Below are 60,948 nucleotides of genomic sequence, written 5' to 3'. Positions count from 1 at the left end.
CAGAAATATTTTTGAACATTCATTTTTTATTTTTTTACTTGCATGCTTATTTCCTTATAGGTATAATAATAATAATAATAATAATAATAATGTAATATAAACAATATAAATACCAATATAATAATACTAATAATGTAATAATGTAATATAAACAATATAAATAACAATATAAAAACAATAATGTCGTAATTAATGCTCTTAATGTAATATTATTATTAATAAATAGATTTATTTATTAGGGACTTTTACTGTGATCTGTTCCGCACGGGTCTGCGGTCTCACCAGGGAAAAAACTTTATTCCGTCTTAAAGCGGGGAACAACCCGTCGCTTCAAAACAACACAGTGGTCCCTGCTCGTTTGACGGGTAACCTCTCAGTATTATTGTATTATTTAATATCTCTTATTTAGACAGACCGTCTGTTTTGTAGGCATTAATAATTAGAGCATAAATAACTTAATAAAGTGTTGTTCTTGTCCGCGGGTGTGTGTGACAGGGTGATCCACCGCAGATAGCTATAGCTAGTTAGCTAGCTAATGCTACTGGTTAGCCAGCCGGGTAGCTTGTAGCTAGCTAAGTTAATCTTAACATTAACCTAAAAAAAAAAAACATTTAACACAACGTTACCTGACGTATTGTTAGAGTTAGCTAGTGGTTTGGGTGTAAACGAGAATTTATTTCAGAGACCGAGTTTATCTGACTGTAGTTTCTGCTGTGAGATAACGGTAGCAAGCAAGCTAGCCAGCTAACACCTACCCAGGCATCCACAGCTGTGCGAGGTGACGTTAGCTTCTGTGGACGAGTGATTTATTTGGGTTGAGTTTTATTTAGATTTTCTAAAACCCCAAACCCTCGTCAGTGTATAGCTACCAGCTTATCTTAGAAGTTAACTAGCTAGATCATATCAGGTTCGTTCCCATTTGGCAAAACACACAAACCCTGCTAATAGCCGCTTGTAAGCAGCATGACAGTGCCCCAGCCGTAAACAGACGACAGATGGTCTCACAAATTTCGACATGTAGCCCTTACTCGATGCAACCTTTGTAGGCACTGTCCTAGCTTTTTTTTTTTTTGCCTGAAGTGCCACCAGCGGTACAAACTGTACAAAGAAAGTTTTGTGTAACAGCAGACCCCAAATTACGTAAAGAAATCTCCAACAATCCTGAAATGTCCTCACAGGATCTGCAGGTAGCTCTTGCCACAGCTGAAGTCAACCTGCCTTCGATTTGTATGGGAGTTGTACAAGGAGGGCCCTCTTGCTTTAAAAAACACCAAAAAACATCAGAGCAAGACTAAAGTTTTCCAGAGAACATCTGGAACAACGTGATTTGGATAAATGAATCCAAAGCTGAATTATTTGGACACAGTAACAGAGGACATGTTTGGCGTGAAGCAGACACAGCATTGAGCACAAGCGCCCACATCAACTGTCAAGGTGGGAATGTCATACTTTGGGGCTGCTTTTCTGCAGTAGGGTCTGGAATAGGGTCTCTCAAGCATAGAATCCATGAGGAATTCTTTATTGTATCGGGGGTCTCTTGAGGAAGATGTGAAACCATCTGTCTAAAAACTAAAGCTGAACCATCACACAGCTGAAAGAATTCTGCATGGAGGAGTGGGAACAACTTTCTCTGGTAGACCATTGGTACACGACTATAGGTTAAACAGCTACTAGGGCATAGGGTGTTCTAACTTTTTTCCTGATAAGAAAATTGCATTTTGCAGTTTTGTTTGTTTACTAGTTAAACTTGAAATTCCAGATATCGATCGTTTAATTCTGACTAGTAATAAGTTTCTGTAAATTAATTCCAACTAGTGCAAAAGCTATTTCAAGATATCTCCGATTTAGTTAAAGCAGGATTATGTGAGTATTTCTTGCTCCTTAGTAATTCGCACTTTGAGCCACCTGTAAACGGGGGTGCATACATGCAAGCTGAGAGTTACAGAACCAGCACTGAGAGTAAAATAAGTATGTGGACAGTAATGGTAGAGTGATGATAAAGGCTTTTACACAAATAGTTTTACATAGAGCAGTTAGCCGCGTGCCGAGCCCAGAGAAGCAACAATGGAGACACTATTCACCCATTTCAAAGAAACGGACCAACAAAATCCTGAAGCTGTTTATTTTAAGATAAAAGTTATGTTTTAATATTAGGTTTTTTATTTTAAGATCAAGAAGAATGGTACATACTGGTGCTTTAACTAGTTGTTATATAAGTGCAGTTAGATATAGTTATATTAATTACATTAAGGATATGTCATCCATGCTGTATGACTAGACAGAATGTCTTTATATGTCTGTAGATCTGATATTAGAATATTTTACTAGTAAAAATCATTATGATTATAATTTCTTTAAAAATTGAGGGACTTGAATCACTGGCAGTTTAGGCTAAAACATCTTCCCAAACGAATCCTTTTTTTTGTAATGTATAAGACAATTTGCTTTCTGCTTATGCCAGTAGCACTGTCATGCTGCTCACCAGTGGCTATATTTGTTAATGATACAGAGCCACTGTAACACACCAGCTGTTACTGGTGCATTATTAGAAATACCTGCTTACATTTTACTTCACTCAGCCATCTAAGTCATTGTCTCTTTCTTTTTTTGTTTTTCAGGGAACAAATCTGTGTTATTCATGGGGAGCTAAACATTTATAAGTGCATTTGTACACTGAACTCAATGGCATCAGAAGAAATGGAAGGCATCTGTCCTCTGCCCGAGATCACCAACATCAAGGTGGAGCCTTCTGTGAGTATTGGCTCAGCGGAGGATGCCGGCTCGCAGAATGTGGCCATGGGCATTAAATTCATCCTGCCCAACCGCTTTGACATGAACGTGTGCTCACGTTTCGTGAAGTCACTGAATGAAGAAGACAGCAAGAACATCCAAGACCAAGTGAACTCTGACTTGGAGGTAGCCTCGGTTTTGTCTAAAGGTAATGTAATGGAAGTCGCTCATTGCTGGGGTTCGAGATATACTACTCACTTTGTTTCATGGACAGTTTGAATCTTTTTTTGTGTGCGTTTTGTTTTGGTCTTCAGCGGAATGCAATATCCAGACTTCCCCTTCCCCCGGAATCCAAGTCAGACACGTTTACACTCCGTCCACCACCAAGCACTTCTCTCCGATAAAACAGTCGACCACGCTTACCAATAAACACCGGGGCAATGAGGTCTCCTCAACTCCACTGCTTGTTCACTGTGAGCCATATTCCTTTCATTTTACCTCCTCTGTAACCAACCTGTACTACAGGTACTACAACTAGGGATGCACTGATAAAAGAATTGTGGGTCAATGCTGATAATCAATACTTATCACATACAGTACATATCTGTCCATGCTGATTCTGATGCTGATTTGTAAATGCTTTTAGAAAGAAGAAATTTGGGCTACATTAACCTGGATTAATGTTGAGTTTGTAGAAAGTTACAAATACAGTAAAATTAATAAAATGTGTATTAAAGCACAGTAGCTCAGTGTCAATATTCTGTTAAGTTGCTTTTCCGAAATTGAATAAGTATGTCCTTAGATATCAGAGAAATCAAAACATTTGTCCGACCCATACCAATATCATTGTGTATGCCTACAACTGTAATGGCCCAAACTGAGTCTAATTCAACACACAGACCACTGCTATGAAAAGCACAACAAACAGCTAGTGAAGTTAGTCATTTTATAAGATTATTTGCAGAGATAGTCCTTTCTGCATTTTATATATATATATATATATATACACAAATCTGTATCTTGAGTGCTAATGCTTTCTTTCTAGCTCTGTCAATTCATCAGCTCGCAGCACAAGGAGAAATGGTATTCCTAGCCAGTCGAATAGAGCAAGGTATGTTTTCTGTACAGATGTACACATAAACTGTTTTAAAATACATTGATAATCCTCTAATAACCGTCATTTGTTTATGTTTCCATCGATTAGAATCAGTAATAAACCTGCAGGACGAAGAGGGCTTCACTCCTCTCATGTGGGCTGCGGCTCACGGTCAGATTGCTGTGGTGGAGTTTCTGTTACAAACCGTGAGTAAAACACACATGATCTAATGATCTGATACAACTATAATCTAAGCATGAGGACTGTAGTGTAAGGACAATGGAGATTTCTTGGATTGCTACTTATTTAAACACTTAAAAATGAAGGTGATTCAAATGATTATTTGATGATGTAGAAAAAGCACGTTTAGTCCCATTAAGAGAGCTGTTTGTAATTGAGCACTTTAGACTTTTAAAAGGTTCTTCACACTCACACATCCCTATTACAAACATGCTTCTTTATGGACCCCTGATAACAGTCCGTGAAATACAAATCAGTACAATGACAACATCCAACATGTGCACACACTTAACACTTGCTCTTTGTAGGGTGCAGACCCACACATCTTGGCCAAGGGAAGAGAGAGTGCACTGTCATTGGCTTGCAGCAAAGGCTATACGGACATAGTCAGAATGCTCATTGATTGTGGCGTGGATGTCAACGAATATGACTGGGTAAGAAAACACCTCTTCAGCACTTACAACATATGACTGTTAAAAAGTAATCTTTACATAAAACCTGAGTCTGTCCTAAAGGTAGCTGGAGATACATGGATGTGATATTTATACTTTTACAGAATGGAGGAGCCCCTATACTTTATGCCGTTCATGGTAATCATGTCCGTTGTGTGGAAATCCTCTTGGGTAAGAGAGCTAAACTTGAAGTTGGACATTTTTGTAATATCCTAACTATGTAGTAAATAATAATGTCATTAATAACAGTAAACAATAACAATCTCTTTGAACAGATAGTGGAGCTGACCCAACCATGGAGTCTGACTCTGGCTTCAATGCTATGGACATGGCTGTTGCAATGGGCCATAGACACGGTAACTATATTTTACACTGGCCACATGTCAGTTTGTGATTGATATGGTGCTATACACTTTAAAAGGTGTATAGAAGGAATAATAACTTGGTTTAGGTATGTATTTGTAGAATGTGGACAGAATATTCGGACACCTACACATTAGCAGTAACTGCATACTTTTGTAAGTTGCTCTAGATAAGAGTGTCTGCTAAATACCTTAAATGTAAATGTACATTAGACCTACAGTAGCTTTTGACATCCTATTGTAAATCCATAGGCATTCATATGTAATTGCCTTCACATTACAGCTATAACAGACATTTTGGAGTATGTATGTGTGTTGGCCATTGATCCAGAAGAGTATTTGTGAAGTCAGACTTTAATTTTGGACGAGAGGGCCGGGCTCGCAATCCCTGTTCGAGTTCATTCCAAGAGTGTTTGATGGGGTTGAGGTCTGGGCTCTATGAAGGCCACTCAAGTTGTTTACCAAACTCACCCAACCAGGGACCTTGCCTTGTGTACTGGGCCACAACCATTCTGAAACAGAAAGGGGTTGCTTTCCCAAACTGTTTCCAGAGTTTGAAGCATACAATTGTCCAAAAATAATAAGCAGAAAAGTGTTATTGAAATGTGTTACCTTTCATAGATTGTGGTGTTCTCTTCCAGTTCAACAGGTCATGGAGGCACATCTACTGAAGCTGCTACAAGGAATCAAAGAGTAACTGTTACTATGGAGAGATAATGGAGAGAGCTAGACTGAATACCGTTAAGGAGATCTATTCGAGGAGACATACAAACTGGGCTGGTCATCATTTTGCATGTTTACATTACTCATATAGAAGCTACCTTGACCGTAGTTTCACCGTTTCACAATTTCACCGTTTTGTAATTTAATTTTAATGACTTTTTATCTGACTTTGCAACACAGAAAGCGAAATGCGTGGGCATCACTGAACTTCTATGTACTGTGGCTATTTATTTAGATGTATTGTGACTCATGTGAAGGTGTTGTGTGTGGACTTCATGTAGGTTTTTTAATTAAATAATTTAATATTTGCCGGCTATGAGAACCTTTTAACTTTAACAGTTTTACAATAAAGGGTGCTGGCCAAACAGCACTTGAGACTTTCTGATCTTCAGCAAAGGACTTCTTAAGTGCTAGAGTTTGATTATTTGCCAAATAAGTCTTTTTTCAAGAGGATTTTTAAGGGTTTCAAAGAAAGATGAAAGATCAGAATGAATTTCCTGACATTTCTAGTCACTTTAACAAGAGTTCCTCTGCTCTCTGAATTACCCAAAGAACACAAGAATAAATAAATACACATATTATGGCAAGACAATGATAAAAATTGATTGATTTGGAAGAGTGACTACTTAACAGGCAAATAAACTAGTAATAAAATGCTTACTTAGTCTCATCTTATTTTGATCACAGCAGGGTGTACTGACTCGGTGCTCATGTACATACCACGTTTTGTTACAAACCTAAACTAATCATTGATCATTAAATATTTCACATGTATAGAAATCAATGAGCCCCCATTTAACAGTTGTAGTGGATACAATAGGTAAGTCTTATGGTGGAGCTTCACTAAGGGGAGTCTAGTTCTAACACTTTGGTTAAACATTGGTGGAAAAAGTTCATTTTTTTGTTCAGAATTTAACTCTAAAACTGTCATGTTTTATATAATGATTACACAAAGTGTGAGGATCATGCCTTTTTGACTTTTGATCAGTACAGCTCATAGCTCATGAAAATCAGAAATCCAGTTTATAAATTTTAATACAATCTAACAGAAAATGTGGTTAGGGATCCTTCACCATGACTTCCTTCACCTGCATCAGGAGGGTAGGGTAAAGGCAACCAGTTTGTGCCACTGCTGAGATGTTACTTTTCCTCTTCTAAGCAACTATATATATTATATGATACAGCACTCTGCAAACAATCCACCCTTTTCAGCAATTAGGGTGGCCATGACAATCTTCAGGAGAACTGTCAAGTTAGCAGGCAGTAGTCTTCCATATGGTTGCATGATGCACTTAAAAAAAAAACTTTTTTGAATAATAATTTACTTACATTTATGATTAAATTCTAATAAAAGCTTAAAAGATCACTTTACATGTAATGAATATGGTGATATGTACAAGTTTTCCCACTTTGAACTCATTTTGAGATACACTAGTACTTGAAGGCAGGTTTCACAAACTTTGAATTTTTCCCAACTAAACATTGTCATCTACTGGAAACAATCACTAGTTTATTTTAACTTCAGAATGTAATTCACTCCCAAGTTAACAAAAAGGGCATAATGGTTTCAGCTGGGTTACGTAGATAGTTGAGAAACAAAATCTAAGTTCAATATATAATAAAACTAAGTAACTGATTAACTAAATTAGTAAGAGCACTGCAACGAGAACTTCAACTAGATAATGTTGAATGCAAACTAGACATGGTCTAGACATCAACTAAGACTAAGACTAAGACTATCAACTAAGTTTACCCTTACATCAGATCCCGTCGACCTGACTTTCACAGACTCTGCTGAACAAACTTCATTTCTCACCAGGATGAAGAGAGTCACTAAGAGACACTAAGAACCTTAAAGCTCAAAGCAATAATTCTACCTAGTTGTACACAAAAAAAGGTGAAGGCCAAGGTGTATTTAATAAGCATTTAATAGCAAATGTTTATTTCCAGATGTTGGGTTCAGCTAGGCCGCAAAAGGAGTGAGCCTCAGTAACAGGGAGATAGACGGGCAAGACGCCCCACGGACCGCACACACTCACACCACATCCATGTGAAGCTCTGCACGGTAAACACAATCTCGCACTCTCAGCTTGGACACAAGAGGGACACAGCAGTGCACAAGAGGACAAACGGGGGTTGAAATATTTATAAAAGAAAAAGGAAACAATTGCCCAAAAAGGGGTTTGGGGGAAAAGAGTCCCACGTGAGCCAGCTGAGACAGGAGATTCCAATCGTCTGTCCCTCCCTTCAAGTTAGTTAGCCTCATCCTTCGAAGCCTCGTCGAAGTTCTCCACAAGATCTGCATAAGAAAAGATCACAATTTACTGCTGGGCAAATACCAATTACAATCATAAATGATCTGTTGGATTCATGAGTGTGAGAAGCATAATGACAAAGTTAGAGAGAGGGAGACACTGAGAATGAGAGCAGATATTAAAAGAAAGACGGAGAAACAGATAGAGGGAGAAGGATGACAGAAAATGGAGAGAGACTTGAGGCCAGTATCCTACGTTTGAACATTACATGCTTATCCAATCAAGAGTGTCAGGGATTAAATCTAATCTTTGTTGGAACTGCTAGTGTTTATATGAAACATGACTCTGGTTATTTTGCTCAGTCTGTGAGAACTTCCAATTGTCTGGAGCTTGCACACAAGTGTTCCAAGGTGACCCAAAAAATAAAGAGCGCTGGGGGACTGAAAAGTCTGCAGCTGTAAAAATGGAAGCGCAGTGGATCAAAAGCAGGTTGCCTTTTATGAAATGAAATCTGATAAATGAGACTTCCACTGTTCTGCTCCAGGGTGTCAGACTCAAATCACTTACAGAAGGGGGCCCCTGATCTGATTGTTTTCATAAGGGACTGGGGGAAAAAAAGGGATGAAACGTTGTAACGGCGAGACAGGAAGGACCGTTAACCCCTTGTCATCATGTGTGGGGAGCTCATTTTGCAGGGAAGTATATGTAATCGTTTGTTACATTGACTGATACAGGTTGCTAGAAGTAGCTGGCTAGGTCAGAGCAAAAGGGTAATCGTAATGGCAACCTCCTGTATAGGACTCGCTCTCCTCAAAAAGAAAAAGCAAACCCTGCTTTCAGAACTCAAACACCACAATTTTAACCTTCACTCAAAGTATAGGACGAATCCCAAGCTCCATATGGCCTCCATGACCTGGTTGCCTACACTGTGGAACGCAAGCTGTGCGGTGCTTATTTTAGTGCATGAAAATCACACATGGCAATCATTCTGTAGCCATACAAACCTATGGGGAATGATACAAACTGTACACTGTGTACATTAAGCCTAGTGGGTGGACAGACTGGTGGAATGTTGGTGTGGTGGGGGCAATGTGAAGACTTCACTAACCTGGAACTTCATCATCATCGTCCTCTCCTCCTGCCACTGGTGCCTTTCCATCTCCTGCTGTAATAAAGGCCCGTACACAGTTAGCAGCAGTCACAACATTTGTCAGATCAAACAGGTAATAAAACAGTCCGTTTATGGCCTAAAACACCAGGTAGGATAAGCCAGTGAATCTGAAACCATTATAGCCAGAAACATTACACACTCACTGGGTGATGGGTTAGCTGTGTTGGCCTAATTAACAGCAGAAGTTGTGCACTCAAAGTGCATATAGTTAAAAAAAAACCCAAAGCAAACCATTGTATCTTTAGATGAACACCAAGACGTTACTTAAAATGCACGTCTTGACAAAACAAATACTCATTCTTAATCCATTATGAAGCTTTTGCTGCATAGACTTACTGCATTTTACAGCTCATCAGAAACACAGGACTTTAATTTGTACATTTCTGTTAATTATGTTCAAAATGGAAGAAAAAAAACAACAACTAAGCATTCTAATGTCAGTGAACAACTACAAGTAACCTGAAAACCAATTGTTCAGACATTTCTTAAGAAATAAGTAGGGCTGCTGCAATTTGTCCCGTAGTCCACGTTAACACTGAAAATGAGTCAATGACGATATTTTAACCATTTCATTTTTTTGCCATCCTTTTTTCATGACTTTAGAGCCCTATGAAACACTTCAGTTCAAATTAATATTTTCTCGTATCACCACTGTGTAACTGCTCCATAAGGTCAGTCGTTTAAAGCTACAGTTAACTTTTTTGGGCTGCAGAAGTCTAAGACTTAAGAAATTCTAAAGAACCAAGGCATCATAAGTATGAACTTGAAATTAGATAAGATAATCATTTATTATTCCCACAGTGGGGGAAAACCAAAAATAAATAATTTGTACACTAAGCACAGTCTTGAAGACATACCACAGCAGCACTCACGTGCACCTGAAAAGACTACACAGACGTCCCCACAGAGACTGACCACATTGTTTCAGTTTTTGCGGAGAACGCCCTTGCATAGGGTGGTTTCATCCTCGATTACATCACTTCAGCTTTGTGTCTGCAGTAGGCATGATCCAGACTTCATTAAACGCTGGTAGGGAATCTTTTTAAAGCTGTTGTTCTTGAGGCCAGTAAATGTTCGTTATTAAAGAGATTTGTCTGCTTGCTACCTTAATTTCCAGCGAATACACGGCTAGAATCTGGGCCTTTACACTTACTGTGTGCGTGCGCTGTGGGCTTGATATGCTGAATATGGTTTATATTCAATTACTCTATTCAATCTTTCTTTAAAGCACAAATACAGTAGATTACACTGAAAAGGTAATGGTGCACATATTTGCACGTAAATGTGTCCTCCGCATTTAACCCATCTGGTAGTGAACACACACACGTTAGGGGCAGTGAGTACACACACCCAGAGCGGTGGGCAGCCGATTCCAGCGCCCAGGGAGCAGAGAGGGTAAAGGGCCTTGCTCAAGGGCCCAACAGTGGCCCACAACCCTGTTATCGATATCCCGGCGCTCTAACCACTGAGCCACCACTGCCCCACTAAATACCTCACTGGATTGCTGATTTATGCTAAATATAGTTCTGCATTTTTTTATTTATTAATTTATATATATTAATTAATTTATATCAATATATATGACTACTTAAAGATTAATAGAACACTCAAATGACAAGGTCATTAAGGGGGTGGCTTGATTCCACCTGCAAGTTCAGTACCAGTCTATGCTCAAAAACGCAATAATGTAATAAAAAAAAATAAAAGGTTGTCTCGTCATCTTTTTGAAAAGGTATTTTATGCTGTATACACACAACCATTAAAAAAAAAAAAAAAAACAAACAAAAAAAAAACAACAGCTGACCATTCACTAACCAATGAATGCCTAAACGTGAGCATTTGAGTTTCACCAACTGCTTACCCAGCCCAACTGTCAAAACTACAGACAATACAATTCTACTTGACAAAAATGCAAAACTACTGCATAAATCATGACATGTTACAACCAATAGTTGACCCTAGTTATGAACTTAGATGCTCTTCTGCAATATAAATCATAGATACAGTTAATCCATGTTCAGTCTGCAGTCTTAAACATGAAGACAGTCTCACGAGTCAGCTGCACCCTGGCAAATTCCATACCCTACCCCCAGCCCTCCCACACCTGTTCACAGTCCCCTCTAAAGACAGCACTCTGTCACTGCATCTGACAAACCAGTAGGTTTAACAAGAGCATGTGGAAAGATTGCAGACTGCCAACTATGAAGGAGCACTAGTCAGATTAGTCAGAATGATTGCCTATAGGGATGAGTGACAATTCCCATTAGTGTTTTGAGTGTGATTAACCCCAAAACTAAACCATCTAATACCTTTCTACAGACGTGCACTATGTATATAGGCAGTATTTTGAGCTGTTGCTAGCCAAACATTATGCAATATTTGTTTCTTTAAAAACTTAAGAGCTACATTTAACTTGAGCACATAATTACAATAATCACTTAAGCTACATGCCCGAAGTACAGTTTTCTATGGGTCTCAAACTAACCATTTACAACTACTCAGCAGCTGGGTTTATTTGTTTTTACAGAGTATCCCTTGTTTCAATGTGCAACAATGCAAGAGAAAGGGGCGGGGGCACCAACACCTCACACATACCTTGTTTGGGCAGGGCCTCAGCGAGTTTTCTCAGACTGGTCAAGCTGTCAGCACCGAGCTGGTTGAGAATGGAGGGCAGCATCTCTGTGAGCTGCTTGGTCTCAGCGTGGCCTGTGATGGTAAAGGTGTTGGCTGCCAGTGAAGCCTGCACTTTGGGGTTGTTGAAGTGGATCACTGTTCCCTGGTTTGTGAACATGTTCACCTGGAAAACAACAGTGAAACAGAACAAGGTTACAACACAGCAGAGACGTTGCTCCTGGTTAACCTTGGCAGAAACCCTTCAAACCCTTTGGGAGAAGAAAGAAAAAAGAAGACACCTCACTCCCTTAATTAGGTTAAAGCTATTCAGGCTGTTGATTCCACACTTATCCTCAACTGGATAAGCCTAGACAGACTAGGATGAACTGCTAAGAACTGTCTACACAGACTGCTTCAAAATGAATACAACTTGTTTTTATCAAAGCAACATGAAGACAAGTGACATTACCTCCTCGATACCGGAGATGTTATTGACTCCTAATTTTTTCAGGGAGAACTGCAGTTTCTTGTCATCAGCGGTGGCAGTTCTGTGTACAACCTTCTTCTTTCTGCGTGCAGTACCCTGTCCACAAAAAAAAGCATTGTCAAGCTCTATATAAATGCCATGCATCATACATAACATTTAACAATTTGTCAATAATAACCCATCCTTGCAATACAGTCTCAACCCAACAATTGCATTATCCTACAGTAGGTGTTCAATTCTATAGCTGAAGTACTGTGTCCACACACACACACACTTGTGATTTCCCTGCTCCAACACACCTACAAACCTGGTGGTTAACCCTTTACTTTGATCGTATGCTCTCATAACAGTTCCACAGCGCTTAACCAAATAGAATAATTTAAACTCAAATAGATCAGAGTACAATGGTTTAAAAGAGACCTTGCCAATTCAAAAAATTCTATATCAATGTCATGCAAAAGCCTTAATGTCCACAACTTTATATTTTGCCATTATTCATTTTGATGTTTTTTTACTTCAGCAGTTCTTTACGTTGTCAATTTCAGGCCGAACTAACCAATAGAAATGCTACAAAATTACTTGTACAAAAATAAAAACTAAATTTAAATAAACAGATTGTACACAGACTCCCATATTCCCATTTCTTATTTTCTTCTTAATTTCTGTAAAGTTGCAATTTTCTGAGAGTTTGAGAGGTTTAGAATCTGAAGCTTCTATAAAATTAGCCCCACATGCTTCCTGTGAGTTTGGCCAATCATCCCTGTCTCAAACCTCACATCTCCACAAAGGCCACTTTAGAGGAGAAGGGAAAAACCTTAACTTTCAATGGGAGTCATTGTAAAGTTCTTATTCCAAGTAATTTTTAAGCATTTCCATTGGTTCACTCAGCAGGAACTCCAAGATTCACATTGTCAAAGCAAAAGAAACCCAGCATAAATTAAGATACAGGCTTTTTTTGCATGACAAAGCCCTGTTGGACTTCCTTCAGATCACAGATCTTTATCTTTAGGAGAAACATTTATCTAAGTCTTTATAAGTGTGGTCTGAAAACGGGAGAAACACACAGGGGAGGTGCTGCTCTGGTTCTTACCTTTCCACCGATGCGGACCTGCGCCTGCAGCTTGGCTAATTTCTCCTGGTTCATTATTGTTTCTTTCATCTGTAAGAGACAGCACATGTGGGAGTTAGTCAGCAGAGCGGCGACACGGCTAACTCTTAGCTTCAGGTGTGAAAGCCGAGGGTGCGGTCCGACTTCGCCAATCACACGCAGATAAACTTAAGATTTAAATGCAGATCAACCTCGGCATCAAATCATAGGTAGTTTTCAGTGCTTACAAAAAGGTCTCAGTCGAGGTTCAGGGGAAATGTGGGCGCGGACACTAACGTTACAGGCCGAGGCGCCGGCTAACTCGCCAGCTTGTCGAGGCTAACTCGCATGGCAGCAACGACGAATAACAAGAAAACGAAGCGCTGTAAAAACGATGTGTTTAGCTGTTCAGTTAGGAAAGCATTTACCCAGTTAACTTTAACGAGACTCGTTCACAACAACACAATCAGTCTGAACTTGGCAGTCGAGGCGCTGCTATGCTAGCTAATGCTATCGTCCCTCACAGCACACCAAGTCCCTCCTTTAAAAGAAAGGAAACACTACAGCTGGACACATTATTAGCTAATATCACCCGCACATTATTAGTATTGGCACAGTTTAATGCCAGCGACGCTACTCGGTCATTAAAGAGCTAAATTAACGCAAGCTGCCCGGCTAACGGTTAGCTCGCTCCGCTATCAGCTCCAGGCCCGCCGTTCCGCCAGGCCAAGCTCGGGACTTCTCACACACTCAGCAGCATCTCCGCGAAGAATCCTTAAGAAATAAGCACCGGTCCGACACAGCGGGCACTTAATTTACCTTCAGCCCCGTAGCTGGCAGTGTCTGTGCAGGAAAGAGTGTATTTTAGAGGTTCCTCACTGACCTGCACGCTAGCAGCGAACACACGCGGAGAGCAAGATGGACGCGAGAGAGGGGGACGGAAGTGACGCACGGGTTGAAATGCGACCCAGCGGGTCAGGAAAAAAAAATCTAAATGTGTAAATTTATATATTTAAAAAAAAAAAAAAAGAAAAAAATGACAACAGACCGAATGGCTTCACAAAAAGGAAAACATGATACAACAGTCACAAACTGTACAGCAATAATTTATTATCACTAATAATCTCTCTCTCTCTCTCTCTCTCTCTCTCTCTCTCTCGCTCTCTATATGTGTCTCGCTCACTCGCTCTCTCTCTATCTCTCTTGCCCTCTCTCTGCTGCTGCTGGGAGCAATCTTATTACCTTATCTTATTCCATAGTCTTCCTAAATGATTTTTCTCCCCTCTGAAATGTCTTTTCTTTTCAAATGTCTTTTTTTTTTTTTTGATTGGGTGGGAATACATAATACAAACCAATAACCAATGTCCAAACCAAGATCTGGTTTCCCAGTTTCCAAACCAATTTCCCCTCCATTCACACCTGTGATTGAGGGAACACACTAAGCTATCTTCAAGGCCCTCTATACCATTTGCAAATGTCACGCCCCAGTGGGCCCTCATGCACATATTATTTACATGAAGCATGCCACACTTCAGGCAGGTGTTTCAAGAGTGAGTCAATGAAAAGAAGAGGTTCAGGAGCCAAAGACTGTCCTCATAGGTGCTGCCAGAGCGGCTGGACAGTAACTTGCTGGCCAGAACAAACATCTTTTAGAGGGTTAAAATTATGACTAAGAATAATAATAAAAATATGAATACAATATATTTTTATCTAAGAGATAATGTGAATGTGTATGCCTTGATTATGTTCCTAAAACACTGGCTGCGTGAGTTATGTATGTATTATTATCAAGCCGATTTTAAATGCACAGAGGCTTTTATTTTAGAAAAAAATAAATAAAAGAATAATACATAAAAGACAAAATATTACAAACAACTATGGAAAAAGCCTGAAATTTAGCCTGTTATTTGCCATATCAGCAGTAAAGAGCAAAAACATACTACAATAGGTCTTTAAATGGAGCCTGAACTGTTGTTTATATTAGTGTGCATTGAATATAAAAAATAAGCAAATGTAGATAATTTTGGTTATCTGCAAATCAAGCCATTTCAGGCTGTTAAACTGATAGAAGGCCTAGAGAATCAGCAAACATATGAGTACAGATCCATGAGCAAGAAAAAAGAAGATAACAATAATAATAATAATAAAGTGTGAGATGATGTGATCAGAGAGGCAGGGTACTAAGCCAAGCATACAACATCACATAACAGCATGTCAGTAATGCTGTAGAGGCAGCACACTTGCCTCACTTGTGAATGCCCTTCAGGTCTCTGGTAGACATTTCTGGATTGAATTCTCTGCTGGTTGTCATGGTAGCACTTAGCTAAAGCACTGTAGGGCAACTACAACTAGCAACTACAACCTGCAACTAGCTAGCTAGCAACCAGTTACTGCTAATGAAACATTTTAAGTGATTAACCCTGGACAATCATGTGTTGTATTATAAGTGTGTGTTTGACCATTTGTGCGTTTGTCTGTCGACTTTATGTTCTTTCTGTCACGCTTTTGTCCTGTTTGTGCCCCTCTGCTCTGTTTTCTCTTGTTTTTCCTTGTCCTGTTTTGGCTTTGTTTTATCTGTGATCTTGTCTCCTCCCATGTCTCCGCCCTAGCCACGCCTTGTCATTAGTGTTCCCACCTGTGCCTCCTTTGTAGCCTTGCTCTTTCTTTATCTTCCTCTCTTCTTGTCAGTGTCTGTGTTTATGTAGACTCCTGGTCTGGTCTTGGGCATGTATGTGTGTTTTGTGGCAGGTCACTGATGTTAGCTTGGTTTGTGTTATCAGCTCTGTTTGTTTTGACTTATTTTGGCTCTCTGGTTATGTTTGTTGTTGTATTTTGTTTTGCTCTTACTTGTGTTTGCCTTCCTCTGCCTCCAAGCTCACAACCATTACACATTCCACTATGTGGGCGTGAACCATTTCTTGTATTGACAACCTCATGATTAAAATACTCATAAATATTCATGATTGGGCCTGAAAACAACACGTATACAGAAGAGGAACATGGGATGGGCTTGGTTATCCGGATATACAGAGATTTGAACTCAGAAGAGTATCTCAGAAGAGAAAGACTTGAAACCTACCATATAGGCTCTACATACAAAAATGATGGTATTTACAAACCTGCTTGGAAGTTCACAGAAAACTACAAAATACAATGTTTATGTATGGTATATGCATTTCTTACAAGCTACAAATGTTAGTCTATAGCTGCCATTAGACGTATTCAGCTGGGTTGGCCAACACTGGTCAACTTTGCTAAAGCTTCAAGGCTGTATAAAGAAATATCACAGCCAGCACACTTATAACAAAATCGCAGGTGGCTATTTTTGTGCTTAAGTAGGCAATGGACACCTACAAAAGTGTATTTAGTGTAAAAGTGTATTCGTTTTAATAACAAACTGTTTTGAGGGTCAAGCCTGAGATTTTGGAAGAAAACTTTTCAGGGAAATTAAGATTTTAATGGAACATGTTTGCATGTACATTTCTCCAGCACTTCAGAAAACAGTACTTTACAAACGTTTAGTTTTTTGCCAAGTTAATGTAAGGCTAATGTAATGTTTCTGTACTGTTGTTTATCATCTTAAGTTTCAATCTATTTTAAAATGTGTGCTTTCTGATTTCTGTACCATTGACTAAACTAAACTTAGAGGTGTCTTTGAATTTTAGCCTATTCAGACTAGCTGAGGTTATTCTTAAGTAAATAGCAAAGCACTTTTATAAGTCACTCTGGATAAGAGCGTCTGCTAAATGCCTTAAATGTAAATGTAAACATGAAAACATGACATAGATCTGTTGCCTTACAGTGATGATCTGTAAGTATAAGTACTTCTACATTGATTCTAATGTCCTGTAATCATCAATCATTTGACATTTTTCATTAAACACATTTTCTAAATTGTGTTTAAAAAGTAAATATGCATATTCCAAAACTCTGTAACAAGTTAAGATTTTTGAGTGGGAAAGAAAAAATACAGTAATAGTCGAGTAATAATATTATCGAATCATGATCAATTTTATCATCATAACAGACTATATGCTTTTCTAAGCATTGCGAGGATATTGTTAGTGCTTAGTAAACACTGATCAGCAGCATGTTTTATTACGAATAGTGTAATTAGACTGATTAATTAGATGAAGTGCTGCAGATGTTGAAGAAAAATCACTGTATTCAGTCTGGGAGAGTCTCTGAATAATAGTTTCTAAGAATTTGTTGCTGCTGATGTATGTAGTCTGTGATGACATGTATTATCATAAATATTGTGTATCGTGAAAAAAAAACACCATATCCCAGCCCTGTGTACTAGACTTTTAACCTAACTAGCAAGTTTATAAAGTGTTAACCCTGAAACATATCCAGCGCAAGTACACAACATACACAAAAGTCCAGCCAGCAGCAAACATATGGAGCTGCTGCACATCTGTGAACTCAAGGGGGCAACAGAGTACATTTGAGTATCTGGAACTTTGTGCTGTTGACTCTATGGTGCGCTATTTTGGGAATTTGCTGTACTGCAGTCTGAAAACATTTTTACTGTAGTGTCATGTTTCTAATAAAGAATATTTCCACTTTAAATCCACTGTAAAGTAAACAGAACTCCAAATCACTGAGGCAATCAGTTTATAGTAACACAGAAATCAAGTGTTAGTAGAACTTGCAGGTTTATGGGTAGACACTATTTTTTAATTTTTTAATTGCACAATGTACTGACATGATTATGAAAGAAGACAAATATTTTCACTTGATGGAACACACAAGGTTTATTTTCATCAATGTAATTACAACCAGAATTGCAATAAAAAATTACCTGGACAACTACTTAACAATTTTGAGGCATGTGATTACAATAAATTAACCACAAACCCAAAAATACACACCATAAACAGACATAACGTTGCTCAATCTAAACATTTGACACTAATTAATGGACAAGTCCATACACAAACACAAACTCTTTAACTTTGTCAGTGATAAAAGCCAGCCTAGTAAACAAACATAAAATTACATCACTGTTCTTATCCATTCATTCATCTTCATATTCCCTTATTCCTGGTCAGGGTTTTGGCCTTTAGAATAAAGACGTATCGCAACCCAAAATTACATTTATTTGAAGACAGCCGAGAAAAAATGTGAGCTAATTAACAAAACCCACATGTCTCACAGCTGTCCCTTATGACTGCCGCCATAGTAACTCATAAAACAATAACAATAACCAAATGTAATTGATGATGTGGCTAAAAATTCAGTCAACTCTGAACTCATACTGAAGTTTACCCTCAGAGTGATGCATGTAAGTTTTTAACATACACTAGACCATGATAAACAAACACCTCAGAAGAGCTAAAGCACTTGGAAAGCTTACAGAACCCTTTCTAAGGGCTGCTGTTGCTAAATTGTCCAGTATTTATCATTCCATATTTTTGTTCATCATTGTTCTCTCACTAAAATGCCCAGCTTTCCTTAAACACTGTAGGAGAGGACAAACTAAAATGTTAGAAAACGTTAGATTAGCTTAACCTTTCAGTTAAAGTTAAAGCACACAGATGTGTTATACACCATGACTTGCTAGCCTAGCCACTGATTGAGAGGCTAATACACACAAGCTAATATTAGCATTTCAAATGCCCCAAAAATTCATCCAAGAAAAGCTGTGGTTTTTAAAGTGTTCCTGCCACTTCAGGAAGAGTTATCAGAAAGCGATGGTTGCCTTATTCCTTTCCCTTTAAACGGCTCCAACGTTCTCAGATCATAGCCCCTCTTATAACGCACCGTTAGCCCCGCCCACATCAAATATCTAACGCCCCGCCCTCAACCGAGTCCCCGACTTCTGGCCACTTTCTGGCGTCGCCGCTTGGTCTGTTCACTGGTTCAAAGAGTTTCTCAGGACCAGGTGTCACAGAAAGCTTCAGCTCACCTTAAAAAAAAAACCTCTCTAGATGAGTTTTCACCACACACCCACAGCTAACACATACAGGGTTAACACAGGCAACCTACATCCTACATGTACTAAGTAGGTTTTCATACAGCCACTGTTACACGCTGTGATAGGTCTGCCTGCACACGTGCTGTGGCCTGTATCACAAACGATGAACAACAGTCAACCGGACAATCATCTTCAAAGGAAACGCGCTCACATCTCACCTGTGATGTTTTAGACACATGTAAAGGTTAACGGGCTGCGTGACATGTGCTTAACACGTGGCACTGGGTGTGTTTTATGAGATCACAAGTGATAACCTGATAACTTCACAAAACACAAACACAAATAATCCTTCACAGGAGAAATGTATATTATTTATTTTTATGTAAGGGCAATTATTATGTAACTCATTATATAACTAACAGTGGCGTTATAAACCTCATTACAACACAACGAGTCTAAATAAAATGAACTAGACAGCTGTCTAATGTACTTAAAAGGCCTGTTTCTGTTCTGCCATAAAAGTTGAACTATTGGAGTTCCTCGTTGTCCTAGTTTTCGTTATTAATAGATTACTATATCACTAGATTATTCAATATCTCCAATTTGCTTAAACTAATGTCTAATGCATGTGTAGACACATTTTCACGATTTCATTTGTTACCAGTGTAAACCACATTTTGCCACACTTGTACTTTAAGTCGCACAGCAGCTTCAGTTAAATGCGTTTTTCATTCACATGATTCTTATGTGCGAAGCGACTGTAAATTAATAACATATGTCGCATTGTTTTCCTTCATTTCAATTGTTTAGGCAAAAACTGCATATTATTCATATTTTATCTACACTAACATTTTTAAACCTGAGCACTTTTTATAGGCTATTTAAATCACTTTTCATTGAACACGTGTGTGCGTGTGAGGGGCAGAGAAGACCAGACAAACAGTCGTTAATAATCAGGTGTTTTTACACGCAGTTCGGAGTAACAGTGGGGCAGCACAGCTGGTGGAAATAACAGATGCAGGAGAGCTCTGGAGATTTAGAACTACTGTGTTGAAACTACCTGTTGTTTTAAAGTAAGAAAGAAGCAGGCTAACTCAATTGGGTTCAAATGTAGAGTTGGTTGAAACTTAATTTTCACAATGTGAACCTAATGACAGTGTTCAGCACCAGTAAATCTGTTCAAAAGCGCGCGCGCTAAGAGACGGATATTAAAAGCAGTAAAGAAAGGATTCTTTAAAAACAAACAATAAAATAAACAGTAAATACAATACAATAATACAATACATACAATAAATAAATAAAAGTTAACAAATAGTATGCATTCTAGCTAAATGTAAAAAATAACAAGCAAATTAAATAATACCTAAATCAATGAAATATGATCAATATAATGTATAAACCATTTAAACAAAAAGTAAATAAGTACAACACTAAGGATAAAAAAGCAAAAAAATAATAATAAGCAAAAATATAAATAAATGCATAAACAACATGCATAAATAAATACAAGGATATAGAAAGAAGCCACTGAAGAAATACCAAAAACTAAAAACCAAGAGGCAAATGGATAGCAAGTAGCAAATAATAAATAAGACATTTAAATTCGTGAGCAACAAACAAACAAGCCAATTAATAAATTAATATATCAATAAGTCACTAGAATGAAAAAAAGAATAAGCTAACTAAGTTAGCAACAAACGAAATAAGTACATAAAAACAGACAGAACAACAAACAAATACATAAATGATTTCCTAAATAATACAAGTCATATATTAAATAACTAAAAACATTCATTAAATAAATATTTTGCTCACTTATGCAGTGTTTATGTTAATTGGGACAGGTGAGTGTAGGGTGCGCTGTGTTTGGCTATGCTTGGATACCGAAGGTGCTGAGGGTGAGACGCTAGATGGCACTATCTCCCTTAGAGACACCGCTGAGAAAAGGAATGGAGCCCAAACACACCAGCTCTGACCACACGAGAGGCCATAAAACTCTCCAGATGTGTTTTCCATCCTGCAGAAATGCCCTCTCCTCCTCTACAGCCTAGTCCAGAACTAACACTGCTGCAGTAAAAGATCAGATTATAATCATCTCTGAGAAGAACCGACTCACTCAGGGGGGGTTTATAGACCTGCTCTGTGAGTCTTTCAGATAAATGACTTCTCATCACTTCTGCCACAAACTGTCTTTAACAACCTGCTGCAAACGACTATTTGTTCATCTCGGTTCTTTAAGGGATGGAAAAGTGCGCGTGTGTGTACGCGTGCGCATGTGTGTGTTAAACCAGAGCATAGTAGCAACCAGAACACACTGTTTACACAAGGATGTGATAAGTACAGTACTGTAATCACATATGTAGTATAGAAGTACATGCACAACCATATACACATACCCCTCAACAAACCGTTACAGGACGAAAAGGTCTACAGCATAATGACTGTTTATTTCATGAATTAAACATTTTTCAAAAAGAAATATAATAATAATAATAATAATAATAATTATTATTATTGTTATTATTATTATTATTATTATTATTATTATTGTTATTATTATTATTATTATATATATATATATATATAGAAAATAAATACAAAAAATAAATAAATGATATTTGTTCATGTTTAAGTGTGTCGTTGTCACGCAATATTCTCGTAAACTTTCAATGGAAGTCAATGTAAAAAGATTTTATTGCAAGACATTTTGGAGATTTTTTATTGGTCCATTCACTATTAAATGAAATTAAATGAAATTTTACATAAGAGCGATAGGTGAAGATGAAAGTAAATAAAGTGAAGATTAAGGAAATGTTTAATAATAATAACCACTAAGTATAATGTAGGGAGAAAGTAAAGAATGCGGGTTTGCGCCACACTTTGCAATCTAGTGAAAACACACTGCTGGTCTAAGATGTCGGTGTCCAGATGTTCTAATAGGTAAACATGACGTGATCTAAATTCGGCCTATACACGCAACTTCCACCTAGATCATCTTTACCATCTTACCACTCTCTCTCTCTCTCTCTCTCTCTCTCTCTCTCTCTCTCTCTCTCTCTCTCTCTCTCTCACACACACACACAGTTAGTTTATACTTACACATTTCGGTAACTTTACTGTTTCCAAAAGACAGAGAGATGTAGTTAATTTTTTGATAATAATAATAATAATAATAATAATAATGATGATGATGATAATAATAATAAAAACAATAATAATAATAGGTAACACATATAATTTGGACCTTTTAAGAAAACTCCTTTCGTATATCGCTGTAACACACAAATCTCGTACCTACATTATTTTCGTTTTTGACAAAAAAGAAAAATATTATATATATATATATATATATATATATATATATATATATATATATATATATATATATATATATACACACACACACACACACACACAATGTGGAGAATGACCTAATTACAGTAATGTAATATATATGTAATAAATGTATAATACACACTAGTCACATCACAAATTATTGCTCTAATTACAAGGTGACGTATGTTTAAAGACGACATATTATATATATATATACATTTATAGTGGTTCTTTTGCAGAAATAAAAATGATCCATGATCAAATGCAATTTTTGTGACTTTAAACAAAGGCCTACTTTTAGAATTAGAACCATAATTAATGAATGCGTATAAAACATGTATTACATTTATACACTGAACTGTAATTAGGAAATGCCTTTATAAAATCTAATCTATAAATAGTTATAAATGATCTATAATGCTAATCTTCTGTCTTGCTCCTCCGCGCTCTGCGTGACTGATGCCACAGAACCCCTAAACAGTTTCCAGCCCGCGTGGCTGGCGGAGCAGGTCATTCTCGGCCATGTAGAGGCTCGAGCTCTTCAGAGAGGCGCTCAGGTGCAGGGTGAGACCACTGCAGCCCCCTGCGTCCAACTCTAACGCGAACGAACGCCCTAAACACGCGCCCTGAGCGCCACAGGCTGTGCAGTAGTGGGAAAAGAGGGCAATAGAGCAGCAGTATAGGGGAGGGTCCTACCGGTCACCATGTGCTCGGGCTTCCTTACTCTTCACTCGGGAGGGTTCAGCAGAGAGCGGCGCTCTAATGAACCGAGCTGGAAGTTGAGCGTTTTCCGCGACCGTTTGAAAGACCACCATATGGAGGGAGTCACTTCAGTCAATCTGCGATTCATATTTTTTTTTCTCCTCACAGACCACCTTTTTTTTCCCGTGTTGTTTTTCTCCCCCTCTTCAGTGCGATGGTGACGCTGGGTCATCACGTGACCAGCGGGCTCGTATAAAGCCCCCGGTGAGGTCCGCCCTCTTTGGACTCCCGCTCGGGCCTGTCGGAGGCTCTCTGTGCTCGGAGATCGGCGCGTGGACGAAGCGCCGTCCGTTATCCGCTTGGCGCTCCGTTTGAAGTCTATGGCTGCGGTGACCCCTGGGAGCGCCCCGTCGCCTCTTCCTCCTCTTCCTCCTCCTTCTCCTCCTCCACCTCCTCTTCTTCATCATCCTACTCCTCGTCGTATGAGCGCTCCTGCTGCTCCTCCTCCTCCTCCTCTTCCTCCTCCTCCTCCTCCTCCTCACCCCCGCCGCAGGTGAGACCTGATCTTCGCGGGCCGGGAGCGCGCGCCCGCAGCCCCGGGGCCATGACTCTGAGCTCCGGCATGTCGGAGGCGTCCGCGCTCTCGGAGGACACGGACATCGACGTGGTGGGCGAGGGCGACGACGGTGAGGGGCGCGCGCGCGCCTACGCCGGCGAGGTGGCACGCATGCGCGTCAACGGCGCGGATGACGACGACGAGCACGCTCTGCTGGCCGGTTCGCCGCCGTGCGCGGACCTCTCAGCGGCCTCGGCCTCCTCCGCGTGCCGGCCGACGGGCAAGAGCGCGCTCGTGAAGCCGCCCTACTCGTACATCGCGCTCATCACCATGGCCATCCTGCAGAGCCCGAAGAAGCGGCTGACGCTCAGTGAGATCTGCGACTTCATCAGCGGCCGCTTTCCATACTACCGCGAAAAGTTCCCCGCGTGGCAGAACTCCATCCGCCACAACCTGTCGCTCAACGACTGTTTCGTGAAAATCCCGCGCGAGCCGGGCAACCCAGGCAAGGGCAACTACTGGACGTTGGACCCGGAGTCGGCTGACATGTTCGACAACGGCAGCTTCCTGCGGCGGCGCAAACGCTTCAAGCGGCAGCACGCGCCCGAGTTGCTGCGCGAGCACGCCGCTGCCGCCGCAGCCGCCGCCGCAGCCGCTGCTGCCTTCCTGCCCGGGCACGCGCACGGGCCTTACGCCTACGGACCTTATGGCACTTGCGGGGGCTACGGTCTCGCGCTGCCGCCCTACCACGCGCACTCTGCGCTCTTCGCCTTTCAGCAACAGCAGCAGCAACAACAACAGCAGCCTCCACCTCCACCTCCTCCACATTCACATCCTACGCCCACCCGCCACGGAGGCACCCTCATCCCTGCGCCTTCCCTCATGCCCGCCACTGCAGAGCTTGCGCGCTCACGCTTCTACCCACCTTTGAGCCCCGGGATTTCGTCGCCCCCACCTCCACACGTGCACACTGCCCCCAAATCCTCTCCGTTCTCCATCGAGAGCCTGATAGGGAGCAGCGTGCAGCAGCAGCAGCAGCAACAACAACATCCACAAAGGACTTCCCCCGGGGTCCCAGGACCACCGCTCATTCCCCAGCATTCCCCGGGAGGCGCGAGCCGTGCTGCGGCAGTGCTGGACGCCTTCGCAAGCCGGATGGTCAGCGGCACGAGCGGCTGTTAAAAATCTGACCTAAAAACGCTTTTTTAAAAAAAGATAAAAACAAAACAGAGACACACAAACGCGCCCTGTGTTTAAGGTAGGATTATTTTTGTATCGTTTTTGTTTGTTTATTTTGCTTTTATTTTTCTTTCGTTTTTAAAACGCAGCTGAATGGTGGACATTAACTCTTTTCGTGCCTATATTCAAGCTGTGAAAAAATAAGATATATATTTATGTTAAACATTTTTAGTTCGAGCTACGTTTCCCTCCCAGTCTGACTCTAATAACGCGCAGGGCATCTCAGGATCACGGCGAGGATTTATGCTGTTTTCTCCCAACAAAAAAGATTAAATTGTCCAAAACTCTTAAGCGGTGTGTGTGTGCGTGTGTGTGTGTGTGTGTGAGAGAGAGTGTGTGTGTGTGCGCGCACTAGTTTGGCAAATCAAAACCCCCTTCTCCTGTTTTAAACTGTGCTTTGTAATGACAATTAATGAGTAACATTGATCGAGAGTTTTGATGCAATGTGTGCTTATATCAGTAATAAAATGTACCTTATTTGGTAAGTTGTATACTCGGAGTGTGCTATTTTTACAGTTTGTTTACAATAAGAATAAATATTGTTTAACAAAAAAAGTGGCGTGGAAATGAACTTATTAGTGACTTTTATATTAAACAAAACGTCGTAACTCGCGGTGTTACTAACACACTTCTCTGTTAGTTAGCTAAAAAAAAAAATATATATATATAGTATATATGCTGTCACTCAAAACATCCGAACTTTTAATCGAAGTCAGTGTAAAAAGATCTAAGTCATTTTATAGCATTTCTATTGGTCCATTCATCATGAAATTGTACAGAAAAACTACCAGATTCAAATTATGTCTAAACGTGAAAAACAGCAAACATTGAGCTACACGGTTTTTGCATGACAGCAAAGATGTATCTTTTTTAAACAGTCTATGGCATAAGTAGCCCCCCTTTAGAGCCATAACCTACTGGGGATTCCACATATCATTTATCTTCATGTTGAAGTGATTGAGATGAAAGTAACGATATTTAGAGTAAAGAATATGTTTAGACACGAAATGATATATTGTAAAACAAGCTTTTCTTTACTGTTGTGTTAAACTGAACCATCTGGATGTGTACAATACTTTATCCTACTACCAAAACGAGCAGTGAACTTAAACGTGTGTGTTTATATTGAATTTTGATGATGGTGAAATTGTGTTAAATCTATTAAAAAAAAATAGAAAAAAAGTTCTTGGGGACTATTTAACATCACAACGCTCTGCATGTATCTCTAAATTACGTTTTAGGCCAAAGCCTTCTCTCCAAACTGTCCTAACACCATGTCTTAGGCGTATTCATGAGCTAGTTCGTGTAATAACTTTCTATGAAGTATCTTTTAGAGGCATTGAGCTCTTTCAACGTCTGGTTCCATTCGCCACCAGCTGTATTTAAACCCTAAATTCAAAGGTGAACCACTTTAAATAATGTTTATATGTTTTAAGATTGAAAAAAAAAATCAATTTAACAACAACAACTGTCAACCTTGTCCGCATGATCGGTTTATATGCTCATTTAATACGTACACAAGACATGGCCCGTGTCTGTTAATGTAATAATAATAATAATAATAATAATAATAATGTTCGCAATGCACGCAAACAATAAATAGGTCTGGGCGCTGCTCTACTGTAAGTGCTTGTGGATGTTTGCACTTTTTACTTCAGTAGCATTTGTTAAGGGCAAATAGCATCACGCATCGCTTGAGGCAAGACTGTGTGTGTGTGTGTGTGTGTGTGTGACAGAAAGAGAGAAGAGAGAGAGCTTCTGCTGGACCCTCAGTTGAACTCTAATGCTGTGTGAGATAATGGTCTATGATGTAGGCCTACTTTGCCGTGGCAGCATTAGTTTTTTTCTGACCTAAGCAGGTCAAGTAGTATTTCACGACATCTGGCTTGTTTTTCCAGGAATATATTATGCGACCCAGAGGGTGTGTTTTGGTGCTTTTTAGGGCGCCGAGGTCTTTTACTAGCATTATGCTCGCCCAGGGCACTGTGCACTCGAGTAAAACGTTCTGGACGGTGGGTAGGCTGTTGAAGACACTGACTGCACAAATATTGCGCTAAAGCCTACACAATCTCTTACATCATTTGAGACTTAATTAGTAAGACAAACTGTTCAACAGAATAAACAGGCCACATATAGCCGGCGTTTAGCCGTCAAAGTCATTACACAGATACAAAATAGATTCAGATCAAATAATTTAAATAAATAGATGGTCAAATAATTAACCGGTGTACTGGTGGTCAAATAATTAACCGGTGGTCCAAAATAAAACACAACAAATTCGGTAAATTACAAATGATAACTTTTCTACAAGCCGGTAGCTAGTGCTAGCTGACATATCTAAAACTTCAATGAAGTTTTAATTAAGTTCAATTCGCAATGAATTCGGATATCCCCATGTGTATCTTTGCCCAACCATTTTTTAAAGTTTTTGCTGGCTTTTGGAAAACGTACTGATGTCTGAAAAATCCAGCAGAAAAATGCAATGCATTTCTAAACGTGCACGGTAAGACCACCAGTGTTAAACTGTAAAGTTCAAAGTAAAAAAAAAAAGTGTTGCATTTGTCTTATAATGTGTGAGCATATTTATCTATAATATATATTAATCACATTAACACTGTTATTCCGAAACCGTAAATAAAGGGAAATACTAGGTTGTATTTATATCTAGCAAATTAAATTCATCAATTTCAGCCCCACGTTTAGAATAAATGGATCTTCGTAATGCTTGTATGTGACTGGAAAGCACCTTCACTTTTCAAAAGAGATGTACTGACCCTACAGTCCATCAGATAAGCAGAACAGTGCGGTCACCATCTCGCCGTGTCCTACACACCGCCCTGGCCTTTCCCACATCCATCCTGGACAGGATGAGAGACCCCCTCTTCCACCTCCCCTCCAAACTGCTGATAGGGATCCACAAATTCAGCTCCCTCAAGGTCTCCTCTGGTCTCCCGTATATTTAACAGCAATGTATTCAATGCTTCAAAATAAGAGTTTCTTAAAAGCTACTCGAAACACATGTTTAATTGGTCTTACTGTTTAATGTTTAATGGTTAATTAGCCTACACCTAGGTTGCTCAAATGTACTGCTCGTGTATCTGCTCTATATTTGAATCTATATTTATTTCTTGAGAGTGTACATGGGGAAAGTGGCAATTGGTGCTGAAGATGGTGTCGCTGGGCAGCTGCTCTGTTGTTTAGAAGGTTGGCCGACATGTCCAGCAGATGTGGGTTTAAGAAAGCTGAAGCAAATCAAGACGATTCCTTAGATCTTATATTTGGGACCAAATGTTGGAATTGCAGATACCACAGACTCCTTCTTCTAAATGCCGTGATAGAAAGCGTTCATACAAAATGGATGTGTTGAAACATGGAAACGTAAGATGCCATGAAATATCCACTTTTAGTTCCGTGGATAACCTTTCCCTGAGTGGTATAAGGCATGGCATAATGTAAAGGTTCAAACGAATATTTTCCCCTCGCTGAACCTGTACGTTCTAGCCAGGAACTAATTAGGAACCCGTATGTTGAATTATTACTTTTGTTTATTTACTCTATTTGCGGTAAAAAAAAAAAAAAAAAAAAGTTGCTTATTTTATTTTTATTTTTTAATTAAGTTCTAATTACACAGTGAGATACAGGTAAAAGTGACAGGCACTGTACTGTAACTGTATTTTTAAACGCACATATACAAAACAAACAACATGCAATATGAATCATTGCGAATCATTTTCTGTGGGTCTCTCTCTCTCTCTCTCTCTCTCTCTCTCACACACACACACACAGAGAGAGAGAGACAGCGAGAGAGAAAGAGTCCACGCAGGCGCAGTGATGCGCACCTCGCGTGCCTCTCTGGATGCGGAGACAGTTCAGTAGGCCAGTGCGCACACACGCACGCACGCACACACGCACGCATACACAGAGGCTGTAATAGTGATGATGTAACCGTGCTGTTGCTATAGAGGGGACGAGAATAGGGTCATGCCGTAGTCACCCAGAAACAATCCCCCACAATCCCTCATTAATTTAACATAACTCTCCATTTTGACCCTTCCTCTCTTCCTCCAGTCCTCCACCCAGTCACATCCTACGTGGCGTAAATATGGACGCTATAAGCTGCTCATAACCTAAGGAGCAGTTATTAAATAGTACGATGATTTACACTACGCTAACCTCTTGGTGTAGGTTTTTGATCCCAGCGCGCTTGCAGGTATTATTAAAGTTAACAGTTGGTTATCGGGTTTAACCCCTTAATCTCTTAAGCTTTATTAGAATGAAGACACGGCATTCCCAGATCGCCAAAGTCGCCTATTGCAGCATCATAAAACATAATGACAAATTGGACATCTGGAATTGTGGATTATCTGAAAGTGTGTGTTATATTATTATAGGCGTATTATTTAGTCCAATGACAGCAAGGTTACTATTTAACCTTAAAGCAAGCGTTTCATTACAGAGTGGTCAGTCTGTGGTCATTTTAGTGTGTTTTATTTTCTAATCTAGTCTGCCTTCTCTATTAAACGCGACCCCCCCCCCCCCACACACACACTATGTCAATAGATATGCTCAATTATAATATATATATATATTTTTGTTTTCCAGCTTGTTTAATGTTTTGTTTGCTCGATCTATTGACAATGGGGCGCGCGCACATACACACACGCAGACACACGGACACACACATATTTAAGTCTATAGCTATTCATTGTATTTCATTAGTTTTCTTTAGACTAGTCAGCTTAAACTATTATAAGTGGGTCTCTCTTACACACGCACGCACACAGTTGACGTGGCGCTGGGTCTAATCTTCTAACCCCTCATGTTCATAGATAAAATCTACACGCACGTGCAGTCAAAGTGTTCTGCAGGTGCGGTGTGAAACTGAGATTTACAGTGATTTAACAGAAAGACGATCCACACAGCAGCTGAAGCCCGTTCACACACCCAGCACCCGCTCCTGGATTCGCATCAACGGACAACAACCAGAAAATCCGGAGCTGCGATGGATGCTGGCGTCTAAACATTCATCCACAACCACTGAGAGTTTATTTAAAGCCGCTCACCAACTTTCTTTGAGTTACAGCGGGTAGTTAGGACACAACGCCAGACAGCAGAGCCCCGTTTCTTTCTAAACAAACGTTTCATTCAAAGCCATTTCATTATTATGTAACCGTGTCACAATTAGACTATTCAGAAACAGCTTAGTGCAAGTCTGGCGCATTTCCTAGAGCTACAAATCAGAAAGCTCGAAAGCTTAAATAATAATAATAATAATAATAATAATAATAATAATGTGTTGTGTAATGTTGTGATTATTTCGGTTTGCAGTGTTTATCATAATATACTATTTATAAATATTATAATAGAAAATCACATTTAAATGAATTAAATACATTCAGGTTAATTAACTACACGGTGAAATGCGCTGCACTGATATTTATTCTATCAATATTTAATAATTAATAAAACGATTGAGGTAATAAATACACACACGCTAGTTGGATCTGATGTGCCTTAAACAGCTGCTTACAGTACTAACGGAAAGAAACCCCATATTTAATGAGGTGGGGACCTCATGGGTACATCGCAGTGTTTTTACTAAGTAAGCATAATTGTACCATTTTCATTGTAAATAAAAAAGAATGTTTATATATAATTATTTAATAATAATAATAACACTATTTATTATTATTATTATTATTAATTTATTATTATTATTATTATTATTATTATTATTATTATTATTATTATTATTACTGTTGTTGTTGTTGTTGTTGTTGTTGCAGCAAAATTGATTATAATTTGGATTAAGGAGGCACCAACATTAAAATTCTGGGCCGATGCTGATATTCAATGTTTTCATCCCAACTCGGAAATCTACCATCTTTAAAACACTTTGGTTGGACACTACTATGAAACTACCCAGTGATAAGGTAGTATGCCTTTTACTTAAATATATATTCAAAGATTCCAATAGTCTTTAGTATCTGCTTACAATTTTTGAGAATATCATTACATAAAATAAGAAAATAATAATATGCCATGTAAATCCAAATTTCCAAACAGTAGTTAATTTAGCTTTAATTAAAGAGCCTATGTCCTACATTTTATTTCCCCAGGGCTACATTTATAATATTTGTGTGGTTTATGGGAAAATTCCAACAGACTGTTGTGTCTTTAATTTCTTAACCTGATAACCTAATATTTAACCTAAATAAAATATTCATTTATTGTTGAATAAAATAGAAGACATGAAGTTTAACTAACAAAACCTTTTTAACAGGTTGTTGATGTTCTTGAATAGGAAAAGTTTAATTTATGATACAAAAGAGCTTTTTAAAAACTTTCAAACCATTCCAAAGCTTCAAACCACATTGTTTAGAAAATTGTGTTCTCACTGTGGCGGCTAAAGAGAAATGCTTAGTTAACAATATTAAGCTATTGCTGCTAATACTGCTTTTGCTAATAGCACCAAAACTGTATGATTATTCTTAGTGTTGTACCTATTTGTCTTATTATAATTACTGTTTTTATTGTTGTTGTTGTACCACTGGGACTGGCTAAACTATATCTTTAACACACTTCTTATTCAGTTATTAGTCTAATAATTATCCATTATTAGCATAATATTATGAAACTAACATGTACATTCTGTAGATGAGAGAGTGAGGAACTGTAGAGTTAAAGGGGTTCATTCTTAATAACATTCCATGCTCATTTTATCACTATATTTAACACAGGGTTTGCAGCAAGTCTGCAGATTCCATCCTCACATTTAGCTGCAGATGTGAGCTGCCACATATCAAAAAGCAAACCCCAAGTGAAAATACACACACAGTCCCCACCATGCACCCAGTGCAGCTCAGGAAGTAGTGGACGGAGCTGCCTCCACACTCCACACCAAAGAATAACATCCAAACACTGGAGCTCATAATTCATGTTGGTACTTTCATGATGCTGGAGCAATCTAAATACAGAGTTCAGTGGCAGGCTGGTGGGGGTTGGCTGAAAGTGGTCAAACATTTTTTCTCCCTTTTGCTTTAAGTTTCCTTGCCTCCTTCTGGCTCAGCATGACCCAAGAACCCAGTTAGTTTACCTTGTAGGCTGTGGGTCAGAGTGCATTGGGATAAGGGCTACTTCCATAATATTGTGGCTAAAAGCTAAATGTTAAAAGCTAAAGGGGGTAATTACTGAATTACTGTATGGGAGATAACACAGGAACATTTACAGTCTTCACAAGCCAACATTAATGCTGAATGGTGGACTAAATAAGCGAATGTATTACATATTATATCTATACATATACATACCTTATTTTCATTAGAAAAGAGATATATATATATATATATATCTCACTGTATATTTTACCTTATACCTTGTCCTCTTTTCTAATGAAAATAAGGTATGTAATAGAGAGGTATGAAGTACATAGTGTCAATGTGTAAAACCCATTCTCTGACATCATAAGAAGCAAATCATTTACATAACTCCGCCTATTAACCCAGCTCATTCATACATCAGTTCTCAGGAGCGTTTCAATTTTGAGTGCTTTTTGTATTGGATGCAATACAGGACCAGTCAGAACAGAGCTCAATTATCTCAGTCTTAAAACCACAGTTATAGAAACACTCATTTAATTCTAAGTGGTAAATGGTCTTGGTCAAGACAAATTTAGAATATTGGCCCTTTAAATGATTATCAGTACTTTAATTGTGTTGATGTTGAGCTTACATGACTGTGAACATCAAAATCATGATTTCCACAGACTGAAAGCTGTTTATCTAGTGAGAGCAACAGTGGTCTGTACTGTTTTGAGCACAGTTTGTATTTATTTGAAAAATACAAACATAACGTTTTCACATGCCACATTCTATGCTATCCCCCAATATGTTAAATTAAGCAAATAAACAGTAATTAAACTGTGCAGAAGTGTGTTTTCTTTAGATGATGTGCATTTAAATCGATCAGCCATAACATTAGCACCACCTGCCTAACATTGAGTAGATCCCCCCTTCACAAAAGATCTGACCATTTGAGACATGGTCTCCACAAGACCTCTAAATGTGTCCTGTGGTATCTGGCATTAAGACATTAGCAGCAGATCCTTCAAGTCCGGTATATTATAAGGAGGGGCCTTCATGGATCAACAGAGTAACCTTAATGGATCAATGAACCTTATGACCCTGTTGCCAGTTCACCAGCTGTCCTTTCTTAGAAATCGCCTGGTACGTACTGACCACAGCATTTCAGAAGTTGCTATCACAATTTGACTTGTGTCACAGTGGCTCAGATTCTCATGCTTGACCATTTGTCCTGCTTTTAACACATCATCTTCAAGAACTGACAGTTAACTTGCTGTCCATATATTTACCCCTTAATAGATGCTACAGTGGATGACGAGTATAAATGTTTTCCACGTCACCTGTCAGTGGTACTAATGTTATGGCTAACTGATGCATTGTCATGTTTTTTTGATCAGGGGATCCAAGCCTTTGCATATACAGTCACTCATATTCCAACTCATGATTGTATTCTCTCACAGTGTCTTGTTCATACAGCTTGAGGTGAACTGGAGCTCCACTTTGCTGTTGCTTTTGATAGTTTCTATCTATCTATCTATCTATCTATCTATCTATCTATATATATATATATATATATATATATATAGATAGATATATACACACATATAGATATATATGTATATATACTTTATACTTTTTAAGCACTTTGCCTTAAAGATACCTTGTATCTACAAAATAAACTTTAAAGGAAAAAACACTCTTAACTTTCAATATAATGATTTTACTCATTATAAAATCTGTCTATAACAGTCATTTTAGAGCATTTCTATTGCTCCATTGATCCATTCATCATATCCCATGACACAGTGTAAGAACTTCCTATTTACATAGCTGTAAGGATACAGATCTTCTGAACTAGTGAAAATCCCAGTGCTGTAATATTACAATAATAATACGACGATTATAACATGACTCACTCCCCACTTTTAAATAATTCTTCGAAAGCTTCAACTGTGGTGCATGCAATCAGGCACACAAGCAGTTCAAAATACTCAACAAGCCAAAACACCATTAAGCTAACAGGTGTTATTGAACATGCTTTTGACAATGCTGGCAACGGCAACAGCAGTGATACTGATAGTGTCAACATATAAACACAAATGATACCGCCGAACACACACAAATGCTTTGATTCGAGTCTCCATTTAGTGTACTTTCACAGAATTCTTTGACAAGTTGTATGTGTGTGTGTCTCTGAGTGTGAAAGACAGAAGAGCGACACGAAAAAGAAGAGTAAAAAGGCAGTGAATGCTCTTCATGGGGGGTGTTGAATCCTTTTCTGATCTATTCACAATGTAGCCCAGCAACACTTATCCTCTGCAGCTCGCTGTGTAATGATGAATTTTGTGTGTATGTGTGTGTGTGTGTGTGTGTGTGTGTGTGTGTGTGTGTGTGTGTGTGTGTTTTACGCTCCATTAGCAAGTTTCAGAACTAAAGCCAGGTCTGAATACAGCACCAATTAGAGAGAGTTAGAGAGCCCACTAGCACACCAGTCTCTACCACCCAACTTCAGTCAATTACTTCTCTCTCCTTTCATGCTCCTTCTTTTCTCTTTCTCTTCCTTTCACTCTTTTATCCTCTCTACTTTCTCCCTGTCTCTTTTTTTTGTCTCTTTTCTATTTGCCTCAGACGCCCCTATCTTTTCTGCCTCCTTTACTGCCTCTTTTCAGCTTTCTTCATTTCCCTCCCATGCTGAAACATTATGCCTTTTATCGTTTTGTCCTGTGTTCCCATCTGAAGGATTGTGCCTGACCACAGCCAAGGGCATACCAAGGGGATTCCTCTGGAGAGGTTATGAAAATATGACAAATAGGTCTGCCACGCTACAGCCCTTTTGATGCTCACTTTCAAAGCCTGCCAATACTACACAATGCCCAAAGAGCATCGGCAATGGGGTAGTAGACAACACAAGCGCATACTTATACATTTAATCACATCCAACAAGGCAGCCAGTTCTCTCTTTCTCTCTCTCTCTCTCTCTCTCTCTCTCTCTCTGTCGCTTGCTCGCTCTCTGATGTGCCTCATTTAAAGTTTGGTCACACACATACACCCAAACCCTCCCACACACCTATTATGTATTACCACGTGAGGTCGTCTATTGACTCTAATGATACTGTAACAAAATAACAACCCAAAGCCACTTAGAGGGGAAAATGTTGTTGCTCTTTTGGGAAAAGCAGAATTTCTACAATGTGAAGAAGTGGTTCCAACAAGTGACTATTCAGTGGCATTTTATATATCTATATCCGTTTGGGCCTCACAAGCATAGAAGTATGGTAAGTATGTGTGATATGGGGTACGTATGTACATATGTCTATACTGATTAGCCTTCTTGTACACATACATTCCTAAACAGACACATATATATCACCATCTCCTTTAAAAATGTATTTATTAGTGTGCCATTCAAGAAGAAAATAGTATAAAAATGCAAACTGTGACACATATAGTTGATTAGTCAATACAAGTTTTGTTTCTTTAGTTTTGACCAGCAGCTACAAAGCGAATACAGTATGTAATAAAGCTTATATTTGACCAGTAAGCATTTTTGACCTAAATAGTCATGATTGACATACTGTTTTCTGTGCATCTCAACAACTCATTGTCAGGATCCACATAGTCCAGTCTCTCTGAGATGACTCAAAACTCAACACCGTACTGCTTTTTTATGCAAGCGCAAATTGTATTGCTTAACCAAATGATGTCTTTTGAAGCAAGTGTGATGCCTTAGGCATGCAACGTGCACAGTGCTAATTGGTGGGGTATATGCTTCCATTACCTGTTAGCCAAATTAGCCTTACAGCTCAGTGCAACACCACAGAAACATATTCGGACACCAAACCAGTCTAAGCTGACCAGCCACAGCTGGGGTAGGGGGGGAGAATTGTGCAAATCCCCTAAACCATCACTTTAAAAGAAATCACTCATTTGAGTGGATAATGAGCAGTAAGCCCAGGCCCTGCCTTTCTTGTCATGCGCTACTCGGCTGACCTAGTCTGGTTTCTCCAAACAGCTTTGATTGTGGACGCCAGTTACACGCAATAACGCCACCGGCACATAAACATTTCAGCACGGCTAGCCGGCCCGTTCATCATGCTGACACCACTGGTAATCCACACCACAGGCCGCGCAGGACGTTAAACAGACACTGAAGCTGTGGACTCGCAATGCCCTGCAGCTTTACCTGCACGGCCAGCGTGAAGACCATGTCCACACTCGATGATGTATGAAGGCTTAATCAAAAACAAAACCTTTGCGTTATTATAAACCACCTTCACTTCAACATATTTAATGAAGTAGTCCAACAAAACGTCAAATTGAGTAGCCTACTACGCTATGAAAAATAAAGACGCTACAAATGGTTCTTTGAGCGATGCCATTGAAGAATCACTTTTGGTTCCATGAAGAAGATGCTTTCCAAAACCTAAATAAATTTTAACTTGATATAAAAGTTCTTTACCAATGTAAAGTTTCTCCAATTCACACATCTCTCCTACAAACATGGTTCTTCTATGTTCTTCTATGGCATGACTTAAATAATCTTTTTTTACCTTGTATTTACCTTAAATGCATTCAATCAGAGGGGTTTTGCTCTCTGAAGTTTGCTTCTTTGTCTTTGTACTGGAGCTACGAGGCAGAGAGATAGAGGTTTATATGCCAACGATTAGCATTATGAAAACTGGCTGTATTATTGTCGATCATTATTTTAAAAAATAACCTTGTGTCAGCAAAATTGAGGCTCAAAGGTTGCTTCCACCACTGCTGTCTTTAACAATGCTACATATGTTGTGATATACCTATCAATGCTACCCAACGCAAATGAAAAAATATATATATAGATCATAAATGTGCTCATTTTAAGGTTGATCCAGGGGTGGGGGTGGGGGGTATGGTCTACATGTGTGTGTGTTTGCATGTGTGTGGGTGGCCATGGAAAGCAGGCATTTAGAGTTCCTGTATATACTCTCAGAACTTCGCATTTGCATGACGCCCCTGTCAGTCATTCAGCAAAGACCAAACAGAACAGAGGCAGTCTCTCTCTCTCTCTCTCTCTCTCTCTCTCTCTCTCTCTCTCTCTCTCTCTCTCTCTCTCGTTCTCTATCCTGTTCTCCCCCAGCTCTCCGAATGGCCATGACGTGCTCACTTCAGCCTGACATTCATTTGGCATGAAAGGTGATGCGTAACCAGAAGCTCGAGTCCTCCTCTTGCACCCCTTCTTTTCATAGTCCCAGAAACCTCATCCCTTATTCACGCCGTCCCAGACCAGCGGCCATTCTCATGAGTCCCATCTGCTCCACACTTTGCTTCATTCAGCTCTTCTGAACCCCCCTCCCCAGCCCTCCATCAGAAAGACAGCCACATCTAAGGAAACCACCAAGCTCTGGAACACATTGGAGGTCGAGGGCTTTGATAGTCTCCAAGATAGTGATAAAAAGCCATGGGGTGCGTACGGGACTCCAGGGCTGAGAGGAGGAGCAACTTTTGGGGTGTCACGGTTTTCGAGGTGAGATTCCTGAGGCAAAGCACAAAGCACCATGCCTCCATGTTGAAGTGGTTTACATATGCTACACGCTTAGTCACAAAGGTGGCAAAAGTGGTTCTTTGGAGGGATGCCATAAAAGAACCACTTTTGGTCCCCAAAAGAACTTTTCAGTAGACTTTTCTTTAAAGAGTCATTTTTTAAATAAGAGTGGTAAGTAGAAAGATCCCTTTTAAAGCAGAAAGAACCTCCCCATAATGTAAAAGCTCCACACCAACTAAAGCCAAACTAAGAACTCTATACAATTTCATGGTTTACAGTCTCCTCCAGAATTAGGGGTCAGAAGTAGGTTCTTGAATGTCACAGTAAAACCTGTTTTGACTCCATTAGGATTTCTTTTCACTGGATGCTATTTTTATTAAAGAATCAGGAGTGTGAAGAAGTTCCAAGCAATGTGACTTACTTAACAATATTCTATATAAGACTGGTGATAATAAGAATATATCAAGTAATGTTTTTTTTTTTTCTAAAACTGTATGTCCAAGCCAAGAACCATGAGAAAGAACTGTTGTTCTTAATGAATGGCTCACCTGCCTAAGCACTGGCTCTATTGCTGTGAGGTCACAAGTTCAATCCTTGGCAATCCCAGGAATCAAACAGAGCGTAACTAGACCCGCTCTCTTTACATGGATCTTCACTTTTGACCAGTTACTCAGTACAATGTTAGCCAATATGGGCATCTGTTAGTTGATCTCTTCCAAATCTCTGATCAATTAGTGATCTCTGCCAAACTTGATGAGCTGTCCAATGACACTGCATAGGCAGCAGTTTAAAAAGATGTGGTGGAACTTCATCTGATTTGTGCTATCCCTTATCCCTGCACTTGTTTCACCATATGGAGAATTAACAGAAACTTAGCTAGTGTGTAGGTAGATGGTAGTGACTAAATTAAGGAGACAATTGGCACAAATAAAATAAAAATAAAGAAATAATAATAACAATAATGTGCCCAAAGGATTTTTGCATGATGCTTTTTTTTGTTACAAGACTTGTGAGTAAAGAAGCTTTTTAAAGGTTCTAGGGGAAAAATACTTTGGTATAGAACCATGACATTTTATGGTAGTTCTTTAACCTCTAAAAGCCTTTTCACAGTCACAGATCACTTTTTTAAACACGGTTCTTTAAGGAGCCAAAAGTAGTTCAATGAACATCCTATATTCAGGTAGTTCAGGTAACGAATGAACTAATAAATAAATAAACTGGATTTTTTACTGTTTATCAGCTTACAAATTTTCTGAATTTTCAAGGGAAAAAAATCTCACAAATGTTCTATAAATGATCTATTAAAATATGGACTGTATGAATGGAAACAAACATGAATGATTTTTCCATACAGTTCTGATTTGCTATTGTCCTGTAACCTCCATGATTTCAAAACTTGCTTTTGTTGTATGATACACCATAATTTCAGTTTGTGGTAGATTCAAATGGCCAAATATGTAATACTGGAGCACTTTAACTGAAGCCACTTTTTTACTCAAAAGTGGCTTCAGTTAAAGTGCTCCAGTATTACATATTTGGCCAAAATCATGCACAACACATTCCAAATCTTCAGTCATCGACCACATCGGACATGGGGATTTCTAACATATTGATTAAGGCTGTTTCATAAGAGATCTGCCAGCTTGCAAGGAGAAAGTATCAAAACCAGAAAGCATGGATTGATGTTATATCTGATTTTAAAAGCTATGGCTGGTTTTTGGAATGCAAATTAAGGTTTGTTTTGGATTGAATTCTGCTGTCAAGTTGTGTTTAGTCTACGACTTGACTTTTTTCTCATTGTTCCACCCAATTTGGCCACTGTGTCTGGAGTGAAAATCAAAAAAGGAGGATGAATCCAGCTGCAATCTGTGTGCACATTCATTCAGCCAAGTCTGATTCATTCAGTAATAAAAAAAAGCCAGTAAGGAGGAATTGTCAGTGGCTGACTCACTTCACTTGAGCGTTGTAATTTTGTGTTTTCCTGTGTGTGCGTTAGTGTGTGTGTGTGTGTGTGGGATAGTTCCACTGTGCATCGTGTGTGGCTGTGTCTCCTCGTGGCCAGCTGATCCAATCAGGTCGCGCACCACTGTGCCTCGTCTTTCCGCAATAACCAATCGTTACTGTAGCCCTGTTATTTTCCCCTGAAACCAGAATATGTCCTTCTGCTTTTCTTTCTACATTTGTTGCCTCTGCCTTCATTCATGGGGAATGAAAGAGAAATTTAGTGAAAGAAATCAAACAGGAATAAAATATCTTACTGTTTTACTGTTTTACTGTTTCTATCTATCTATATATCTATCTAAAAGTATTACACTTACAGATGGCACAGATTCTCCCAATTTTAAAATACTGAGTAATGGCTAATCCCAATACCAATCCAACATTTGAAAGGGCCCATAGCATAGACGTTTTTAAATAAAAAATTAAATCTTAACATAAAATTAATTAAATCTTAACATTATCCAACCAGTACCCTAAAGGCACAATAACAAAACAGGCTGAAAACCTGGAAAACCAAACAAACATTTTAGATGGGAAATAAAATGCAAGAAAAATATTGATTGATCTCTTAAATTCCTCTGGACCCCTCTGGTTCCTGGCTTTTTGCACCCACGGTTATAACTTAGAAAGACCTCAGCCAGTTTGTACTGCTTTGCATGTAGTTACCGATTCATAAACCTTAGAGTGTGCAATTACAGTCACATAGAATAAGGGGTTGCAAGAATTTAGAGTAAGGGAATTTAACTGGTTCTTTGAGTGATGCCATTGGAAAAAACTATTTTGGTTTCTATTTTTGTAATAGAAACACATAGTAAAGTAAGAGAATCATATCTCAATTACAAACATGGTTCTTTAGGGAACCAAAAGTGGTTCTTCTATGGCATTGCTCAAAGAACCATTTGAAGCATTGAAGATTTGGATAGGTCTTCCAAAATCTTATTAGCAACTACACAAACAGCTGCTGAATGATCTAGAGACTGTTGATCTTGTTGTTGCCCAACAGATTTGCTTGCATAGTTAATGTTCTTCACTCTATGCCATCGTTCTTCAGTAGGATCCCTCTTTCTCTTCTGTGTCTCTCTTTCTGTCTTTCTCTCTCTCTCTCTGGGGGAAGAAGTGAGCCAGTGCAATAACATTATGTTTCCCTGTGTAGGCCAGATGAATGCGGCCTTTTGTTTTCCGAGGCCCTTGCTTATCCCTCCTTCCGACAGGATCGTTTTAAACGTCAAGCGCGAGAAAAAAAAACGCCTCTGACCGGAGCGGAATCTCGCCCCAAAGTAGAAAAAGATGGCGTTTGATTTGATACTTCCTCCCGAGACAGCAAGCGCTTCCTGTGTCCTGTCACAACATGGCTGGAACTTGGCCGGCAGTTCGGGGTCTCTGAGGAGACTGGAGGTCGGTGTGCTTCGGGGTGGTCGGTTTGTGTGTGTGCGCGTGTGTGTGTGAGGGGTGTAGATTTTGAACAGATCGCAGCAGGAGGCAGGGCTGGACTTGGCTGGGGAGTAACTGGATATATATGAGAGGAACTGGGTGGTTATTGGTCTGTAGGGTTTCTCTGCTGCTGCTCTGTTGGTGCTGTGTAAATCTATTCCTTTTACACCACCCAGCAGTGAGCACTGCTATATCGGTGCTGAAACGAATGAAACCTGCACAATAAGCTATTCACTCCCATCCAGTGGCATTCAAAAATTTGGAATCACTAGTTTCAATCATTTAAACCAATTTACAACAGACGCCACAGCAGGTTCATTGACCGATGCCACTGTTGAACCATGGTTAAAAAGAAATTTGTAAGTGTGAAGAATCTTTTAAAGGTTTACAGAACCTTCACATACCAATTGAAGTGTCCTTCCTGGAACCTGTACACGATACCTCATGCACACATCTCATTTACAAAAGTATTTCTCTAAAGGACCTGTTAAAATGTGGTTTCTCTGTGGCATAGTGTAAAGAATGCCATTAGGCTCTTGGAGAAATTACTCAATGTTGTCTTGGATTTTTGGGCCTCAGTATGTATACAGAGTTCTTCAAAGGTTCTTTAGTAAAGGCAATGGTGCTATATAGAAACATGGCAACCATTTGGACCCACTAGATTAATTGTTTAAACATGACATAGGTTTGAATATCATATCAACACTCTTGGTTTGAACCCTGGGTTTCAGCTGTGAAAACAGTACTTGTTAAAATGAATGAACCAGCATAAAGACCAAAAAGTCCTTAATGGGTGAAAAGCATCATTGTGGAGCTGATAACAGAGACAATATTGATCAGAGCCATTGCTTGAGCTTTGGAAATAACTAATACAACAATGTGGCATGTCCTGAATAAGAAAACACTGCTTGTGTGCTAACAACCAGGCATCTAACAAGTCACCAGTTGACGACAGAAATGATGTGCCATCACCAACAACCTCACCAGGGCAAGGATTAAGGTACAGTATTACAATTCATCTTTGAAGACGAAGCCATAGATTTTCTAGAATCTTTTTAGATCTTCTAGATAGAGTCACAATAGTTTTGGGAACTGATAAGACCAAGATTGACCTCTACCAAAATGATAAAAATGTGAAAGAGTGGAGAAAGAAAAAAAAACTGGTAATGAACCAAAACACAAGCTCTGGCTTGCATGGTGCTTCTGGATTGGGCTCAATTTTCTTTATTGATGATGGAACTCATGACAGTTGCAGCAGAACGAATTCAGAAGTCTACAGAAGTTAATTTACAGACAAATGTGTCCAATGTAATCAGGAGAAACTTCATTATGTACAACCAAAGACTCCAAAAGAGAATAAGAAGGTTTTTGACAGGCCAAGTCAATCAGCAGACCTTCACCCAATTGAGCATGAATTTCACCTCTTATACAGAATGGGAAAAAGTAAAAACAGTATAATAACAGTAACAATAATGTATGTACATTAAAATTATATCATATTAACAATCACAGTTTGTTAATATGAAGTAAAAAAGCGAGGAAATGTTGGATAAACATAAAGAATTTATACAAAGAAAATATATTAGATGTAATATTGTACCTTAAAAACAACATTTAATCAGAAGTTTCTTTTCATTATCTAAAATAACAAAATTAATATATTTGCAGTGACTGCAAATGTTTAAATGGTGGTGTACCTGTCCACATACACAGGCACACACACACATACAAGCTCTCACATATGTTGTCAGTCATTAATACACCTCTTTATCAGCACCTTTGCTCCAGCCGGCATTGTAATTTGGGTGCCTCCTCTGCGGGAGCCATACTCATCCAAGCTTTTAGTGCCTCTCTATCCTTTTTATTATAGTCTTTAGGCAGATTGCCAAGCAGGCTTTTAGATATTCCAGACTTATAAAGAGAGAGAGTGTGTGTGTCAGAGCAAGAGAGACAACATAGAAAAATACAATAGTATGTTAGATCTCTGTGTTTCTGAAATGAGAGATACAGTACATAAAAACTCAAGCAAAACATACAGTCTATGAAGTTTAGCTAGAATATTCAATGGATGCTTATTTCATCCATTGAATATTCTACACAGGCACACACACATTGTCTGTTCTGCACAGTTACAGTACCAATTACAAGTTTTTAATGTCATTACTAACATACTAAATGTACGTACTTGTATACTTTGTAACAAGGTGTCATGTACAGGACTCCATAAAAACATTCTGTACAATAAACACACAATACAATAACTATACAAGACAATAAATACATAACATATGACTAACTAAATAGGACAATAAGACAATCAATTGATTTATCAAGTTGATAAATTATGGCAAAGCAGCATATGAGTGGAAGGAATTGTGTTGTAGACTGAACAGTCAATTTGGATGGAAGTAACCAATTTAAAGAGTATAGAAATTTAAGTGCTGGTGTGCAGCAATGGGTAAGACAAGTGGTCACTTTATGTAAACTGTACAGAACAATCATGCATTTAGAGTCTAAAATGTAAAGTCTATGGTGGATGTTTAAAAGAATCATAGATCCAGCTGGAAAGCTGGGGTCAGTTGTGTGTTCAGCAATCTGACTGCCTCAGGAAAGAAGCTGCTGCAGACTCTGGTAGAGGTGGACCAGATGCTCGGAAAGCTTTTTACAGACTGCAGGAGGGTCTATGTGAGGGGTTGTCCACAATGCTGGTTTGCCTTGTTGTCACAGAACTGTTTCTTTGCCTGCTCATGCGGTTCAAATGTTTTTACATTAGATGGGTTTTTTACATGTGCACATCACTTGTACAGAAATGCATTATCTGCTATTTTTTGTACTATTGGCTCTTTTATGTTAATAGCTTTACTGGTGTACAAGGTTTATATGCTGAAATTTCATTCTATGATAATTACACAGTTTTTTAACAAGTGAGAGTTTCTGTTCATATTTTAAAGGCCTTACTTACTTGGGACCAGAAGGTTGCTGGTTTGATCCCCTGGACCGACAGGAAGTGGGGATGAAATGAGTGAAGGAACAGCACTTTCACCTTCCTCAACATTTACAGATGAGATGCATCCATACCCCCTATTGCTCCGAGGGTCCTGAGGTGGTTACCCACCACTCCAGGTGTGTGTGCTGACTGTCTTTATTCACCAACAGAACTAGCAGTTAGTGCTCTCCTCCAAGCGTGTGGAATCAGCCAATGACGGTACATTAGCAGCATGGCATTTACATGACTCAAATAAAGGAAGCACATGTAAGCCTTTATCCTTGGGAGTCCTACCTAACACATGGGATTTGACAAGGTACTCTTGGTGGACAGGTCCAAATTTTATGTTTAGTATGAAGGACCTGCAATCATGCCCTCATAATGTAGAGTACACAGAATGTGATACAGAGTGAACTGTGGACAGAAGGCTAGCTAGCTTCCTTTTCTCAGTTTCAGTCCTATTCAGTGCACACACTCACTCTCTCTCTCACACACACGGTTGTGATTTAGTTCAGTCTCTGTAGTGTTTTCAGCTGGGGGCCACGGGGGTGGGCGCTAAGCACTAATTACTCGAGCTGTTCGGCGTAATGTGCTGCTCTTTAACCCAACGGTCTCTTTGAAAAGCCCCTACACACTCGCATTTCCATTCTGTCTTCAGACCTCCTCTCTTCCAGTCTATAAAAAAATCCCAGTAAAATGGACCGGAATTTACGCCAGCTATTCTAATCACAAATATTTAGCCAGCCACGTCTTCATTCATAAATCACAGATTCTGAAACACAGCCGGCTCCTTGACATCAAACCATCATCGAGAGTGTTGCCGGACCCAAATGAAAACAAGCTTGTCTAAATACAAAACGCACCACAGGATTGGCTGACCAAAAAAATGAAAACATTTTCTCTGCAAAAGGACCAAAGTAAAGGGGAAATTCACCGCATTTGGACATACTTCATTAAAAGATAGGAAACAGAGACGGATCTCGTGGAAAACAGTACAAAGACTTATTGGCTTCATTAGCTGTGATGTAATGCATTACGAGTGCAAATTCGAGTAAAGTGCTACCTCTTGATAATTGAGTGCAGAGATACTCATGGATAGTTACTTGCAATCAGTCAAAACTAACACTGTTTCTACAGGGAAACCGCTAGTTGCATATATGCTAGCTGCATGAGGGCAAGATCGCTTTATGAAAACTCCATCTGTAACAACTCAAATGTTGAGATGCAAGGAAAGTTACTAACTACTGAGTTATTTCCAGTGATGGTGATTAAAAGCAGGGATCACAGTGTTTACAAATATTAAAATATAGATTTTTTATTTACTTTCCAAATCAGTGAACCTGCATGTCTTCTATACCTTTACATTTAAATAAATTAATGTCTAAATTGAGCTCAAAGTTTTCTTTGGGCTCTAATTTTACTCCCAACACCCTGCATGGATTTTTAAACTAGGTTTTAGGCCACATCTGATCTTAAACCTCTTATACGACAATGTCACAGGCATAAGGCACTGGATTTGTTACCATTTTATGTAATAATGTTCAACGTTTTAGCTTTTAGAGGCAGTAAATGTTTTGGCGGCCTGTTTCCTATCGCCGCCACTGTGAATAACTTTGAGACAGAAATTTACTCTAAAATCATCAAAATAATGTTGCCTCTTTCTGACTAGAAAATGTCTTCAATTCCTAACATTAATATAATCAAATAATAAAAGTTACTTCTGTTATCAGATAAACTAGAACACTGTTGGATCTCCATGTGGTTCTGCTGCTAGTGGGCAATGTGAGGTGAGTGTCCTGCTATGGAAATAATTCACACCCCTTCACAAAGATGGCTGTGCCCAGGTAAAGAAAACAGCAATCCTAGGAATGTCCTGTACAACTGGCACATTAAAAAACAGCATTGAAAAATTGAAATTTAGTTCACTTCAACTATTCCATCGAAGTTGTTGAAGAAAAACATGCATGAAAAATAAATAGAACCCGCATTTTATGGCGAGTGAATGTGAAAAGGGGCTAATTATACAGAAAGGTTTGGAAATAGGTAGAATTTCCCTTTTAAACAACACAATGAAAAAGACAGTTGTAGCCTCAGTATGTCATCTCTTTTACCAAGTACTCACAGCTGTATTGTAGAATTTCCTATGTCTGTTTACATTGTATAATTTGAAATCATTCATAATTCCTTATTATTGGATTCATTTAGGAGGCCAATACACACGCTTCTATTCGTCTTCAAACTGAACTAATATTTATCCAGTGTTTCTGACAGGTTAGGCAAAATATACGCTTGTTCTCTACTAATGATGCTGTGCTCTTGAGCCCAAGACAACATTCTGAGCTTTGTTTCAGTCAAGTGTTTGTTGTTTTATCCAGGAAATCAGCTAGGCTGGGAAAACGCAACAAAATCCTTTACTGGACACGACGCAGAAGGCACACACATACACACACACACACGAACACACAAATATTCAGCTTTTCAGCCAAAGCAAACACAGTAGACTAACAATTTTGGACCCATTAAATGGCACTCCAGGGGAATTCCATTTGCTCGAGTTTCTCTTTTATTGATATATGAATTAACTTATCTATTTTTAACGTATTTGTCTTGGACTGCTGAAATGAAATGACACTCTCATTCAACCACAAACATGCACACAGGCACGTAATGAAAACTTAAACACGCCTCTCTCTCACTCTCACTCTCGCTCTCACTCTCCCACACATATACACACACACACACACACACACACACACACACACACACACACACTCAACCTGCGTCATGAATATGATTGTCAGTATGTGTAGGGTGGAGCATTCGTTTTCAGGAAAACCAGAGTCCATAAAGTTGTCTGTACAGAGGCGCAATGGAATATGAAAAATGTTAGCTGTGTGTGTGAGTGTGTGTGTGTATGCGTGTGTGATATATTTAATCAGATGTATGTCTTTTATCCTAATAAACTCAATGTCAATAACCCTGAATGTAATAAGTGCATGGCTACATCTCCAACCTCATAATTGAGGATTGGATCAATCTACAGACATGATACACATTTCACAAACAGCATAACTACCCTCCTCTAATTAAAGTGTTGGGTCATGAAGTCATCAAATATCAGTGAGTAATTTATCCCAAATAACCCCAAAATGAAAAAACTTATTCTGAGATTAAATTCTAGTCTTTGCTCTTCATAAGCAGCCAGATGTCTTGGTCCGTTGTTTTTGGATCAAGGAAACAGTTAAATTCATAAAAACATCTAAATTCTGTTAATATTGTATCTCAAATGTTAACAAGTGATAGCATACTCTAAGCAAAAGGGTTCTTAAACGTGCTGAAAATGGGTTCTTTGTAAAATAGTGGAAAAGATTTTTGGGGCCTTTATTTTCATTTTTAAATAAAAAAACATACAAGTAATTTTACTTGCATATGAAGATACCCATAAACAGGCAACAAAAACATTTAAGCATCCAAATAGTTCTTTGAGTTGCCATGGCTCTATGCAGATCCACAGTCTTTCCTGAAGAAATCTCTTGAATAATCCCTTTTTAATGAGTGCTGTTTGTCCTAGAAAATAAAAGTTAAAGGATGTATGGAATGTGACCAATGTAACCAATGTGACCAAAGAAAAGAGAAGGGCCGACCAGGTCCAAGAGGACCCAGAGAGGACAGTAAAACTATCCATGAAGACTTGGGAATAATTACAATAAAGGAGTTTGCTCTTGTTACAGTTATGCTAAGCTAGGCTAAGCTATGCTACGCAATGCTACGCAATGCTACGCTATGCTACACTATGCTATGTTGCTGTGAGCCATCATGGTGACATGATAAAGGCAGCCAATAAAATCAGAGCTCATAATTGTTTTTCATGAGCCCACCATAAAAGAAAATCAGCTTATTTCATTCTGAGGCAAAATAACAGGGTTGTAAACAGGCTTGTAAACTCCCACCTGAGCATTTTTACAACTAAAGTCACATATATTTACTTTAAATTAATATTCTTAATAAATGCATTCTGCTACCTTTACATTGTAAAGTAAATTGTATAGGCCTGAAGATTATCGTCAGCTGCGTGACAACTTATTTTGAGTAGGTCCTATGTTTTGTGAAGGTCACCTACATTCCTATGAAATAAAAAGTCCTGTTGACTTCTTCTCGCTCTCACTCTCCCTTGCTTTTTCTCTCTCTCTCTAACACACACACACACTAGCAGACATGCATGCATACACACAGAGTCCGTTGAGTGTGCAGATGTTACTACAGACATTAACCTCTTTCCTTTCAATGCTCTCCATAAAGTCCTCAGATCATGTTTCCCAAGGGTAGTGAGGAATCTTTCTCTCTCTCTCTTTCTCTCTCTCTCTATCACACATACACTCAGACACACACACACACACACACACACACACACACGGAGGAGCTGTGGTGAAACCAAGCATTGAGATGTCACAGAGCATTGAAATGTCATAGAGCTGTAAATCCATACAATGCAAACATATGACTAACCTTAACACAGATCACGGAGAAACCACTATTCGCCTATATGACGTTCCTGCTCACCACCTGAGTTTCACTCCTGCTCTCAAATCCGGCTGGATTGTGTTCAAAGCCGCTGTAAAAGTCTTGAGACACGCACACAAATGACCACACAGTCAGGGGTGGACAGTTATGGAGTACATGTATCAAGCATCTGTACTTTATTAAAGTCTTCACATTTCTAGAGACTTTTACATTCACTCCACTTCATTTCAGAGTCATTACCCTCGTTATCCATTACTCAGAAACGTAAAAAGGGATAAAACTGGACAAGCTGAAGAAATATATATATATATATATATATATATATATATATATATATATATATATATATATATATATATATGCCGCTAAATACAGATTGACCAATCGAATCTGCAACATAGGGGAGTAACAGAGGCTCTACTAAGTGATGCTATTATACGATTATGCTATTATTAGATTAATGCAATTTTTGTTATGAACAGGAAAGTTTCCTTGTTTCCCTATTTCCCACCTTTTCCCCGACTCGTGGGATTCTCCCACATATGGATAGAGGCTCCCTGATGCCCGGAAATCATATACATTTGTGCTACCTCCTTGCAATTAATTTGGTGGGACGTTTGCTATTTTATAATTTCTTCTTTTTGAAACAGGAATTTTAAATGATATAACAATTACTATCATGTTTAGAATAACTTTTACCCCACTTCATTTCATAGTCATTAGCCTCGTTATCCATTACTCAGAAATGCAAAGAGGGATAAAACTGGACAATCTGAAGAAATAACACACATATATATATATATATATATACATATATATATATATATATATATATATATATATAGATCCGGCCAAGCAAGCCTTTTAATTGGTGAGGACTCCAGGAGCTGATTCGTTATCTAACCATTACCTGACAGAGGAATTTAATTTCCAATGGGTGGGACCTATGTTGCAATATAGGTCCCACCCATTGGAAATTAAATTCCCCTGTCGGTTAGTGGTTAGATAACGATTCAGCTCCTGGAGCTCTGACCAATTGGTAGGCTTGCTTGGCTGGATCTTCCTGCATACATATTTTAACTTTATAGTTACTACAGAATGCAATTGGGGGGTGGACATTGATCAACTGAATTCTGTATCTGTACCAACTATTGTGCTGGTAATTAACCGACAAATGACAGTGTTGATGACCTACTGCTAACAAATTGATTGGTGTACTTATATCATTGTATTTTTTGCAGTTTTGCAAAAGCACAGCCCTACTTTAAGTCTTTGCTTGTTGCCTAGCCGTGATAAATTCACCACGGCCTCTTGTGGGTTTTTACTTTCCTCTGCTAAAGTGTGATGCCTGCCAAGCTAGGAAACGCTAATGAAATGTGAACACGGCAGTTTGATGTAGCTCTCGCGGCTTGAGCAATTTATGTTGGAATGCATGTGTTTTTAATGTGTTGAGATTTGAATCGGACGACTAAGTGTATTAGGTGCATTAACAAATCAATTGGATAGTCGAGTCCATTCTAACTGCGTAATGACTTTATAATGTGTTTTTCAGTGCGAGCAAAAAAGGCTCTCAGTCACTAGAAGACACACCAACACACACACATACACACTTGACCCAAATCAATGTGAGCCATTCATGCTTTGTTTTTCCAAGGCATTCTCCACTGGGACGAATTACAACCTACCACAGCTTTATGGACCTGCTGAGAGAGAGAAAGAAAGAGAGAGAGAGAGAGCAAAAGAGACAAAGATATTTCCACAGTGGCAGATTACATGCACATTCTCCACAGTCAGGAGCAGATCACTAGCTTTCTCTGACCCTCAAACACTTCCATCTTTTCCAGTCGGGGCCCAGGCACCACACAGGGTCACGAGTCCAAAGTTTCCTCTGTGCGAAGTCTCGTAAAACTTTAGGGTGTATACAGTGAGTTCAAGTCCACTCGGTGGGGCAAACTGTGTGCAACCACAGCTTCGTCCAACAAAAGCTCCGGAGTCGACCGACGTCCAATAAAGCTTACAGAGTGGAACAGAAGGAATTGAATTTGATCGGCGTAGTGCACACAAACACAGATGTGCAAGCACACATGCACGGTCAGTTTTTCCAGAAGTAGCACTGCTCGTCTGATGACATTTAACCTGTTGAGCCCAGAGGGTGGATGACTTCCTTAAACGCACTCCAACGTCCACAAACATCTGAGTGAGTTACACCTCAGTGCTCCCCTGAGGCAACAAACTGCCTCCCCCAACACACACATATGGAAAGAAAGGCAGGAGTGAGAAGAATGAGAGAACTCTCACTTCTTTTACTTAGACATTACATGAAGAAAAGATGAGAAGAAGGTGTCCTTTCATTCAGATGGGCTCAAGAAGATACATGACCTCCATGGCCTTGGCTTTACTACACAGTTGTAGGCAAAACAATGACTTGGTACAGAAGCTTTCTACTATGCTGAGGTTCTTTAAATATAAATATAACAAAATGGTGCCTTGAAGAACTATCCAGTCTGTTTTATTGATATGTTTTATTTTATTATCCAATAAACCCAAAAAACAATCATTTAAAAAGCTAGGGTTAACACAACTAATAATAAGTGCTGCAGTGAGACTGCGGTCTCAAAATTATTCAACTTTCATGACAAGAGTATTTAGTATGAGAATATTTAGTGACCTGCTGCAAGCGTGATGACTAGCCAGGCACCAGCTTCTGTCAGCATTCCTGAAGAATTTTAGCCCATTTCTCATGGGCAGTGACCTCCAGTTTGCTAGTATTCTTTGGTTTGCTACTACAGCTGCCTTCTTCAAATCCCACCAAAGATTTTCTGTGGGGTTCAAGTCATACATCTTTGACGACCACTTCAGATTCTTCCAGGACCTAGACCCCGTGGACTTTTGTTTGGGATCATAGGCCTGTTTGAAGGTCCAATTGTGCCATAGCTTAAGTTTTTTCAGATAAGGCATGATGTTTTCTATTAGGATTCCTGATATTTCACTGAATCCATCTTGCTCTTCACATACTGCGGGTTTCCAGTGCCAAAAGAAGCAAAGCATCACCGAGCCACCACCATGCTTTACTGTAGGGTGCTCTTTTAAATATATCCTTCATTCTTCCTCCTCCAGCTATACCGTGGATCCATAGGCCTTTTTTTTTGTTTCATCACTCCACAGAACAGAGTCTCAAAACACCTAAGACTTATTTATATGGTTTTGAGCAGACTAGAGCTGACTTTTTTGTGCCTTTGGTTAAATAGTGTGTAGGCATTCAGACTTTCAGTGTTTAGTATATGTCTTACTGTGCAAACTGAAACCTTAGTGCCTGCTGCCATCAAATCTTGCTGCAGGTCTTTTGTAGTCACTTAATGGTTTTTGACCATCTGCCTCCTCAGGAATCTCATGGCAGCTTCCTTTTCCTGCCACATCCAGGTAGTGGCCATTTTACATTTAACTTATGAACTCTGCTTCCTACTGTATTTCTAGGACAATTCATTGTCCTCTTTTTGTATCCTTTCCTTGTTTGTGCAAGGCAATGATTTCTGAACTTTCTGCACAACTCTGCACAAATTAGCCATATTTCCAACATCTAATCAAATGCCACAGTTAACAAATCCCTAGACAGTCCAAGAATTTGATATGCTTTGTCTCAATTACACCCAATGCAACCAATGAACCCTTGATCCTAATTAGGGGGTTGAATAATTCTAAAACAGCAGAAGTCATGATAAATTGGCATTATGTGTGAATTTGGAGAAGCTACTTATTACTTAAGTTGTGTTGAGCTATTTTAAATTGTTTGATTGTTTTTGCAAACAGCTACAAGTGTGCAAATTATGTAAATAAATCTAATAAATACTTTAGATGCAATGAGAGTCAATTAATTTTGATGCAACTACAGTATGAATGAGTGGACTAAATTGCTGTGCACTTAAATCAAAATAGTTATATGCCACAAAAAAAAAAAAAATCTAAATCATCAATGTTTCCTATGCAAAAGTTTGGACACCCCAAGCATCGCAAATACATTGAAAAGATTTTTTAAGACAAGGTCTCAGACTTTAATTAGAATAACAGGCCAAGGAAACACATGAACAGAACTACATGACTGCTGGTAAGGCAAACCCTTAAATCAAAGCCAATCAAAACCCCCATATGATTTTGAATATGAATGCATTAATTCAAGTGCTACAGCTGTGGTGCACCCAAGCATTACTTGTGAGATAATTCCTGGTGACCGATGAGGTCAAAATAAAACTATTTGGCCACAATCAGCAAAGGTATGTTTGGAGAAAAAGGGAACTGCATTTCATTAAAGGAAAATATTGCTAACTGTGAAGCATGAGATGGATGTGCCATGCTTTGGGGTTAGGTTGCAAATCCTGGATGCAAATGTCAAACCATCTGTTAAGGCTGAAGCTGAAAAATGGCTTCTATAATAAGATAAAGATTCAAAACACACTTCAAAAAGGGACACAAACTGAAGCTTTTGGAATGGCCCTCACAGTCCCCTGAGCTAAACATAGAAAGTTTGTGGATGGACCTTAAACAAACTGAGCAGCAAGACGACCCACATATCTCTGAACTAGAGGTCTTCTGCAAAGAAAAGTAGGAAAATTCAGCTTAAGTACTTTTTGTCTACAAAAAGCTTCTGCAAGTCTTAATATCTGCCAAACGAGTGTTCCATCAGGTGTCCAAACTTTTGCACAGACCACACTGTTTTGCATGCATGCAATCAATCAAAAAGCATAATACCAAAACCAGCCTGTTCAATACTGTGGGAAAAAGAGAGGCTGGAAATGTTCATATTATTACTTGACTATTTTCTTGTACACCCACACAAATGTCATAAGTGGACCTCAGGGTAAAATACAAAAATGAAGGATGTGGGCCCTAATTGAAGCCTTTCCTTCCCCATAAAGTCTAAGTGCACATGTCAGAAAGGTGTTGAAATACTGAATAACCATCAAACATTATTACTACATCAAATATTACAATATGTCTGTAGAGTGAATTTAGCAACTTCAGGGTGCCGCCATTGCTGGCATGGGCATCCAATTGTACACCTACAACTTTTCCATAGAAAATCAATGCTAGTAGAATGTGATGATCAGGAGCAGCTGGATATGAGCCTAAGCTTACTATGCCTATTGCCAAGTGTTGGCTAGAGGGGTATGAAACTCTCCAGGAGTAGACCTGTGTTATTTTGAATAATTGGCTATAGACAGAAAATTTAGGAGAGTTGGTGTGGAATCCAGAACTAATCATCTAACATCAATAGTTGACCCCACTAATGAGCTCATCTCTGAATGCAATCAAATCCTCACATCACTGATCTAATAATCTCAGGAGAGTAGAATATAACAATACATTACTACTCCAAAACCTAATTTCAGAGAATCTTCTTCACCAACAAATTAATTAAATTAAATTAAGGACTAAAATTTGAAAAAAAAGTCTTTGAGCTGTTAGAAAGGATGGTCTAATGTTCTAATTCCACATGCAATATTTTGATTTATTTCATCATTCAACATCTACTGGAGGTAGTGAATATCATTCTACTTTGTCTTACAGAGTTGTTCAAGATCAAATACAGAAAATGTTCAAATTGTAAATATTAATAATATACTTTACTAGAAAGTTCTAAGCAAGTTCATTTATTTTTTAACTGATTAAACTGATGCTTTACTGAGTTTTAGCAAAAATAAATCACAAGGTACTTACGTGTAATTTTAGATGGAATTTTTAATTTCATTTCATATCAAATTAATTAATTTGATAATTTACTTACTAATACAAGATACCACAAATGACACTTTGTGATGCCATGGAAGACAAAAGTTTTGTTTGTGTGAATAAACTTTTATATTTAGTGAATTATTTCTTTTTACTTTTACTTTTATATCATGTACACTGTAAACTCTAACCAGTGAGTTCACTAAATAATGACAAATTAATTAATTTATTTACTTAAATAAACAGGTAATTTCTAATAATATAAGTTTAAGAGTTTTTCAGTATAAGCAATGACTCTATATAGAACCATGACAACTTTTTTTTTTTCCTGGTAAAAATGTTTCTTTAAACATGGTTTTTATATTTATATATTGAGGTTCATTACACCTTAAAATGCTTCACACATACCATTAAACAAGGATTTTCTAAAGGACCATCCTCACAGAGGTTTTAGGGAGCTGAATGTGTTATCCTATGACATTGTGCAAAGAACTCTTTTTGGCACCTTTATTTGGAGGAGTGCAGCTTTCATACATATTTCACTCACATACCTCACTGGCACATTGTGGATATTAATCAAGGCATTCCCATTCCTTTCCTTAGACCACACTGCAGGGTAAGGGGCTGAACTGTAGCTAATGACAGATGACTGTGTACATATATGTGTGCATGTGTCTGTTGGCCCTATATCCTTTTCCACATCTATTTAACCCAGCGGGAGGACAGGCAGCATAATCTCTCTGCTTATCTTCTGTCCTCTGTCAGTAAAATGTGTGTTTCTCTCTCTGTGTGTGTGTGTGTGTGTGTGTGTGTGTTTGCACATGTGACATCTTTATGTCTGGCTGCACACAAATGAACGCAGAGATAAGGACGTAGAGTTTTTTGTTGTTTTTCTTTTTTCTTTGAAAAAAAAAGTCTCACTCGGCATTTATTCATTTTCGTCCCAAGCAGAAATTCAGACACACTCTTGGAAGAAGCGTGTACTTTGTCAGTGGAGGAATGCGTGTGCACAGATAGATCTGGCAAATTCCACACTGTCCAAATTTTCCCCTATCATAAAAGGCAATTTTCACAGATCCCGTTTAGGATTATAATTTACATACAGATCAGGAACGAATCCCCTCATTAAATTTTCCGCGAGTTTGGCCAAAGCAACTTGATGAAAAGAACATATTCTCCATTCCATGGGACACTGCCACTGGTAAACCGTATGGCCTGCTACACTTTCATGTGCTATTTATACGTTATTTGAAAAGCAGAGGGTTTGAGTAAGGCTCTTTTAGCCTTTCATAGTCTCTGCCAGCTAGCAATGAGATCACATCCCAATTCAGTCTGAGTCTGGGGAAGAGTCCAGAGAACTAGTGGAGTGGAGAACACACAAAACACACACACACACACACACACACACACACACACACACAAAAGCAGGGCACTGAATGAGATTTTGAGTAACACTCATGACCAACACACACACACACACACACACACATACACACATGTATTTTTATCAATGTCAAGAAATAAACTACTAAAAATAAAGTTGCTTCCAATGGTCCTTTTAGCAACGCCATAGAAAAAACCTTATTAGTCCCAAGAACCACGTTTGTAATAGAGATGTGGGAGTGGGAAGAACCTTTTAAAGGTTTAATGAACCTTCACTTGACTCTCACATACACTTATCTCTATGACCATCACAGGTTTTATTCACCAACCATCCTTTAGAAAAAAATCATAAAACCCACTCATGCAGATTTCTCTAGATTCTAAAATGTTTTCTTATTTGGGATTTGTTCCGTTTCTGAGGACATCATTATAAAAGCAGAGCTGCAAACATCTGTGCGCTTTAAAACACATCATCAGTCTCACTTTTTGTTAGGACTTTCTCAAGAACAAATGATAATTAAAGAAATGTAGGAAGACATTAATAATTGAGGCCTATGGTTCTTTTTGGTGCCAAAAGTGGCTTTTCTACAGCATTGCACAAATAACCCCTAGTAGCACCTTTATCTCAGCAGGAAGTGGAATTATGCCATAACTTCATTTTGGAAGGTGGTCCATGTGCCAGACTCCTCCCACTTAGCCACATATAAATCCTCAGTCTCACTCCATCACAGCATTGACCAACTTTGCACCCTCCACCTCCCCAGCTCCTCCTCTTTTTCACATTTTCTCATCTCTAGCAAGTGCATTCACCTAGAAGCGCCACCGAACTCCAGCCCAAAAGCCCTCTGAGTTTGCCTCCCTGTTTTATTAATTAAAGGTGTGGGACATACTAGGATATTCCCCTTTAAACACTATGTGACACAGTAGTCAGTTGTCAGAATGTATTGTATTTTAGTAAAGTTATTGATGTGTAGGTCAGAATAACACATTAAGAAGAATACAGGTTTAGTTCTCTGTGAAATCCAGACACTGCATGGAGTTGTTCAGTTCCACCAGCAGCTCACCTGATTTAATGAAGAGCTGATTAGATAAACTAGGTATTGGACAGCAGCTGCAAATTTTAGCCTTGTTCAAGGAGTGCTTTTTGCTAACATGCTCCAAATCTATTGTTGATGTGTTTAATTGTATTCTGAAGTTATAATGTTATAACAATGTAATGTTATAAAATAAACGTGCAAACAATTTTAGTGCTAAGGTCATCTTAATTGGTAGAGGGAAGGTTTTGTGATGTTTACTCAAGGAAATCCAGCTCAGAAAATAGATTTACATATCCGTATAGAGTGGATTTCCAAAGGTTTAATAATACTGTATTACATTACAAAGAGTGCAAAAAATAGACTTTGAACCCCACTTTTGCTACTATTGACCATCATTACTTTAAATAGTTGTAACATCTCTACTATAATTTTATTAGTCACACCATGTTTTGATTATTTCAGCAGACCTGAGCAGTAGAACAATCTTGTGTGGTGGTACGGTGACTTCTATCAAAGATACAAGGTTTTTACTATGAGAGATGAGTGGGAACATGTATACTATCTTGACAAAAGTACTGGGACACCTGTTCATTCATTTTTTTCTGCTCAAATCAAGGATATTAAAAAAAGAGTTGATCCTGCTTATTTGGAGTAACTGTCCCTACTGTCCAGGGAAGGCTTTCTTCTACATTTTGGAGCATTGCTGTGAAATTTGATTGTATTTTTAGCATCAAAAGTGCTAGTGAGGTCAGGATGTTGGATGATCACCACCACACCTCACTTCCCAACTCATCCCAGACATATTGGATGGAGCACCATCATTCCAGACAACTCAGTCCCACTGGTCCACAGCTAAATGCTGGGAGCTTTAAAACCCTCTAGCCCACACCTGGCATTCTGCATAATGCCAATAGGTTCATGTTTATCTGAGAGCCCTATTCTATTGACAATGAAGGGGTGAAGGGGTGCCTACAAAAAATCTGTAGATCTCAAATTTGTAGGTAAAACCGGGTTTTGTTTGTGTATTGTCCTAAAAACGTGGTAAAACACTACCACACTAATCAATGCACAAAAAAGACTGAGTGACTGAAAGAGGTTCTGAGTGACTTTCATCACCAACAACCCCCCATCCCACATACGCACACAGTGACACACACAATAAGTCACAATCTTGCGTGACAGGCCTGCTGAGTTTGAGACCATTGCTGCGACATAATTTAGAAATTCCAGACATGAACTGCCATGCTGTTGAGGTCAACCAGAGGAAAAATACAGATTATTTGAAAAAGATGCTCATAAACAGATCTTACACAAGGTTATAGGACAGTGTACATGTTTTTCCCTCTGTAATTGGCTCATAACACAAACATACACATGCACGGTTCCATGGCTAGTTGAATTCTCATGTGATTGTGAGGGTTTATTGGAGCGAGAGGAATCCCGTCTCTTCCCCCGAAGGCTTTCCTCGACAGGGAAACACCAGCGACTGTTTTTAGAGCACCTCGCTCACTCTGTATCTCTCTCTCTCTCTCTCTCTCTCTCTCTCTCTCTCTCTCTCTCAAATCTTGAAGGTTTTTTTTCCTTTCTCCTCATCTGCTCCTGTTGGAAGCTTACGAGTTGGAGTTACGTCATATTTTACACAGCATCTGCTTTTGATCTAGCACTACAGGTCAGATTCATCACTTCTAACAGTATGTTAAACAACTTAGTGGAATTATTATCAGTGGTTTTATTAGCACCCTCATCACTTCCGTGTCTCAGCCTACAGCCTTTGGTAAGGGTATTTATCATCACTGTATATCAGACTGTTTGAGCTTCAGCATATCAAATTGCTACATGTGGCTTAATTTTTTATCTTCCTTTACTTCAACTCTGTGGAGAAGGTTTGATGGTTCCCATCCACTGCCTTTTGCGGAGCTGTAGAACTGCTAGTATTAGCATTCTGAGTCAAACAGACGGTTTACATGTTGCATCAATGTAGATCATAATCAATTCTTTTACATGACCACATAAAAAGCCTGTCGTAAACATACTCAGGGCAAACTGTAATTATGACAAGATTCAAAGATATTACTTTTCTGTCTAAGTATACAAGCACAAAAGTGGAAATACGTCTGCTGTGAGTTTAACAGGGTGTAGTACACTGGTAGTGACAGGAAAAAACTGTGTGTACAGTAGGTTACTGCCAGCAAAACATGAAGATACATGTTGATGAGGGTTTTACTCCGAACGTGGAGCAGGATTTCAGCTGCTCACACTGCAAAGACATTTTAGTGAAAAATAGAACTGATCAAAGTATATTCAGATACCATACCATTAGATAACCCCTGATAACCCAAGTAACCCTTATTAAATAAGCTGAAAATTAGTTGAATATTTATATTGAAATTAGTGTAAAATCATTTTGCTGTAAAATACAAATAAAAGTACCAAATTCGATTGGTACTAGTGGTACTTGTTTGTAATGATTTTTAAGGTCTTGCATTACCATAGTGTATATATATATATATATATATATATATATATATATATAGTATGTAGTATATATTTCCTTCTTGTGCATAGACTCTTCTTGTTGTGTATATACTGCTGTCATACTGCTGTCGAACAAGTACACAAGCCTCATCACAAGCATTTCAATGCAAAAATGTTCTGACAAATAAACTTTTGACTTGACTTAAATCCTTAACACATTAGTGTCAAAATGATCTACTTAGCTCAAAATCGTTCAACTTTCTCGGTGAAAAATATAAAGGCATTCCAGTGGCCTTTAACAGATCCTTGAGTAGACGTGATACCTCCCACTGTTTTCCATTGTGACAGCTATTATTGCCTGTGTGATGAGGTTGCTTGCATGCATGGGTCAAATCCCCCAAACAAGAGCCCCACTTAAAGGACTACATTTTACATGCTTGCACCTGTGTACATGCTTGGTTTGGGTAGATACACAAGCTTTGGGTACATTATAACATCCTGGGTTTCCTGAGGAATCTTACTGGCTACCTTATGTTTTATAAAATGTTGGGTTTTTTTCTATACACTCTGTCAAGAGTGCCAAGAAATGATTATTCATGGGATGCCACTCACTTAATAATAAAATAATTGTTTTACTAAAGGCAGTGGTTCCGTTTAGACTAATATAGAATATTATAGAAACATATGTTTCCTTTGTTAAAGAGTGGTACTTCTCTTACATTGCCACTGTGGCACTGTTTTAGGAGTGTATAGTAAGGGTAAAACTCCTTAAAAGGTTCTTCTTAAACCATACATCCAATCACTTAGGAACCTTTATTTTTTTAAGTGTATGTGGCTGTGAGCAACAGCATCTCACCACTAGACCTTTCTGTATTTGAACACATGTGTGTGTGTGTGTGTGTGTGTGTCCTGCTGCTCAAAGCTTCAGTGCTCTTTGGAAAAGTTCATCAATATTTTGGGCGACCTACGACCTGACCCCGGAGATTCAACAATGGAATTCTGGGTGCACTAAATAGGCATGTGGCTGGCCGGGCGGCGGGACTAATGAGCGAATGTCGTCTCAGGTTTACAGTTCAGGCCGCGAGCGCTGGAGCGTACCAACGGGCTCAGACTGCCGTTGGGCTGCCTCACGCAAACTTTCAAAGGCCTCCAACCATTCACCTCTGAGTGATCTGCTCAATTGAGTTTCCTAGGCTCACTTTCTCACACCGTGTCTCTTTCAGGTTTTCTTCTGCTCTTTTTCTTTTAGCCTTACTGTCTGTCCTTGGTGTTTATCTGTCTCTAGATTTCTCACACTTTAAATCTTGCTCATATCACTTTCCAAACACTCTTTAAAACTGGGTGCTTAGACCCTTTATGTAAGCCCACATTTCATTTCTGCACTCATTACACATAACTACTTTATTGTCATCATTACCATCATGTGCCCTAAAATAGAACCCTGTGGGACTCCACAAAATATGCTAATGTAAACAATTCCTAAATAATCTGTTTCTGCATTAGGATTAATAATGGAATAATAAACCTAGGGTTCAATAGGTTAAAAAAAACATTTGAAAATGTTGTGTACATCATATGTAAGAATTATGTGTTCTTAAAGCGTTGTCATTGGAGGAGATTCTTTAACATATAAAAAAGACTCTGTACACTCACACATCTATATGTACATATACAAAATGAATCATCCATTAAAAGGTCCTAAGGTAGGGGTGGCAAACTCATTTGTATTGCTGTAATGGGCCACATGTCAAGGTTGGGCAGAATGATATTTATCGGAAAAATCAAACCCTGTGACCATTCCTTTTTTTTTTTTTTTAA

General features: G+C 38.8%; 3 protein-coding genes across 6 annotated transcripts; 2 read left to right on the top strand and 1 right to left on the bottom strand.

Moving 5' to 3' along the window:
* The first annotated feature begins 309 nt into the window (after positions 1–309).
* Positions 310–6,260, top strand: ankra2 (ankyrin repeat, family A (RFXANK-like), 2). 3 transcript variants are annotated; one of them, XM_072693411.1, is made up of 10 exons: positions 311–365; positions 1,179–1,434; positions 2,619–2,938; positions 3,045–3,203; positions 3,776–3,841; positions 3,935–4,032; positions 4,375–4,500; positions 4,623–4,689; positions 4,794–4,874; positions 5,522–6,260. In XM_072693411.1, exons 3-10 carry the CDS (start codon positions 2,683–2,685, stop codon positions 5,575–5,577), a joined length of 909 nt encoding a protein of 302 aa, XP_072549512.1. In that variant the 5' UTR covers positions 311–365; positions 1,179–1,434; positions 2,619–2,682; the 3' UTR covers positions 5,578–6,260. The 3 variants fall into 3 exon arrangements, with proteins under 3 accessions (XP_072549495.1, XP_072549512.1, XP_072549504.1); XM_072693394.1 differs by lacking the exon at positions 1,179–1,434 and having other exon boundaries at positions 310–365; XM_072693403.1 differs by lacking the exon at positions 311–365 and having other exon boundaries at positions 380–1,434.
* A 1,253-nt stretch (positions 6,261–7,513) lies between these two features.
* Positions 7,514–14,158, bottom strand: btf3 (basic transcription factor 3). 2 transcript variants are annotated; one of them, XM_072673947.1, is made up of 6 exons: positions 14,100–14,158; positions 13,220–13,288; positions 12,112–12,225; positions 11,625–11,826; positions 8,967–9,023; positions 7,514–7,902 (listed from the first exon to the last, which is right to left on the bottom strand). In XM_072673947.1, the coding sequence occupies exons 2-6, from the start codon at positions 13,286–13,288 to the stop codon at positions 7,856–7,858; spliced, it is 489 nt and encodes a 162-aa protein (XP_072530048.1). In that variant the 5' UTR covers positions 14,100–14,158; the 3' UTR covers positions 7,514–7,855. The 2 variants fall into 2 exon arrangements, with proteins under 2 accessions (XP_072530048.1, XP_072530056.1); XM_072673955.1 differs by having other exon boundaries at positions 14,036–14,107.
* Positions 14,159–23,472: 9,314 nt separating this feature from the next.
* Positions 23,473–25,467, top strand: foxd1 (forkhead box D1). The gene has a single exon (XM_072693382.1). It carries the CDS (start codon positions 23,779–23,781, stop codon positions 24,910–24,912), a length of 1,134 nt encoding a protein of 377 aa, XP_072549483.1. The 5' UTR covers positions 23,473–23,778; the 3' UTR covers positions 24,913–25,467.
* The last annotated feature ends 35,481 nt before the right edge of the window (positions 25,468–60,948 follow it).

This window comes from Salminus brasiliensis, chromosome 1 (genome assembly GCF_030463535.1).
Source record: "Salminus brasiliensis chromosome 1, fSalBra1.hap2, whole genome shotgun sequence".
Classification (NCBI taxonomy): Eukaryota; Metazoa; Chordata; class Actinopteri; order Characiformes; family Bryconidae; genus Salminus; species Salminus brasiliensis.
The sequence above is the reverse complement of the archived record's forward strand: the minus strand, read 5'-3'. Positions and strand labels throughout refer to the sequence as shown.

What these genes read in the sequence shown, in the direction of transcription:
- ankra2 (XM_072693394.1), top strand. Translation starts at nt 2,683, where the DNA reads ATGGCATCAGAAGAAATGGAAGGCATCTGTCCTCTGCCCGAGATCACC. An exon ending in AACTCCACTGCTTGTTCACT is followed by an intron (nt 3,204 to 3,775) that starts GTGAGCCATATT and finishes CTTTCTTTCTAG; the next exon opens with CTCTGTCAATTCATCAGCTC. An exon ending in AGCCAGTCGAATAGAGCAAG is followed by an intron (nt 3,842 to 3,934) that starts GTATGTTTTCTG and finishes TCCATCGATTAG; the next exon opens with AATCAGTAATAAACCTGCAG.
- btf3 (XM_072673947.1), bottom strand. Translation starts at nt 13,288, where the DNA reads ATGAAAGAAACAATAATGAACCAGGAGAAATTAGCCAAGCTGCAGGCG. An exon ending in AGGTCCGCATCGGTGGAAAG is followed by an intron (nt 12,226 to 13,219) that starts GTAAGAACCAGA and finishes TTTTGTGGACAG; the next exon opens with GGTACTGCACGCAGAAAGAA. An exon ending in ACATCTCCGGTATCGAGGAG is followed by an intron (nt 11,827 to 12,111) that starts GTAATGTCACTT and finishes GTTGTTTTCCAG; the next exon opens with GTGAACATGTTCACAAACCA.
- foxd1 (XM_072693382.1), top strand. Translation starts at nt 23,779, where the DNA reads ATGACTCTGAGCTCCGGCATGTCGGAGGCGTCCGCGCTCTCGGAGGAC.